A 69,315-nucleotide genomic window follows, 5' to 3' on the forward strand; every position below is an offset into this window, starting at 1 on the left:
ATGATTCACTTTTTTGTTTGGTTGATTGGATGGAATAAGTTTCTTTTTTTTGGTTGGAGGAATGAGGACGGATGAGGATGAACATCATCAACTAATTATATCTTTTAATTTTAAATAATAATTATTAATAATACATTAATCAACATGCACCAACACGTATTAATGTTACTCTTGCCATAGTTATTACTAATTAACAATAAAATATACTAATTAACCATAATCATACTCTAATTAGCTCATTAATTACCAATAATTAGTACATTAACCCTTACAAATTCTAATCTCATAGTAATATGTACTAATAAGTAATACAAGCATAATAATATCATTAATTATTTTACTAATGAGCATGATTAGCAAAAGTGGATGACTTCGTCTCACCGATTTTGAGAGATAGCTTCATCCAGCATATTGAGAGAATATTCCTTAGAAGGGATGATCCTATCGCTACTGCTCTGGAAAAAAAACAGAGATCGTTCCATCCCATCTCACCCTACCCTTAACCAAACGGAACCTAAATGGTCAGTGGTTTCTTTCGGCCACCTTTTGCACCATGTGTCCATGTCCAAGATTGCACCGTTCAACACGGCACAATGCCAAGCATTTCTTTCAGAATCATTCGAACAGGACAGCATTTCTGGCAGAATCTAATGAATGAGACAAATGTTTAGCTGGCATCAATAAAACCATATACCAAAAGACCTTTGTTTTGAGTTGCGTCCCGTTAACACGTTTAAATTATAATCATCGATGTGTTAAAAAATAGTTTTATAATATTAAATTTTATTATCTATTGTATGTATCTTATACTAATAAATAGCATTCAAAGTGGTATTTTTTTCAAATAGACCGCAAAAGAGTTACCAATTTTATATTAAAAAGAGAAAAGGAGAGTATAGGAAAAATAAAATGTCTGCCAACAATACGTTAGGCCACTCCAACTAATGCCGTGAGCAAAAACACACCACTCCAATTAGCGTAGTACTGTACAGTCAAAGTGGTCTAAAATGGCGCTCTTTTGTCACCAGAGGCGGCAGTACTGTATAATATTAATAACATCGCCCCACTTGCTACTGCAGTGCCATACGCCTCCTTCTACCTGTACGTTTCATGCTTTCGTTCTCAGCCGGCCGGCAGGCCCTACAGTGCCGACTCAAGTCCTCCAGCGAGTCCACTCTCATCCACCTGAATCGACCGGGAAGTTCACAGCGAGACAGGCGAATTTTGAGCAGCAGGAGCAGTCAAACGCGGAAAGAGTCCTCGGTCTAATTCAACACGGCATACATCCAATTGTTGCAACAGAGAGAAATTGAATTCCGGGCCCGGCTACGGGGCTACCTAGTTGTTTTGATTTCGCTTTCCGTTCTGAACTTTCTTTGCCTGGTCAGAAACTGCGCAGCATGATCACTAACCGAGCAAAAGCTAACCAGTGATAGATGCCAGCATCGATCTTACGGGCTGTGGCCAAGCGTATTGGCACCGGCACCAATGAAAAGTGTCCCGGAGAAAGCTATGCTTGCCAAGTCTGCATCCTTCGTCCTCGTTCTTCTCCTCCTGATTCATGCGGCCTCGGCCGCCGACGACGGCCGGTTTATCCACATGGGCTTCGCCGCGGCGGGCCTTACGCTGGACGGGCTCGCCGTCGTGATGCCCGACGGCCTCCTCGCGCTCACCAACGCCACAGACCAGGCGAAAGCCCACGCCTTCCACCCCATCCCGCTCCACTTCCTCAGCAAGTCCGCGGCGACGACGAAGACCAGCGCGGTGGCGGCTCGGTCCTTCTCGACGTGCTTCGTCTTCGCCATCGTGTCCCCCTACGACGGGCTGAGCTCTCACGGCCTCGCCTTCGTGGTCGCCCCGACCACGAACCTCTCCACGGCGAACGCCGGGCAGTACCTGGGCCTCCTCAACGCGCCCAACGGCACGGCGAGCGACCGCATCCTGGCAGTCGAGCTCGACACAATAACCGACGCCGAGTTCCACGACATCAACAGCAACCACGTCGGGGTCGACGTCAACAGCCTGATATCGGAGCAGGCCCGGCCGGCCGGATACTATGACGACGAAGCCGGCGGCGTCTTTCAAGAATTGACGCTAAACAGCCGTAAGCCGATGCAAGTGTGGGTAGACTACGACGGCCAGGCAAGGCAGCTCGACGTGACGCTAGCTCCGGTCCAAGTGCCAAAGCCCAAGAAGCCTCTGCTCTCCACGGCTGTTGATCTTTCCACGGTCGTGGCGGATCCGATGTACATCGGCTTCTCATCGGCGACCGGGGTCTTGTCCACGCACCACTACATACTCGGATGGAGCTTCAGCTTGGACGGACCTGCTCCTCCTCTCGACTTCTCCAAGCTCCCCGTCCTGCCACGCGTGGGTCCGAAGCCTCGGTCCAAGGTCTTGGACGTGGTGCTGCCGCTCACCACCGCATTGCTCGTCGCTGCAGCGCTAGCAGCCATCTTCACGGTCGTCCGGAGACGGCGGCGGTACGCCGAGGTGCGGGAAGACTGGGAGGACGAGTTCGGCCCGCATCGCTTCGCGTATAAGGACCTGTTTCGTGCCACCGATGGCTTCAAGGGTCGGAATTTACTCGGTGTCGGAGGGTTTGGACGAGTTTACAAAGGGGTACTTGCGGCATCCAATTTGGAGATAGCAGTGAAGAAGGTGTCACATGATTCGAAGCAAGGAGTGAGGGAGTTCATCGCCGAGGTGGTGAGCATTGGCCGCCTTCGACACCGGAACCTCGTTCAGTTACTAGGCTACTGCAGACGCAGAGGTGAACTTCTCTTGGTGTATGACTACATGGCAAATGGTAGTCTTGACAAGTACCTGTACGATCAAGACAAGCCCGCTCTTTCTTGGCGTCAGAGGTTCTGGATCATCAAAGGCGTCGCATCGAGCCTCCTATATCTACACGAGGACTGGGAGCAGGTTGTCATCCATCGAGATGTCAAAGCGAGCAACGTGCTCCTGGACCACGAGATGAATGGTCGGCTCGGTGACTTCGGCCTGGCCAGATTGTACGACCACAGTGCGGATCCTCAGACAACTCATGTGGTTGGGACCATGGGGTACCTCGCACCAGAGCTCGTGCGCGACGGGAAGGCAGCTCCCTCGACCGACGTGTTCGCATTCGGCGCGTTCCTCTTGGAGGTCGTTTGCGCGCGGAGGCCAATCCATCACGACGACCACAACAGCCGGGTCGTGCTGGTGGACCGGGTGATCGAGTGCCATCGCAGTGGTTCAGTTCTCGACGCGGTTGATGCACGACTCGAAGAGAGGTACGACGCGGAGGAGGCAAGCCTCGCGCTGAATTTGGGCATCATGTGTTTGCACCCGTTGCCCGATGTGAGGCCCAGCATGCGAAGAGTTGTTCAGTACTTGGACTCCAGCCAGCCGGTTCCTGATCTGTCACCAAGCTACACGAGCTACGGCATGATGAGGCTGATGCAGATCCAAGGGTTTGATTCGTTCGTCGTCTCAGCCGATTCATCCGTGACCAGCGGCGGGGCATCCTCTTCGACGATTTTCTCAGAGGGGAGATGATATGGCTGGTGCTTGTAGTCCGTTTCTTGCTAGCTACTGACCCCAGTTAGTGCTTTCTTCAACGCAAGCGTGTAATTTCGAATTGAATAAAACTTTGTCACTTTTTAGTTACTAAACCAACATCCAACATCTTAGACGTGTTCTCTTGTGTTTCGTTAAAAGTTGCTGTGCGTCTCTCGTAGGATTGTATATTGCGTGGTACTGCAATTTTAGGTCGACTAGACGTAAGACTGAACATTAGCAAAGCCGCTGATCATGTTCAAGCCGCAGCTTGTAAGAAGAGCTAGCAGAACTGCAGAAGAAAGCCGTTCCGCGTCCTTGAAAACCCGAGCATGATCCGCACGAATCAAATTTGTTGAGGAGCCCAGCGGACCGGAAGTTTTTTTAGAGGACGACGGGCCGCAATTATTAGAGTCCCACCCCCAATGACGAGAGATTTCAGAATTGGGCGCAGAGCGGCAAATTTTAAAAGGCTTGCGAATTGCGTGACAAATTCAAAGAGGATTGCGTATTGGGTGGTAAATTCTGAAATGTTTTGAGTAGGGATTTCAATTTTGTTTTATAATTTTTTTCATTCACTGGTGAAAAAGATCCAAATTCGTAAAATTTCGATTATTTTTCGTCCTCTACCATGTGTATCTCACATATCAGTGGAAGTAAATTCCGGAATTAGATATTCTTTCCCCTCCGAAATTTCTGAAATTCGTAAAATTTTACCAAAAAAATAATCCCTAGTTTTGACAAGACAGATCTAGACCGCCACATTGTGATATAGGGATGACAGTTTGCCTTGTCGGGTCGGGTCAGGTCCCCATGGATTTCAGACCCGACAGGGACGGATTCAGGTGAGAAAATGGCCCCACGGGGGCATTGGGTCAGGGCCCGACCCGAATCGGGTTCGGAGCCGAGGTTGTGTTTGCCACCGTGAGCCCGAAACAAGGAAGCCAGCCAACGCAGCCCATAGTCGCTAGGTCGTCCATGTCTTGCAAATCATCGATGAAGCTTCTCTTCATCCTCGGAATCATCCAACTAGGCAGCGCACGAACGCACCAGTCAATGGTCTTGACGGGGAGGAGCTTGTCGCCCCAGCTGCGACTTTTTATTTTATTTTAGCCTTTTTAAATTAATATTTTAATAATAACCTATCGAAACCTAAATTTTCAGGAACTAGCCCTTTTTGTCACGCTAAAATGCCTGGCGTGACTCCCCAACGTAGTCACGCCAATAAATGTGGCCACGCTGGCAGAAACTCCGACACCTTTACACGTAGATTCGACGTGGCAGGCTGAGTCACGCCAAATTGGTTGGCGTGACTCGTATGAACAGTATTTTTCGGATGAACAGAGTTTTCTGCGGTTTCAATTGTTCTCTTTTTGCTTTCTCTATTTGAACAGTGAGGTTACTGTACTCTAAAATTCATGAAACTTTTTCTGTATGTCCTATAATTCATGATGAATCTATTTTAAAAGGATTCACCTCAATACCCCATATAGGTTTCAAAATAAAAAACTTCAAAAATGGTTACTTTTAGAAATTCTAGTAATTTTTAAGGCCTCAAATAAATTCCAAAAATTTGAGAAAAATCATTAATATTCCTATCATGTGGCGTAATAATTTCTAAAATTATTTCCAACCCTAGGTTACTTGGTGAAAAGGTGAGTTCCTTCACAATGCTCCATTTATATGCATTTTTATCATTTCATACTATTTATCCTTATAAACGTCCTCTAAATAATTAGCAATTATATTCTATTTTCCTCAAAATTTTGCCAGCGCTTAATGCAACATGTACAGGTCCTATTTGCAAACATGCACATCCAATAGAGTCGTATGATTTGAATTATTCAATTTCGAATGTTGGTATATGTTACAATTTGTTCTATAACAATAATACTTAGGTGACTTGTGGAGCCAAAAAGGATTACCATTTGCGGTCTAAACCATACCAAATTTATTGTATGTATAGTTCAGAATATGTTTTAGCCGAATCACACACATGATTTTTAGGAAAACTAATAAACTTTAAATTGCGCATGTTCAAACATGGCTAAGTGCTATGGCTACCCACAGCCTTTGAGACTATAGTGTGAATTAAGCATTTTGAAACGTACATTTAAATTAGGAAATAATTTCCAATTTTGTTGAAAGTAGGCAATTGATAACATTAATGTTCTTAGGTTTAAGCCATGAGATATGTTCATCAAGAATCTATACACAATTTAGGTTATATTGAATGAAACAGTGGCAACCATTATCCATGAGTAGTTTAACTGTGGATTGGAATGAGCCATCCGATGATGATTACACGACAGAGCTTTTAGAATGAAATGACGACACATCTGTCGTGGCAAGATTATCCGAATATATTCTGGATGACAAACAAAAAAGAGGACGACGGGCCGCAATTATTAGAGTCCCACCCCCAATGACGAGAGATTTCAGAATTGAGCGCAGAGTGGCAAATTTTAAAAGGCTTGCGAATTGGGTGTCAAATTCAAAGAGGATTGCGTATTGGGTGGTAAATTCTGAAATGTTTTGAGTAGGGATTTCAATTTTGTTTTATAATTTTTTTTATTTACCGGTAAAAAGATCGAAATTCGTAAAATTTCGGTTATTTTTCGTCGTCTACTATGTGGATCTCACATGCCAGTGGAAGTAAATTCCGGAATCAGATATTCTTTCCCCTCCAAAATTTCCGAAATTCACAAAAATTTACCGAAATTTTAATCCCTAGTTTTGACAAGACAGATCCAAGCCGCCACATCGCGATATAGGGATGACAATTTACCTTGTCGGGTCGGGTCGGGTCCCCGCGGATTTCAGACCCGACAGGGACGGATTCAATGGAAAAATAGCCCCACGAGACCATCGGGTCAGGGCCCGACCCGAATCGGGTTCGGAGCCGAGGTTGCGTTTGCCCCCCGCGAGCCCGAAACAAGGAAGCCAGCCAACCCAGCCCGTGGTCGCCAGGTCGTCCATGTCCGGCAAATCATTGATGAGGCTTTTCTTCGTCCTCGAAATCATCCAGCTGGGCGGTGCGCGCAAACACACCAGACAGTGGTCTTGGTGGGGAGGAGCTTGTCGCCCCAATCGCCTGCCGTCGTTGCACCCTGATCGCTCGCCTTCGTCGCACTCCGTGCCACCCTCATCGCAAACCGGCCACACGCCATTTAGTCTTAGGTACCTGTCAGAGGCAGGATCAGGATTGCTTTTGCTCCCGATAAGCACTTCACGGCCAAATCAGGTTTACTCTCTCGAGATTTAAATAGGATACATTCTCGCTCCATCCAATTTCATTTCGACCCAACCCGTCACCACCCTTATCGCGTTAGCCCGGGTGGGAGATTGATGGATCCCTGATGCTTCGGAATTGAAGTGACGGGCAAGCTGCAGCCGTCTCCCAAGCGACCCCCGGAGAAGTGAAGTGCCGTGGTCCGGGCCGTGCAACTGGCCGAATGCGCAAGCAATGCCGCTAGCCCCCGTGGCAAGGGCGGTTTGGTGGGCATATCTCGCGTGCCGCCCGCGAATCCGCGGCAATCAGGGCCCACGAAACGTCGCCCCGTCCACTCGCCCCGCTCCGCTCCTCCCGTCCCGTTTCGCCCACGCGGCAAAACGCGCGACACCAACAGACGAGGAGCCGTTGCTTCTGCTCTCGCTCCGATTCGTCCCTCCCCCCTCCGGTCCCCAACTCCGTGAGCGCGGCGGGATGGCGAGCACCGCCGCCCCTAGCCCACTCCCCGTGGTCTCCCTCTCCGCGCGCCGCAACATGTCCACGGCGCCCCGCGCGGCCGCCTTCCCCCAGCCGCCGCGGCTCTCGAGGCGTTGCGAGCCCTCCACGGGAGACGCGCCGCGCTCCAGGCTGCGCGCCGCGGCCTCCAGCTCCAAAGCGGACCCGGTAGAGGATAGGGCCCCCGTTGCGCCGGTCCCGGACGCTCCAGTTCCGGCCGCCCCATCCCCGCCGATGGAGCCTCAGCCTCAAGTAACTACCGGGTAGGTACCGCCGCGCCTGACGTGACGTCTCGGGTCCGATTACGGTTTATTGTTACGAAAATCACGTGTCATGTTGCTTATGGCCAATCGCTCCCTTTTTCCTCTGCATGTAGCACATGGAAATGGAGGGGCTACAACATTCGGTATCAGCACGCGGGGACGTCGGGCCCTGCATTGGTTCTGATTCATGGGTTTGGGGCAAACAGGTGCACGTCATACACACTAATTTCTGTTTCTTATCATGTACGATTTTCTGTATTTGTTTCCTATTTGCAAATTGCAGGCAATTGCATTTCGTAAGTGTACCAGTTCAGTGAGTTCATTAGCTGTTCTTATATTGTTCTTCATAAAACTGCTAAGGTAGGCACAATGACCAGGGGAGAATTGTCCATTAACTTGGTAGTTTAGAACTTGTGGTCATCTTATGATCCAGGCATCCAGCTTTAGGAGAAGAATTGTTCGACCTACCATTTTGAAAAGTTCCGTCATTATTTCGCTTGAAAGTTACTCTTTTCCGGGTTCCCAAAAATGAGACTAAAATATTGCTAGGCCTTTTAATGACGACGTGTATGCTCTCTGAAAGTTAAGAGCGGCTGTCTTTGCTTAGCAATGATGTACATATTCCTCCTTTTCTTTTTCAGTGACCATTGGCGGAAAAATATTCCTGTTCTTGCCAAGGAAAACAGGGTATATGCGATTGATCTAATTGGTTACGGATATTCTGATAAGCCTAATCCACGTGAGATTGAAGAGAACTTTTATACCTTTGAGACATGGGGAGAACAGCTGAATACGTTTTGCGCTCAAGTGGTCATGAGTGAAGCTTTCTTCATATGCAATTCAATTGGAGGTATGTTGGATGCTTACATAATTTAACAACAACTAGTATAAGTGCTGCTTCTGCTGCAGCACAATTGCGCTGTTACTCCTAAGATATTCCACTATTTATTCAATATAAGGGAACTATATCGTACTTAATGACAGTTGGTTTTATGTATTGGGCTTCCTTCTTATCTTTTGGATTTGAAAAGGTTCCTAATAACATCCAATGGTTATATTATAATCATAATTATGACTCACCATAGTGAGGACCTGATCTTTTTTGTTAGAATTTCTAGCATATTACTCTTTTTCTAGCAGCTGTAGAACACCTGTACTGTCCTAAGCTTTATTATATATTAGATGGATAATTTTATGTTAACATGAGGTATTGATGTAGGAGTCTTAGCAGAACATCTGTACAATCTGTTGAAAGGCACATTTTCTCATTGAAATGCTGGATGCCCCGGCTTGATATTCTTATTTTTAGTTATTATTGAAATGAGTAAAGTCATGATGCTGATTAATTAGACTGATCTTTGTGCTGTCTTTATTATCCTGCAGGTCTTGTTGGTCTGCAGGCAGCTGTTATGGAACCTCAAAAGTGTAAGGGTATTGTTTTATTGGATATTTCACTAAGGATGCTTCATATCAAGAAACAGCCGTGGTTTGGAAAGCCTTTCATCAAATCGTTCCAAAGTCTCCTAAGGTAATTTGTATTTCGTACTCCAGCATGGGATCTTAGTGCTCACTAGTTGCTTGTTATAATGCCTATTGTGGGTTCTAGGAACACTATTGTTGGGAAGCTCTTTTTTAATGCTGTTGCCACACCAGAATCTGTGAAAAATATTCTTTGTCAGGTATTTCCTATTTAGCCTCTAATCTTGTAAAAGAAATGTATTCAAGGCATATATGTAAAATTTATGGCACATGATATGTAGGTGGGAAGTTTCTAAAAATTCCTTAAAAAAATTACTACTCCATTCAAATCTTATGTTGAGGACAAAAATACTTATGTGAACAAAACTATGTGTTGCAAAACACTGCACTAATATATTTAGACCAAGGCTTGTAGAGCTGAAAGCTACCATAAGATTTAGCCCTAAAACATGTACTTTTCAAGACGGAGTTTTTCCATTGATAAGTTCAACCTTTTTGTTACAAACCATGTTCCCTAACTTACTGGTGTATGGGTCTTCTGCACAAGCCCAGCTCTCTTACAGAAGGTTCCTAATATTTGTCTACAACAATAGCGGTAAACTAGATGTTTAGAAGAGCCATCTTATCCTCCGAGGCTGTGAGAGGTTTGCATGCTCCTTGTCATATGTAATAGCAGGAAAAAACCATGTCAGACTTAGGATACGGATCCATAACTTGTCTACTACCAGAATAAACTGAAGGCCGTTTTTGGCATTTTGCTGCTTAGTATGTTCTTTGATGAGATGTGCCATGTAGAAAGGCTTAGGACTAGTGTGCTGAAGAGAACTCCAATTTCATTGCACCAATTTTCAGTCTAACTACTGAATTCCATTCCCCATCTAGAATAGAAATGTAATAATTTACGACTCATTATTCCATGAGAACAGTAGAAAATTTTATTGTTCCTCAACATTTATCTTCTTTCCTTGTCGAAGCGGTAGTGTAGTTTGTCTATTTATTTTAAGTCTTGTACTACAAAAAAATATTACACGATTGTTGTTAGTCTGTTTAGAAGATGACATGGTATGATGTTTTGAATCAGATATGTGAGCACATACATGCATGGATGTTGTAGCGGATATTGCGCTACATGCATCAAATAGCATAAAGCAGTTTCACCTGGTTTACTCAAAAAGTCATGGGTTTTTGAAAAAACCCTTCATAAATTCATCTTACAATAGAAATGTTGAAGAACGAGTTTATTGCCCACCTTTCTTCATTTTGCTTAGACTTTTGAGTGAACTGGTTTATGCATACTACTTAATATTGTACTAGAGCCAAGGTTCTTCAGTTTGAGTCTTAGATGGCATAATTTAAATAAAAAATGTAGTAGCATTTGATAACTTAAGCTTGAGTTCGAGTCCAACAAGTGAGGGGGAGTGTTGAAGTATGAGTACATTGCCCACCTTTCCTCATATGCTTAGACTTTTGAGTGAACTGGTTGGTGTATGCAACTCAATAAGAAACAATCAGTAACAAAGTCGGAGAACTTCTTACATTTTTTCTCACTGAAACACGGAGATCCTTTTGTTTCATTAACAAAGTATAGAGATTTTTTTTTGCCTTCTATAATGATAAGTAGTTCTACCTTTAGATTTTACACATTTCGACTTTTATGTTTTTCTACTTCTGATGAAAATTTCTGCAGTGCTACCATGACACATCTGCAGTGACAGATGAGTTAGTTCAGATTATTCTACAGCCAGGGCTTGATCCTGGTGCAGTGGATGTATTCCTTGAGTTCATCTGCTACTCAGGAGGTCCTCTACCCGAAGAGTTGCTTCCATTAGTGAAGGTTAGGATGCTCTTAGTTGTGTGATTAATTGTTCATTTTGATTTTATAAATTGTATATGGACTTCTTTTGTATTGTGCAGTGTCCAGTTTTTGTAGCCTGGGGGGAGAAAGACCCATGGGAGCCTGTGGAGCTTGGAAGAGCCTATGCATCTTTTGATGCAGTCGAAGATTTTGTTGTCTTGCCAGATGTTGGACACTGTCCGCAGGTCCTCTTTGTAACAGATGAAAATAGTCAGCTATTTTATATTGCAACCTGCCTAGTGTTTTGTAACTGTGCATCTGGTGGCTGCTGTTTTATTTGTTTGTATTTGTCTTGCAGGATGAAGCACCTGAGCTTGTAAATCCACTTGTCGAATCATTTGTTAAGCTCCATAGTTAGCACATGGGTGGGCCTGCTTTCTGTCTTTATTAGAGCCCTTTCCCACTGGAGCCTGGATTTGCTGGAAAATGGGAATGCATGGTTATATTATTTTGGGATAACAAATGAGCCCTTCTGTTACAACCATGGTAAGTGTTTCCTCTGCCAAACTGTCAACATGGTCATACGTTTGTCTGAAATTGACAGCAATTTTTTTTTACTGCTGCTAATTTTCTGGGGAATAAGTTATGCTCCTGTGCTCTGCAGTACTTGCATCTGAATGCTGGTGGCAAACTTTATTTGACTCATTATAATTCAAGTATAAGAAATCATGAGGAAACATCTGGTTTTATTACAGCAAAGGAAGAACCTGTCTCCTCAGAGCAGAGAGGTTAGTCCCGGCTGCACAGTGGTTCTATTCTGGTTGAAGTTATAGTGAAAGCGAAAGCAATATATATATATATATATATGAAAACTAGTCTGTACTCCCGGAAGTATATACTCCCCAGTATGATATACAACATAAATGAACTGGATATACTCCTTTATCACTATGAGTATACTTATATACTCATTCTAAGATACTCCAATGTGAATTACATGAAAAAATTGAAAAGAAATCCATCAATTTTAATAGATTTTGATAATACCTTCATATTTTTACATAAAATGTAATATACTTAAAAAATATGTACAAACAACCTAAAAAAATATACATACCACTTAGATGATCTTATATACTCACATACTCTATGTACATACCCTATGTTATGAGATACGTATGTGAGAGTACGTACTCCTGGGATATATATATCTGTGTGTGTGTCCTTTGTTTCCTTAAAAAGTATTCTTATAATTGAGTCTGCACAATTTGTATATATATTCTTATAAAAGTGAAAGACATGGTTGAAGTTAAAACAACGGTTGTCTCACTTGAAATATCTCTTTCAGCAGTAAGAAGAAAAGAGAAAAGAAAGTTGAATAAAATTGTTCCCCATTTTGGTAACATAAAAGCTTTAACGTTAACGTTAACGTGCACTTGCTGTTTCTATATTGACAATATAATGGTATTTTGATGCAGATCCCTTTAGAACGTCTACAGTAATGACTTCGCTTATGTTACTTTCAATACGTGTGGCAACATCTAATTCTGCATGCTAGTGGGGTTAATCTATTAATGTTCCAACTGCATCATGATGATATATTTAATTCCATATTTATATGTACTTTCCTTAATGTAAGGTATATAAAAATTGTATACTCAAATAACAAGTGCTGGATTACACCCTGTACCAGGGGACGAAATATACGCCAAGTGACTCTGACAGATCGGATGTACTACCAAATTTCTGTACCGTTCTGCTGCATGCAACAGGAGAAATATTTGTTCATCTAAGGCCTCCTTTGGATTGTAGGATTTTCATAGGAATTTTGGAGGATTTTAATCCTTAGGAAGTTTTCCTAGATTCTTTGGAACAAAGGAATGGGTTTGTTAAATTCCTATGAACATCCTATGAAATGGCTTTTTTCATAAGAATTTTGAAGAAATCTCATGGAAAATTTAATTTGTGTCTATATCTCTTATCCGATTCCTGTGTTTTTCCTACGCTTCATCCAAATGGTCATTCTTGCAGTTTTCCTGTTTTTTTTTATTCTATAGGATTCAAGGTGTAGGACATTCTAATCCTACATTTTTCCTATTCCTGTGTTTTCAGAATATTGCGTTCCAAATAGACCTTAAATGACTACACCTAGAAAAGGTCCATAGGATCGTACAAGAAAAAGAAAAATCCGCTTATTGTTCTAGTTCCAAGTTGGTGTGATTTCCAGCACCTCAAAGATGGATATTCACCTTGCAGATTCTTCATTCTTGCAAGTTCTTCGTTTTTCTTCTTCCGGTGAACTAATAACTATACCCTGTTCTTGTCTTGCTCCATGTATCTGAAAATTTCCATAGTCCGCCTGGAGGATAAGGAACCTTGCAAGTTGCTTGGGATTAAACTTTTCTTCCTCCAGCAAACTACTCAGTTCACCGCTTCATCACCATTATCTTTCAACCACACTCGCTCTCTTTCCTCTGGTTTGGTCAGCTATCTCCTGACATCCGTGTGAACTAAACAAACTACGAACATATGAATCAATTTGTCAACGATGGGTAAAGTCGATTATACATATACTTATTTAAAGTAGGAATATTTAGTTATTAATTGTGCGTATCGAAGAGGACACGAAATTTTATACATGTTCATGCCTCCTCTAGGATAATAGACATGTTCTATTCTGCCTTGATTAATCTCATAAAAAGACAATTATAATATGGTGTGTCTAGATTAATCTTAGTATCTCGACGAATTCTCTCATGTTCTAAATCCTGAAACTATTGTCGAATGAATCTCGTGCCTCAAATCTGTTGTGAATTTTAATAGGTTATTTCTACTTCTATCCGACTAGGCTCTTCGTATTCCTTGTCTGGCTTTTAGCTTCAAACCTTGCCTCGATTGCCTCTGGATGTACCTCTATCCTCCTTATATAGTTGGGTCAGGAAGGCGTACCGTACTTAGAGTTTCTGAGTATAATTTTTTTGGATTGTATTAGTTTTGAATATCTGGATGACTCTTTTCTAATCTGGGGATAGTTTTCGTGTTCCACATGATGAACTGATTCGAATATTAGTGATTTACCTCATGGTGGTTATAAGACCTATCGTATCGGATGAAGGACGCATGTACAGTAATGATCTATCTTGAGGATATATCGTATTTTTAGTGAATCCTTAATTATTAATTATTATTAAATATTGTCACAATGAAATCTATCACGTGTTGAGTTGTTCTGTACTGTCGACCGTCGTTCCACGAAGGCGTCGTCTGGCTATCACAACAACAACAACAAGGACGTGTTGTCTTCTCCATGAAAAAGGCTCGGGTCCTTGCAAACAAGAAAGAAAAAGGAATCGGGTGGTGCGTCTTAAACTACTAAGAAAAATCTGACAACATCGTATATCTTCCCTTCTCTGACCTAACCAGTAAACAACGCAGCTCGCAGCGCGTAATCGCTGTCCTCGTTGTGTCGCACGTTTTCCTCCGATGATACAGTGCGAAGTGTGCAGTGGTACCAGCAACGAACATGTCCATGCTGGCTTCTAACTACCACATGACCACACAAGTCCAAGCCGGCACGAAACACTAAACAAGGTACGCGTGTATCTCGTGGGATGTGGAGAGATAATGTCGATTAGACCTATGTCGTCAAGAAAAAATATGGATGAGCCGTGAAGCAGAGGAAGCTGCGTTTAAGAGGCACGATTGAGGTCGTCGCCAAACAAGCCCGACCTCAAACGAACTCTGTTTTTCGTGCAAGTAACCACCGCGTTTCTTGCAAGAGGCAGCAGGGGTAGCCGGTAAGCTAACCCAGGCCTCCCTGAAGGAGCTGTCTTTGCCAAGCATCTAGATATATATTGATAGACAAGTGTCGCCGAAGGATCCCATATATTGTCAGGAGGAGAGTTGAGACGAGCTGCATCCTCCGGTTCTCCTTCTCAAGTTCTGTGGCTCTGAGCAGCGAAGGATACGTCTTCGAGGTATTCTTCGAGCTTGCCTGCTTCTCCGATCGACCTCGCCGGCCGCCGATGCGAAGAAGCAAATCGTGCTTGTGCTGTGTGCCCATGGGAACGGCGGCGCTGCCCATTGAGACGCCCTTCGCTCTTCCGGCTGCGCTGCCGTCGTGGCCCGCGTCAGGTACATGTTCATAAGTCCATTCCTTGCATTTCTGTTTCTTCTGAGAAATTCGATGAATGAATACTTAATTTGCTAATAAATTTGAGTTTGCTACTTTCTAACTTGGTTGTCTGATCAGGCGACCAGTAGAAAATATGTCCTCCTGGGGCTGTTTTGCATGCATGGATTGTCGGATTGAGCAAATTCGGAATGCATGTTCCTGTCTGGGTCATGCTATGTTTTGCACATAGGCTGTTTCTGTGGCCTCTCGTTTCTAGAGGACTGCCCCTGTAGAAACATAGACAGAAAAAAAGCACACATGTCAAATGCCATCTTTAAGCTTTAGGTAGAGGTAGCTTGCCTGCAATTACGTCAAAGAACATACTTTGCTAAATTCACGAGTGTTTGGAACATAACAAGACAAGGACAAATTCTAAATGTCACCCTTTGTTTTCATGCTAGAATTGCTCTATGTTGTTTGGAACATAACAAGATTAGCACAAGTTCTAAAGCATACATGATCAAATGAGAACACGGATAAGCCCAAACCAGCATAATCTTGACCCTTTATCAAGTCAAAGTTGCTTTGAAGTTATGCATATCTCAATTCGGATCAGCAAAGCTCAAGAAGCTTTCTGCTCTTGTGTTGGTAGGAATTATATATGCCACACAGGATATTTTTCCCTGTTTCCTCAACCATATTGCAACCAGCCTTTTTACATTTTTCAGCTTTGCTAAATTTCAATCGTTGGGAAATTTGTCTATCTCCGAATCACCTATAAAATTTAACACTAAGCTTAAACTTGCAGTCCATGATATGCAATTTTAGTAAATATTGAATACTGCATACAGAAAAAAAAACACGTGTGATTTCTAGTGGTTGAAAAGAAGTGATTGAAAAGTAACAACATTTCAGCCATATTGACCATCACAATGATCTGAAATTTACCTTTGTTTGTCTGCTCTGAAACATTTCTGGCTCACCGGTGGCACTGCTGTTTCAGTTTCAGATGGAGGATTTGCAAAGGGCAGCATAGACCTTGGAGGCCTAGAGGTGCGCCAGGTCACCACATTCGCCAAGGTCTGGTCCACCGCGCAAGGCGGTCAAGACGGCGTCGGCGCCACCTTCTTCAAGCCGTCGCCGGTCCCTGCCGGCTTCTCCATGCTCGGGCACTACGCACAACCCAACAACCGGCCGCTCTTCGGCCACGTCCTCGTCGGTCGGGACACTTCCGGCACGGGAGCACTCCTTGCCGCGCCCGTGGACTATACCCTCGTCTGGTCCAGCCCGGACGGCACCGGCTTCTTTTGGCTCCCCACGGCGCCCGAAGGTTACAAGGCGGTTGGCGCGGTGGTCGCGACCACGTCGGACAAGCCTTCGCTCGACGAGGTCCGGTGCGTCCGCGCTGACTTCACGGACGCGTGCGAGTCCGAGGAGTCGGTGTGGAGCAGCGACAAGGATGGCTTCAGCGCTGCCACCCTGAGGCCGGCGGTCCGTGGCATCGACGCCCGCGGCGTGCACACCGGCACATTCATCGCTCAGAGCAGCGCGATGCCGGCGAGCGCCTCAACGTTGGCGTGTCTGAAGAATAACAGCCCGAGTTACACGTCCGGCATGCCTGACCTGCCCCAGGTGAACGCCATCCTTGCGGCCTACGCGCCGCAGGTGTACCTGCACCCGGACGAGCCCTACTTCCCTTCGTCGGTGACGTGGTTCTTCGAGAACGGCTCCCTGCTGTACCAGAAGGGCAACCAGAGCCCGACGTCTGTGGCCGCCGACGGGTCGAACCTCCCGCAAGGTGGCGGCAACGACGGCGGGTACTGGCTCGACCTGCCGGTGGACAAGAACCAGAAGGAGAAGGTCAAGAAGGGCGACCTCGCCAGCGCGAAGGCATACGTGCAGGCGAAGCCGATGCTCGGTGGGACGGCGACCGACCTCGTGGTGTGGTTCTTCTACCCGTTCAACGGGCCGGCACGGGCCAAGGTTGGCCTCCTCACGATCCCGCTCGGCAAGATTGGCGAGCACGTCGGCGACTGGGAGCACCTCACGCTGCGCGTGAGCAACTTCTCCGGCGAGCTCCTCCGGATGTACTTCTCGCAGCACAGCGCGGGCACCTGGGTGGACGCGTCGCAGCTCGAGTACCTCGACAACAGGCCGGTGGCGTACGCGTCACTGCACGGGCACGCGTTCTACCCGAGGGCGGGGCTGGTGCTGCAGGGGGACTCGAGGCTCGGGGTCGGGATCCGGAACGACTGCGCCAGGGGGAGCAGGCTGGACACCAGCGGCGCCGGGCGGTGCGAGGTGGTGTCGGCGGAGTACCTCGAAGCGGCCGTGGCCGAGCCGGCGTGGCTCGGGTTCGAGCGCGAGTGGGGGCCGAGGGAGGAGTACGACATCGGGCGCGAGATCAACCGCGCCGCGCGGATCCTGCCGCGCGCGGTGCGGGAGCGGCTGAGCCAGCTGGTGAACAAGCTGTTCGTCGGGGAAGGGCCGACGGGGCCCAAGATGCATGGCAACTGGAGAAACGACGAGAAGGAGTCATGAGCCCTTGGCGAGCGACGACCCTTGCATGACACCGTTCCTAACGTCACCTACTCGCTGACCGTACGATTCATGAGGTATATGCCGATCAGACGGTTAGGGATCGATGGGGCACTCGTGTAAAGGTTTGCTGGGGATTAGTAAAGGCTGTTTCATACGCACGTAGCGTGGATATTGTTGTTTGTAAATGTTCATATATTGTGTTAGATCTCAAATCATATGTACGTGTGACTTATCTTGTTTGTCTATTTTTCTTACTTGATATTTATCTATTTATTATTATTTTTATTTTTTTATTTTTTTATTATTTTAATATAAATCTTAATATAAATAAAAAATCTTGATAAAACATACATGGTAGTGAAAATTTCCTATTGGTATTCGACTATGGCATTGTTTCGCTTGGTGTCGTTTAAGTGTAACTGAAATCTGCATGTGCAAGTACAAGTTTGACAAGCTCATCAATTTGTTGTCAATGCCGTGCATGTTTCTTCGAGAATAGAAGCTTTGTCTTTCGTCCAGGGCGAGACCTGAAATAGCTTTGGGCAATTTCAACTCTGTGCTTCGTTTAGTGTTCGTTTCACTGACGTGGCACAGACATGGCGGTGGTTTTGACACGTGGACTGGTTTTCGCTGACATGGCAACAATAAGAGGAACAATAAATAAATCAGCCATTAAAAGAATGGTGGCCCCATATGTCAGTCTCTGTTTCCTTCTTCTTTCTATCGTCCTCCCATTCGTTCTCTCTCCCCGTCGCCTGAGCGGACTGCTCGAGCCCGGTCACAATCCCGGCCCGGGAGAGATCCAACAGTGAGCTCGGCAGAAGGTGCAAGATGTTCCGTTCCGACTCAACTGAAACCAACAGAGCATCGGAGTCTGAAACCAACAGAGGATCGGAGAATTAGCAAGCCCGCCAAATCACGTAAGTAATCAGTAGTAACAATCTTGGATTATACCTCTTCTGAAAGATTTTTTTCTTAATACGAAAATAATTTCTATATAAAATATGATGAACTATTGATAATGTCGGCATATGACTTATTTATCCTAGATAAGCACATGGCTTATTTACTCTACGTAGATTGTAAAACTTGGCATATCGGGTTAAGGGCACGTGTATGATAAATATCTATTATAAGAATATATCATATTTATAATAAATACATAATTATTAATCACACATCCTCATCCGCTAGTCCTTATATGCTTAGAAGAGGATAACTGAATTACATCAAGAATTCGATCTTACTATAACTCACTTACACGGAAATATTCCAGAAACAATGTTATTCCTGATCAGAAATAATATTTCCGACTAAATAGAATCTTTTCTAATCAAAGAATTCCTCTACCTGAATAGAGTTCTGAGGCTACCTAACTGGGAAATTACTTTGGACCGCAGAAATCCAAAAGTCATCTTCTTTTATGTCGCATAAGGCCATCTCCAGTAGATATTCTAAAAATTTATCCCCTATAACACTATTACAGTATCCCCTAACACTATTACAACATCCTCTATTTTTTTCATCTCTAACAGCTACCTTATTTCCTACCTTCTATTACTCTCCTCCTCTCTCCGAACCCACAGGCATACACTGCGAACAGTAATACGGATCTCTATTTCCATCGGTAAACTTGCCATTCTCCTGGTGCTACAGTGTCTCGCCCTTATCACTGTAGCATCAGATACGGGTGCTGCTGGAGTGGCTCTCCTGGCTTTCGATCGGTAATTTCTGGCAGCACAATATTTTGCCGATCGAATAAAGATCTTGCTGGAGCTGGCCTAAGAAAATATTGTATTAAATGCTCATAACTTCCATGGAGAGTTGAAATGATGTATTCCCTCCGATTGCAAATGTAGGTCGTTTTAGACTTGTGTATAAGGATTAAGAAAGTAGATCAAATGACCTTATTGCCTTTTATTTATTCTGTATTGAAAAAGATAACTTATTAACTTGTGAGAGTGGTAGCATTTATTGAACAAGGGAAAGAAAAGAACGAAAGAGAAAAAATTGCATAGAAGTTCGAGAATAACTTATATTTAGAGAATAGTTGAGGAAGCTAAAACGACCTATATTTGCAATCAGAGAGAGTATAAGACTACTTACAATGTTAAAGCTCTAGCACGATTTCTTATATTGTCACATCACGTTAATACAGCAGTAAACACTTCTCTTTCAGTGTATTGTTTATATAGCTTGCCCACCTAATAAATATCTCTCCCTTATAATTTAAGATAACAGAAACAATATACTAGAAGATGAGTGTTTACTTATATCAATATGATGTGACAATATAAAAAACCGTGCTAAAGTTTTAGCATTGGGCAGTCTAAGAGGTGTTTCGGAAGTCGAAACACCGCAGCCACCGTCTGTTACCGAACAATCGCAAGGCCTCCTTTTTCTTGTATAAACGTGAGAGGACGCGGACCTTATCTCCTCCGCGCTCCTACACTCTCAGACTCCTCGCCTTCCGGCAAAAAAGCCTTTCCTTTTCCTTCGATCTTCAACCTACAATCTCCTCTCCCTCAGCCCAAGCAATGGCTTCTTCTGCCTCCTCTTCCCCATCCTCGCCCTTCCTTCTGTCAGGCTCTCTACTGCCCTCGTCGGTTCCCTGGCGGTCATCCTTCCGGTCACCGTGATCTCCTCCTCTGAGGAGTTGGCGGGGGATTCAGACTAGTGGTGTACGTACGATGGAGCAGGCACCGCTATTTAGGCACCATATGCATGGAAGTTTCATATATATGCAGGAACCATAGCTATATTTAGCTATCACTAGATTGTACAGATGGAATATGTATGTGACTTGCCCCATGGTACAATTATTTGACTTCTTATATGAGTCTTGCACCGGTGCGCAATGCCCGTGTGAAGCAGACTCGCCAGGTTACTATTTTGGGAGGTGATGCTGAATTTGTCTTCGGGCCGGTGATGTGGTTTTTGGACAAAATGTGGGACGATAAGCACACAATGTTCTTCGGTGCTTTGCGGCTACACGCAAGTGGTACACTTCTGATTTCTCTCTCACGCATGATACAATGTTTTGTACTCAAGATCTGAAGATCAGATGAATAATATGTGTATATCAATACACTTTGGTCCTTGAAAAACAGAGCAAAGAACGAACGGTCATCTTGTTATCGCTGCAGTTTGGACTGATGTATAATTTTGGTTGCAGCGAGGTATTTTCATTGAGTCAGAAATGCTGGTCGTGGCGTTTTATCTCGACGTAGGAACATCTGGATGTATTCTAGACGGGCAGAGGAAACAAACAGGGTAATCCAAAGTTTCCATTTTCACTGAAGTTCAGCTCACAAAAGGTCACGGTGAGTACGTCTGGAGTCCGATTACTCGCCATTTAACCACACAATTAACAAAGAACGCTGCAAAATGCCGTAGTTATCTGATAATAATAAATAGTGAAAGCGTGGCAAGCGAGATGCAAAAACACGTGATGATAGATTGATTTGGCTGGGATCGGCTTATATAGAGTTTACACGGTACAACCACAAAAACAGAAAAGAAGGTATACCTGCATATCCGTTCTGTTATAGATGGAAACCAGAGTTAGCGCTGCGGTTGTTGCCGTATATGCGATGGAGTCGATCCCGGACGTGAGCTGGCGTGATTGCATGGCTCTGTAGCGTATCGCATGCAGCCGTGGTGCAACCGAAGACAGGCACAGGCGGAGGAAGCGGACGAGTCGTCTAACAAATAGGTAGGTAGCTGGATAAAGAGGGACCTAAACGTGAATAAGAACATATCAGAAGTTGGCATCAAAATGCTGCTACCGAGGATGCGAAATGTGACGATCGATCTACGACGTGCCTACGATGTTGAAGTCTAATTCAGTTACTGTCAGTACAAGAACCACGTAAGACCTTTGAACATGAAAATTTCATTAGAGCGTATGGACATATGGTTTATTAGGACTATTTATTTGTGTTAAGATTAGTACTGAAGAGATAGTTTAAAAATTATAAAATATATGAGAAAATTAATGAATAAATAAGAATTAGATGAGAAGAATAAATGACCGAAATAGAATGTACGTGGGCAAGAACTTACGGAGTTGTATTTCAACTCTCGGCACTAGCTCATGCGTGCGTGGCGCCACCTTAGCGGCTTGTGTGAGCGTCAAATAATCTCAGCTAGCTGGTCAGTCTTCTCGGGAAATTCCATGGAAACGTTCAAACATTTCCAGCCATCTTCCATCGTGCACGGACGTGAACAGCTAGTGACATCTTCCAATCCACCATTTTTCTACATCCCAATCCTTTCCATGGTTGATCCGTCCACTATAAAATCCAGCTGAAACCATCTCGTCTTTAAGCAGGCCCCCCGCAGCATTCCAATGGCGCCCTCCGTGAACATCTCCGTCCTATTCCTCTTTCTCCTCGCCGCCATCGGCGACGCGGCGATCTTCACCGTGGTGAACCAGTGCCCCTACACTGTGTGGGCCGCCTCCGTGCCGGTGGGCGGCGGGCGGCAGCTCAACCGTGGCGAGGCGTGGACCATCAACGTGCCGGCCGGCACGACGGCGGCGCGCATCTGGGCGCGCACGGGGTGCCGGTTCGACGGGAGCGGCCGCGGCGGGTGCCGCACGGGCGACTGCGGCGGGGTGCTGCAGTGCACGGGCTACGGCCGCGCGCCCAACACGCTGGCCGAGTTCGCGCTCAACCAGTTCTCCAACCTCGACTTCTTCGACATCTCCCTCATCGACGGCTTCAACGTGCCCATGGCCTTCCTCCCCGACGGCGGCTCTGGGTGCAGCCGTGGGCCGCGGTGCGCCGTGGACGTGACGGCGCGGTGCCCCGCCGAGCTGAGGCAGGACGGCGCGTGCAACAACGCGTGCCCCGTGTTCAAGCAGAACGTGTACTGCTGCGTCGGTTCGGCGGCCAACAGCTGCAGGCCAACCAACTACTCGAGGTTCTTCAAGGGGCTCTGCCCCAACGCGTACAGCTACCCCAAGGATGACCCGACCAGCACCTTCACCTGCCCCGCCGGAACCAACTATAGGGTCATCTTCTGCCCGTCCGCCTAAATATGCGAACGTGCTTGTGGAGTAGCCGTGATTACTTCACACTAGAGAGAAATAAACGGGTCGTGTAGCCGCAGCCCATACTTGTACTATCGTAGCTAGTGAAATAATCTTCTCTATCGTATAAAACAAGAGTTCCCATCCTTCACTCTCTACCTGTCTAATAAAAAATCGGATAAACCAATAAAAACTCCTGCAAAATTAAAAAATGAAAAAAGTCGGGCCACTTCGTGCTCCTTCCGCACCCACCCCACCCCACCCCACCCCACCCCACCCTCTCCTCCGTTTCCTGAAGCTGCAGTGACAAACACGTCCTCTTCACCCCACGACGCAAATCGTGTCGTCTTTGACCACCACCGCCTAAACCCTGCACCCTCGTCCGCCATGGCGGATCCATCGCCCATGTCGGCCCCTGCCTCGCCAGCCTGACCAGATCGCCACGGCCTCCGCATCCACCCCATAGAACCCTAACCCTAATCCCCTTCCTCTCCCCACAAATCCCCTCGTCCCCAACCATCTCTGACCTCACCACGGAAGTTGTATTTTTTGTTCTCTTTTCCTGTGGTCTGTTTAGTGGATAAAAAGGTAGAAAAAAAGACAAGCAGTGCTGCTGCAGCGAGCTGAGCGTTGGATGGGAAGTTTGAGAGGGAGTTGTCGGGTTTTGGGTGTAGCGACATTTACCTTTCAATTATGAATGCTATTTTTAAGGCTTTGTGCTGAATGGTGACTTGTGAACATGTGGCTTCGCTCATGATTGTGCTTGAGCTCTTTGCTCCCTTCGATAGAGACAAGTAAACGTAGCGGTTGTTGCTACAGTTTAACTTGTTAAATTTACTATTTTTATCACAATTGTTGATATTTGGTAACTAATCAACATTTAAATGAAGATTTTCTGCTATGGTATATACTTCATTTACATATTGTGGTTCATACGGTTATATTTCTAATAAATTCATCATGCTCATATCATGCATATTATAGCATGTTATTGCATTGAAGCTATATCGCTGTCTTATAGCCGCGACTGTACCGGTACAACATCATACATTGCTATAGTGTGATGTGCAATCTTACGTTGTCAGGTAAGAGTGCAGTAGATCATTTGCATACATATGCATGCCATGAGTATAATCTTTGATATGAGATTTAAATGATTTTTGACTCATGAGAGTCACTTATGGCATGAGATATATTTATGGATGCTACTATAATGTAGTTGGTGAGAATTAATTGTGGATGTCTTATCGTTGTACCATGAGGTTTTAAAACTGATGTTTAATTAACAATAGTTTATTTAACTTGTTAAACAGTTTATTTGCTAATATTTTATCTCACACCCGTATTTTCTTTCCCAGGTCATCCTTGAGCATGCTTGGAAATGGTAGAGCATCACGACACCATTACACAAGCCTTCATGAGTTTTGCTATAAAAAGTTAGGAAAATTTAATAGTTTCTTTCTCTCAGTCATTGAGGACTATATTTTAATGATCATAGATCGTTGTTGGCTTTAGTGAGATTGAGAATTCAAAAGCTAGGTTAATAAAAGATGTTAGTGTGTTATCTTTCATACTGTTTTATTATTTTCTCATATATTATATGTTATATGCTTCTACATAGTCTCTTTTTTCTATTGAGGTGTTACCAGATTTTCTTGTGATTCGGTTAGTCATAGGTGTAGCTTCGTAGCATCCCGGGGTAGTATTCCTGGGGTGTTACATTTCGTGACCTTGAGAGCGAATACGATCGCTTCTTAATACTCAAATAACAATATAATATATATATATATATGAAAAGATGCCTAACAATCTATCACGTGAAAGCTGCAACTAGCGTAAATGGCCGGAACATGTTGTTGCACCTGCGCCACCCGCGTTCGAGCCTCGCTCGACGCTGGTTCTCACCAATTTCATAATCAGAGTCTCCTTATTGTATTTCTAAAAAAATATGCCACGCGCATATGACATAAACATATATAGTAAGTAAATATGTAGATGTAGTTAGAGCCGGATTCAAGGGCGCTCAGACCCCATACTAGCTGGAATGCCATTGAAAAGGAGGTGAAGGAAGCAGGAGAGGAGGTAGAGAAAAAAGACGTGAGCCCCTACATTTTGCTCTTGCGTCCGCCGCTAGAAGTTGCAAGGAAACATTCAGAAATACTAGCAGCATTTTTGCCGCTATCAGCAGCACCGCACCACCGCAGCCATAGGATAACACACCCACGGCTCTCATCACCCGCCTCACTCCCTACCTTCGTCGCATCACCAATGGCGATGGGTGGCTAAAAAAAAAAGAGTCCAATCTCCCCGCACACCCCTCCTCAGTCCCCATGGCTCCCCTCGCCTCCCCTCCTCTCCCCTCACCCGCCCCCGCCCCTCGCTTCCTCGCCGGGCCTCCACGCCTGCCCAGCGCGACGCCGTCCGCGTCCCCGCTGCTCTTCTCCGCCTCCGCCCCCGCCCGCTTCCCCAGTACCCCGCGCTCTCCCCGCAACGCCGCACGCGAGCGCCGGCGCGACACCGTGCGGGTAAGGCCGCCCGATCCCCCGTCTCTAGCTCAGTGCGAGTGCAAGGTTTGGTGGTTTGTCGCGGTGGTTCGGTTCTTGCCGAGGGCCGCAGCGCCGGTGATTGTGCGGCTGCAATTGTGCCAATTGTGTGTGTAGAGCGAGAGATCATGTGGATTAGTGAATACGAACTAGGCACAAGGGGCACGAAGTTGATGATGGCTTATCGATATCATCCACTATTCCAATGTCAGTGTGTCGCACAAGTTCAACTGTTCAAGCAAATTGTGCTGCTCCTTCCTCTTGGTTAGACGACTAGAAACTGTTATATCTGTCACAAGCATAAATTAACCGTTCCTGGCTGCATATATTCCACAACTTTGTTATGGTGCATTGGGGCTTGGAGGAGCATACGATAGTGCTGCTATTTCTGAATGTACGTGTCATATTTGCACGAAAATTTAACCCTGTGCTACATCGTAGTAAAGTTGATAGGGGTACTCATAGAGCCGGAGTTTTACAAGGTGTATTGTTATCAGCTTGAATTTTTTTGTAACCTAATGAAGTTATGACTCAATTGTGCTGAACAATTGGGCCTGGCTGCAGGAGTAGATTTTTAAGTTTCATCTTGACGATGCTTCTAGATTAGAATCATTTGGACAGTACAAACATGGATGCCAATCGGTTTTTTTAGTTACTTGTAGAGTGCAAATGTGGATGTCAATCAATTGGGTCAGTCAGCCATAGTTGGAGGGCATGAAGAAATGCTTTGAGGTTTCCTCCAGACATATATGAGGTGTTTGGTTTGAGAGATCAACCCATCCTAGATGGGATTGTCCATCATGAGATCATCCTATGAATTTTGGTGGGATGACCCCATCCCTCATATTTACATTGACCATGTGCTTATGATGAATGAGGTGATGATGGATCAACCAATTCCATTCATCAAACCAAACAAGTGAGTTAAATTCGGAATTAGGATCGGGTGATCCATCACCACTCCATTTCTCAAACCAAACAGCTCAATAGTCTAGGATTAATTCCTTATATGCCACCAGGATAAACTTATATCCTAGATCTGCCACTGCTAAACCTGATATCCCTTCAATGCCACTGAGTTATTTTTTTTTATCCCCTTTAATGCCATTGCCAGTGGCATTTAAGGGATATCAGGTTTAGCAGTGGCAAATCTTGGATAAAAGTTTATCCCAGTGGCATATAAGCAATCAACCCCAATAGTTTATGGTGTGTTTTTCTCCAAATTGCAACAGGAAGAAATGGTTGTTAGCGCAACGAGAATAGTCTTGAATTCATAATTGATGCAATTGGGACAATTATCATTTGGCAAATCTTTCCTGGTGATGGGAGCCATTTAACGAGATACAATCATAGCCTATACTTATATCTATTGAATATAGAAAATGCTGACAGTCAGGTCCCAATAATCGATCTGTATAGACAGGATTTTGGTCAAGGATGGAATCATGTAGAATTTAATTTGGTTTGCGGCGCACTTGAGAAACTCCTAGTCTGTATATATATTTGTTCATTGTTTCCCTCATTTCCTCAGCAGTCTGGTCATTACTTTGACTGCAATACTGAAACTGTGTTACATTGTTACTAGATAGAGAACCCAAAGCACCTTGGAAAGTACCTAATCCAAATTGGAATTGGCACATGGGCTAATTTGGGATATCACAAGTATAATGGATATGACTACCTTTGCACTGTATTGTGTGGCTTAAAGACATTATTCATGAGAAATATAAACGAATGAACTCATCATTGTAATTACTCAGGGCATCACTATATTTACCTAAGTAAACTATGTGCATCTTGTTGTATAGTATTAACACATTGATTTTTTCACTTGGTCCTTGTACAGGCATGCTCTCAAGCTGATTCTGCTGCTGCTGCACCAGCTCCGTTCTCAAAGACACTGTCAGACCTCAAGGATTCCTGCTGGAGATTTCTGAGGCCACATACAATTCGAGGAACTGCTTTGGGATCCATGTACTATTTTACTGTTTTTATATTATTACTATCTTTTTTGGTTCGTGTGGCTCTTGTTGGGTTTCATCTCTAGCCTACCCCGAACTAAAGGTTTTGCTGCTGCTGCTTTTGGATCCATGTGAAGTTCTTGTTCTATTGTTGGATTTTGTATTGTTAATTAGTTTATAGTTTTTCTTTTGGTACTGATATCATTGTGTTGATGACTTAATGCAGAGCTTTGGTTTCTAGAGCCTTGATAGAGAATTCCCATCTGATAAATTGGTGGTTGGTATTCAAAGCATTCTATGGGCTTGTAGCGTTAATCTGCGGCAATGGTTACATAGTTGGGATTAATCAGATCTACGACATAGCTATTGACAAGTATGTACAATCCCTCCATGGCTTGGCTTATTGTTAGTATCTCAAATTCAGGTGCTGTTGCGAATTACCATTATAAGTCAAATATTTCCAACAAATCTACATCTGGCATTTCTGATTTTATGCTATTGAGCAGGGTAAACAAGCCATATTTACCCATTGCTGCCGGTGATCTCTCAGTTCAGTCAGCATGGTTGTTGGTAATATTATTCGCAGCTGCAGGATTTTCAATCGTTGTGTCGAACTTTGGGCCTTTCATCACCTCTCTATACTGCCTTGGCCTATTTCTTGGGACTATATATTCGGTTCCTCCATTCAGACTGAAGAGATATCCAGTTGCTGCTTTTCTTATCATTGCAACGGTACTTTTCTCCCCATCCATGCATGTACTTTAGTAACACCATAGATTTTTTTTGTTTGCCTTTTATGTTTTAGTTCATTCTTAACATAATTGATATCGAGTTGCTGCTGATTAGATTATGCTTGGTAAAATTAAAATTAGTGTGAAAAGGAAGATATCTCAGAACTTAGTATGTGCTTCTACAGTCCTAGTTACTTGCAACAGAACACTTAAATCATTTGATTCAATCGTATGAGAACACCTAACTCTTTTGATCCAAATCTTATGGGGCTGACAAAATTGTGAGATATGTCCATGTTACTTGTAGCTGAACTATCCTTTCCAAGTTTTCATGCAACATCCTTAAGAAGACGGAGAGATGGGCCGTAGCAAAAAATAACTTCGTACTGGCAGTGACATCAAATATATTTATTAAGTGTTAACTAAGCATGAATTAGAGCTAACAGTACTATGATTTAATGAACAGGATTGTCTGCGCATGCTTGTGCATGCTGATTTGTTTTCATGAACTTGAGGGGTCCTTATGCGCTGGAGAGAACTCGAGTTTCTAGGATATATGTTTCTTGGTAGAAGAGAAATAAGAATGTGACTAGCAAGTGGCCTCTACCATTTCTCTTGCAATACCAGTTCTTGTAGGGCAAAAAACTTATCAGACCTTCTTAAAAATAATTAAGTACTGCAAGCTTGCCTCAACGTTAAATCTGTTTGTTTGCAAGAAATTTTACTTACCGAGGTAGTTCCGTACTTTCCTTACAACTGCCACCTGATGCACATTTAGAACTTATTATTTCTCTGTGTTATGCTGGATGATTTCGTTTCCTAGATTTCTCATACATTTTACATATCTTTTTGATAAAGCCACCTTTCAAATTTTTTGCTAGGTTCGTGGTTTTCTTCTCAACTTTGGTGTGTACTATGCTACTAGGGCTGCACTAGGTCTTACATTCCAATGGAGGTAAATAGTTGCTGGAAATTTCTGTGGAACTGTTCTTGCATTCAGCATTATATTTGGACATTCCGTACCCCTTGCCTCGTAAAAGTGGTAAAAGTTCTGTTGCGTCTCATTACAGACAAACATTCAGAGATGGTTGGGATGTCTAATGCCATATGATATCTTTCTATCTGCAGCTCTCCTGTTGCTTTCATTACATGCTTCGTGACACTATTTGCTTTGGTCATTGCTATAACCAAAGATCTCCCTGATGTTGAAGGGGATCGCAAGTGAGTTTCTAACTTACATGGTTCTGTAATTGTGGCAACATTTTTTTCTCTGGCAAAAGATCATGCCAATTTGTTGATTGTTTCGGTGCATCACTGCTAGGTACCAAAACTTTGTTTGGGCTGTTTTCTTATGTCTAGGTGGGTGTTTTCTTATGCACATGCATGTGTACACATTGTTGTCAGGGTTCATTGCAGTGTTTGTACTAGGGCCCAAGAAATAATTGGTCAAAGCACCTAGCTATCAACTTGAAGTGGTAAAACAGACAATAATATTGTGATCATGTGACCTTTGTGTTATATTTCTCCAAGGTATGCCAGTGGCCTGAGTCAGGATGGTTTGAATCTGTCTAAAATAAGCAAGTATAGTATTTGAAAACATTCCCAAAGAAAAGAAAAAGGGCTGAAACTTGCAGGTATTGCACTGTGAGTGAATTATGTGTTCTAAGTTAGTTATGGGTCGGCTTTCACTTCAGTAGCAACTGGCAGCAGCCTAAGCCAGTTTTATTCACTATTCAGCCGTTTAGAAGAAATATCAGTGTTTGAATTACTGACATTCTACTTTAATTATTGTCCCCACCAGGTACCAAATATCAACTTTGGCAACAAAGCTAGGTGTCAGAAACATTGCCTTCCTTGGCTCTGGTTTGTTGGTAGTAAACTATATTGCGGCTATTGTTGTCGCTTTTCTCATGCCTCAGGTTACCTTACTACTACTTCTAACCTTCCTTTTAGCTTCTTCTTTCATTCCGGTTAGAGAGAGACAAACACAACAAGTGCTGTACATAATGTGCACTTTACTGGCACTGTCTACAGTACCTTGTTGTTTACAGATATCACTAATTCAACTGCAGTAGAGGCTTATATGATAGAAACAACATAAGGACAATACTAGTAAAAGTTAGGATCACCCATTAGTCCATTACTGCTATACATTTCCATAAATAGTGTTAGGACTTGGGAAATGCCAAACCACCTGTACATGTAGGTATATGCACTATCTTAGACTTCAAAGCGCATCAAGATTTGTGCAAGGATATTTCAATGATTAGCAGACAAGATGGTGGTTTGAATTTTCAAAGTTAGCATCAATCTCGAGGCATGTTTGATTATGATGAGTGTACATGTACCCACAAGTATTTGTTGGAATCCAGAGTCTTCCTCTACTTCACGCCACGCATCCTGTCAAATATATGACCTTATATCCCATTCTGCCACTTCTCCATGGTTAATTGTTCACATTATTTTTAACATTCCCCAGCTTCGTTATTTATTTATATCCATGCTGTAACATGCATTCGTGTTAGTGATGATTTATCACTGTAATTTTGTGCAACTGTTGTTCAGTATGCAGAATCGTCATACAGAATTGAGCATGCAAATTATTTATCCTAGAGATAACTATTCTGTTCATTGGATTTTTTAGAACATTATGCATGGTTCAATGCAAGCGGTGTTACCTGGCTCCCTTTTGCATTAATGATGCTGTTCTAATTTGCAGGCTTTCAGGCGTACTGTAATGGTTCCTGTGCATGCTGTCCTTGCTGCTGGTTTAATTTTCCAGGTAAACACATTGCCTGCTACGGACAATCGATCCTACAGCTTCCATGCTCTTAACTGTTCGATGCAATCCTATGTGATTAGCGAATCAGACTAAAGTGTATTGTTACCTTACTTCATAGACTGTGCCTTGTATTATTACTTAACTATTTATTTTTGGATGGACTATATGGAATTTCATAGTTAAGATCGTAGGTTGTGGGGCTTAAAGTGCAGTGGTCGAAACACTAGAGATACTCCTTAAGCAAGGCTGCACATAAACTTCAAGAGGAACTATGAGTTCTATTGAATAACGATCAACAAATTCATTCACAGCTAGTATGTGTTCATACTTGTATAGCACATGTGTTTAAATTCTAACTTGTTTATTCTCTTCCATGATGTCAGACATGGGTTCTGGAGCAAGCAAAGTACAGTAAGGTGAAGTTTTCAACCTAAATTATTCACAGCTAAGTGTATGGATAAAATTCTTAAAAGAAGAAGACTTTAGTAGCAGAGTTTTTTGCATGTGTTCAGGTTACTTTACTCAGACAAGTAGTTTCCGTTATTTTTTTTTTTGAAGAACAGTTTCCGTTGTATATTGTTTAATGCAATCTCAAAGGTGTAAGATCTTTTATTCTTTTGGGAGGAAACATGACTGCAGTGCCTTAGACATGGAAATACGGTTATACGGCTAACATAAGTAAAAAAGAACTTTCAAACTGCCATGTAGGATGGCACAATTGATGTTACAATTGTTCTTGACTTCCAAATACTGGTTTACACGTTTCTTTTTGGAAGATCACTTGCAAAATTAAAGTAGTTGTGATAGGGGCATAAGCTTATGAGAAAAATATGTTTTTTCATTCAAAGACCACTTGCGCTACCTTGTTTCTGATATAGATGATCTGCCTTCATCTGTTTGCAGGATGCTATTCCGCAGTACTACCGGTTCATTTGGAATCTCTTTTATGCTGAATATATCTTCTTCCCTTTAATATAGAGAGGTAGAGGTATCGTTCCTGTTCAGCATTCAGCCCTATTTTTTCTAAGTCTGTTTACTTCCCATATTTATTTGATTTATTTGCATAAAAATTGTCAGACCTGGCAGTCCAGCATCGGCGACAGCCTAAATGACGGGAGAACCAAAACTGTAAGAACTTGGCAAAAACAGGGAGTCAAACTATATGCCAGCCAAGGGAAGATAACTAGTAGGTAGTTTTTTTTTTGTACCTATGAAGCGTAAGCATTGTTGTGCATATCTTGATTTGGAGGCAATAAAGCAGTGATGCTACAAGGATCCTGAAGGTGTTCTAGGATCTGTGGAAGCTGGCTCTGATGAGTTACTGTTGTATCCAATAGAAATAATTCTCTGTAGGGTCTTAGGTCTTGTTTGGGAGGGCTTTAACATAGGTTGGAAGTCCATGGAAGTTTACGCTCCTATCTGAAACAAGTAGTGCTGGAACGGTCAATATGAGGAAGTTTTTTTTCCTGCCCGTTTCGTTTTAAAAAAATGAAGCTTCTTTTTATACTGCTGCTCAAGGTTAAGCTCTCATTAACAGACTAGGGATTAAAGTATACTCTTGCTGCATATATTTCTTGAGCTTCAGCGTATGCATTATCATCAGTCCTTTTGTTCTCAAACACTAGAAACTTTGCCACGTGCATACTTGTAAACTTGTAAATTCTCTTACAACAAGCTTATATACTGCTGAACTTTCTAGCCTGACGGAATCGTTTTAAACGTGATGTCTAACTTGTTACATGTCCTAGAGGACCATTTTTTTTCTTCCTTCTCAATTGCATGGACCAGCTACTTCAATCGAAGTCCTAGAGTACGATCGAAATAAGGTGAAGGGCCCTGTGGTAGCACGGTGCACGCGCGGTCATCGCCTCGCGGGGGGCTCCGCCGCCTGCGCCCCGTGCAACAACGCCCGCCGCCGCCCGGAGCAACGCGTGACGAGACGGCCGCTCACGTGCAAGCTTCTGGGGGGAAACGCGCGCTTCGCTCCCATGCCGGCGAACGGGCAAAGGCACCGTGCGCGCCACGCGGCGGCGGCACGGTCATTGAGGGCGGGCGGAGTTCCCGACCGGCCCCTGCCGGTTTGGTCCCGCGTGATGACGCGCGTGGGGGAACGGATTCGTTTCGCTGGCCCCGCCGACAGCGACCGCGTCGCCGGGTAGTTGCCAGCGCCCGGCGAAGCTAGAGCTTTAAAAACCCGATAACATATTTAAACTTAGATGGTGTATATATTTGAGACTAAATGATACATAAGATTTGAAATTTAAAATTGCTAATAACTAAGATTTTTTTATAATACTAGTACACTCAGTTGGCTACTGTAGCTTTGCCCCTACCCGGCCAGCAGCCATCAACACACGACTGGGGGACACGGTTCATCTGCATTAATGATGATTACTGTTCACACAGTAATATATGTTTGTTGCTACAGTCCTCTATATTAATTAATCATTGTTTACTGTGGATTACTATAGCAGCGGTGTTGAACTAGACTGTAGCACATGTTCGTACTGTAGCATGACTATACGGGTTGATCCAATCCTCGCCCTGTGCACCCACTGTAGCTCTTTGCAGTTGCTGGTGATACTACAGAGGATTCCGATCGTACGGCCGGCCGCAGCTACTGCACGTCCACTGCCCCTCCGCCCGGCAGATCCGAGGATACAACCGACCGTTTTCGCCATTTTCTCTCGATCTTACTCCTACCTCGTTGAACGAACGCGTAGCCCGTGGAAACGAAAAGCTGGTGAGAGTTGGGGCCACCGTGAAAACGGGCACGCATCCGTGTGAGACGCCGGTGCCAAATCCCAAATGCACGTGTGACGCACAGCGACAGCAGGTGTTGGGCCATGATTCCCGTGATACTGTGCGCGAGGCAACGTTACGGCCTCGGTGACAGTGGTTCTCGTACTCGGAGAATCATAAACTCAGTTCGCGAGTACCAACAACGTAGGACAAGTTCGGCTTGATGTACCGATTTCTGATAGGAAACAAGAACGAGCTGCTCTGCAACAGTTCCTTTTTTAACAATATTTGCTACAGTTCTTAGGAAAATTGAGTATATATCTCATAGGTGATCAAACTCTGATATTATATCCGTAGTTGATCATTCTTTAATCATGTCTTATAAATAAGAAAGGTAAAGGATAAATTTTATTACAAACTATTCTATGTGCGATATATAATTAAATGATGATTAACTTTAGATATATTATAAAAATTTGATTAATTTTGGGACATATGATCAAGTTTCCACAGTTCTTTGGTCCAGTACTACTTCAATGGTATTTATTCAGATTTGCAGAGGTTAACGTCTGTCATGTGGGGCAGAAATTTGGAGCTCGGTGTGATTGGTACTGGGGCTACTTTTCCATCTCATCATGCTATCCGGCTACTTTTCATCTCAAAAGCGGGAAAGTAACATGGGCGAAACTATTTGAATTCACATGCTCATAGGCACCAAATATCCAAAGAGTTCACATAACATTTATCTTATTTTTCCACTTCTCTTCCAGCGAAAGTGACAAACTTTATCTACTAGTTGCTCATTTCCACGGCAGTTCAGCGCGTATATCAAAAATGTATTTTGTGAATTCAGAGAGGGCATGCTTGCCAACAATACCAATAAAAATGTATTTTCTGTATGGAAGCTACTTTGAAGAGTAGATCTGCGTATGAACAGGTCCCATGTGTCCTTGGACACTTATATAGAAAATGTCGACTCATCATATCCTGGGGTTGAAGAAGGTCCAGGGTGATAGGTTAATCAAAGTACACTTTCCGAAATCTCCATTTTGTGTGTACCTGCACATGCATTGGGGGGACCGGACAGGGTTTTACAATCAGTTTTAGAAATTACATTGCTAGTGCCAGGGAAGTGCCGTTCATGAACAGAAAAAATGGGAGCGTCTCCTGAAAAAAATGCTCGTATTCTAAGTAGTCAATTAATCGGTGGAGTAGATCCGTTCCCAGAAAAGAAAGAATAGAAAGGAAAAAAAATACACGACATGGTGATGAATCGATCACTACTACATGTACAAACTGTTTGTAGGACTTTACAACCAGGAGATCATATAGTTTGAATCACTTAATTAGTGACCCACTTATAAATCGAAGGGTTTAAAACACTTGATTGTAATAGAGTTGTACAAATAGGTTGCACATAAAGTATTTTTGTGTTTAATCCTTCTATTTCGCATCTTCTTTGGGGCATGATAAGGTATAAGTGTATAACAACTGTGGGGCTACTTCGAAAAGTTCTGGGTAAATCCTAGTTCTATTTCAAGAATTTAAAGGGACCTCGCAGGTATATCAAAAAATAGTTCAATTTTAGCACAATATGCCTTTTCACGTTGCAATTATATGCTTGTTGTTACCATCAAAACACTTATTTTCCTGGTCCGTTACATGCTTGTTGGTACTACATTAGGAATGCTTAAGGCTGAGGTCGGGGATGACATTAGGAACTCGTGGATAACCTCCTCCTTCAATCTCCGGCCTCCGTTGAGCTCGAGGTGGAGAAATGGTGGGGAATCCCCCCCTCTCTCTCTCAAGTGGGGAAGAAATGAATAAGCGAGGAAGTGAGAGGTGATCGATGGGGTCTGAAGTGACCGCTCTGAGTCCTGGCGGTCAGACCGTAGGCTAAGACTATATGCTGAAAGCCTTTATTTTTTTTTTCCCGTTTCTTCCTATTATTTTCCTTATCATTCTTAAATGGCTTTGGGCTTCCTAATCATTTATAAATATTTTTCACTTATAACTATATATGGTGGAAACATGCATTGATAAATTACATAACGTTTCCAATATATTTTTGAATACTTAAAATAAAACCAAATATATAAAGCATGATGTCATGATGTATATACATGCTTGATAATTAGGTTAGAGTTTTTAGAGTGTGACAACAATAGAACCCATTTCCATTAACAAAGTAACAGAACATCATCAATACATAGTTCTGTACATTTTGAGACCGAAATAGATGGAACAGCTAGTACAGAGACACCGGAGAAGCGTAACAGAAAATATAGTCTAAACGATAGACAAGGCACCACATATCTAGTAATTATCTAGCATAACTAGATGATCAACATCTGAGATATAGATTGTAACAGGTTATAGACGCTACGGATCAATTCCTTCTTCCTCATATTTTTAAAAAATATACCCAAAAATTAGCAAAGAACAAATATAAAAAATAATTTCATTAAGACGTCGAATCAATTTCTTATTAAAATAAGTTTTGTTTCTAACTTTTCAGATAACTCAGCAGAAAAAGGTAAGGGCGCCATCTGTGGGAACTTTTTTTTTAGATGTGACCTAATATTTTTCCTCTGACCTCTGAACATCAATTAGTTCATGTGTGTACATTTCGCGTGCACTATACATACTTTCTCCCGGTGAACAAAAGTGCCTTGCTACGGACCAAAACAGTATTTTATCACAAATTATATGTCTACCATACATAGCATACTTGTAATGCTCTAAAAAGTATTTTTTGAGCATATCCAACTATCATTTTTTATATTTCGAACCTAAATGTTTGTAAGGATATTGGATGCCAAAGTAGAAAAGTTTGATTGCACATTGATTGCTAAACAAAACTCTTGTCTCCGATGGATAAATTATTAGTAACGGTTGAATTCTTAGCAGGTTTGGTTGAGCGGTTTCATCACGAGAAATTGCTCCCACCGTCTCCAATATTCAAATTAAGAAGCCCAACCAACTCTTGTCTCCAATGTTCAAATGGCCACACGAGCGTGACCACAGAAACAACGCCGGCCAGCCTTCGCCGCCCCTGTGGAACCTGCACACTGCACACCTCCCAGCTCGTCAGTACTCAATATTTGTATCTATATTTTTAATTAAAAATAAAAATAAATATGAAAATCTCAAATACAGAAATGAATGCGGATAGTATTAGAAATGAATACGATACAAATATAAATACAGATCAGGATATATATCAAATAATAAATACCTCTTAAATTATGCATATAAAAACAATAAAAAATAACAATGCGCATATACAAATTGTGTTGTATGGATCTAGATAAGGTTAAAGTTAAAGTCTAAGTAGTTAGAGTTGTATGAGCCGTGGTGGGCTGATGGACGGTAGTGACGAACTGATGAACTTGTAATTTGTTTTTTAATGGGCTAGATGAAAACAGATATTATCCATTTTAATTAGATCAGATATCCATTTCTAACTAAAAATCATTTCCGTATCCAAATAAAAAATATCAGTATCTATAGCTAATTCAAAAATATCCGTACTCATATCTATAACCATGTAAGATCATATATATCATTTTTCCAAATATAGATCGCTCCGTTTTCAACCCTACACCCAGCCATCCTGCAACACTGCACACCTCCAGGCTCCCAGCTCGTCAGTACTGGCCCAGCCATCACGCTCTCGCTACCACGCCTCCAAGGATCAAAAGCTCCTCCTTTTATTCCTCCTGCTCCTCGACCTTTCCATTCCCACTTCTGTTTCTCTGTTAATTTAGTCCTCGGTGTCCCCTCCAAGAAGGCAAGCAAGAAGCTCAATTGGATCCGCGTCCGCGACGCGCGCAGCTGAGCTCCCGGTCAATCACTCGCATTTCTTTAATAATCGCAACTCCTCGGAGAGATCAACTTTTAACATCGCTGCTTAATTACGAAGTGTTGAGTTAAACCTCCAAGAAGCAGAAGCTAGAGAGCCTCAAAAGCCAAGAACACGCTCTCAGGTAGCCAGGGCTACAAAACCTCCTCGGATTCTCTGTGTACTGTGTGTGTGTGTGAGAGAGTGAGAGAGAGAGAGATCGCTCCCCATTTTCCCATCCCCTCAGGACAGTAGCTCTGCAGCAGTCCAGTCTCCCACTTCCTCCTCGCTTCGTCGGTGGCGGCCGCGGGTCATCCTCTCGCCGCCCTCGCTTCCGCTCGGCGGCGGCGTGAGGAGGAAGAAAGGGCACCTCTCTGAGGACAAGATCAGGTGGCTATCTTTGTTCCCCTTTTCTTGTACTGTTGTTGAGATTACGATGTTGCCGTTTGTTGCGTTCTTTTGGAGCTTTGTGATCTTTCCTGCTCGTGACTTTTTACCAACTGAGTTTGCTTAGAAAGGGATGGCATTTTAAGCTCTGTTCCTTGTTTGCCTCGAAATTTCTGGGTGTTTACTTCTCTCTGCTCTTGTTTTTTGCTGTTTCTAGCCTTTTTGGGCCTTCAAAGTTCTGTTTTCTTCTTTCCATGGTGGTTTTGCTCGTGAGTCTTGCAAATTTTAGGCTTGATGCAGCTTCGGTAATCAATCATGAATAAGTTGAGATAGAAATTGGGAATGTCTTGCCCTGATGATTTGGAGGTGCCGACTCATTATCTCAATTTCTCCATTTAATAGGAGCCAAAAAATATTTCCCCATAATTAGGAGTGGCATTTTCAGTTATTAGACCATTCATTTAGAAGAAGTTAGTGCCATTGGACAACTTCATATAACTGTCTGGATACCCTGTACTACATTAATGTTCTAAGTTTGTTTCTACATGCTGAAGATTCGGGGAAATCTGGAAATTGATTTTTAGATATCATATTAACGTGTACTCTACAAATGTGAATGCATATTGTCTGCACTCACACCATCAATGTGTTTCTTAGCTCAAATATCTCCCAGAGATACAGTTTATAAATTTTAAGAGTTTTGTTTGCTATATATAGTAGTTTGTGTTCCTGTTGAATGAACGAAATAATCACTTTTGTTCTTGGTATTTCAGCTTTGCTTGAGAGCTTCTGAGAAGTGTCCCTTCCTAACAGCTAGTCAGATCCTTGGGCGCAACAATATGTCTCCCAAGCGACTACAGAGCGTGGTTATGCTGTTAATGCTCATGGTTTTCGATGTTTCAGGTACTAGTTCGTCATATTATTTTCTAGTACATGGGTATGGTTTTGAACCTTTCTTTTAGTACCTCATTCTGATTTCCCAGTATGGCGGAAACCAGTTCAAGGAGGACACTAAAAGTTGCTATTTGAGCTGAAAAAACCCGGTTCTAAATATGTATAGCCCCTACGTTTTACATAACAATTATTGCTGCAAACTATTGTAGGAGCATTTGTTGGTGTTAATATTGGGACCGACATGTCGAACCTACCATCAGCAACAGATATAGTGTCTATCCTTAAATCAAAGAAGATTCAGCATGTTCGCCTGCTTGACTCAGACCATCAGATGCTGACTGCCCTTGCTAATACTGGGATAGAAGTGATGGTTGGGGTACCAAATGATCAGCTACTTCGTGTGGGGCAATCTCGTTCCACAGCTGCTGATTGGATTAACAAGAATGTCGCTGCTTACATTCCGGCGACTAACATCACATATATTGCAGTGGGTAATGAGGTTCTTACTACTATTCCAAATGCAGCTCTTGTTCTTGTACCCGCATTGCAGTTCCTTCAGTTAGCTCTGTTGGCTGCAAACCTCAATACTCAAGTGAAAATTTCGAGTCCTCATTCAATGGATATGATCTTGAAGGCATTTCCTCCCTCTACTGCCACTTTCAATTCGACATGGAGCTCAATAATGTTCCAGTATCTTCAATTTCTGAAGAATACAGGATCTTCCTTCATGCTAAATGCTCAACCATATTATGGCTATGTCAAAGGGCAAGGTGTATTCCCCTTAGAGTATGCGTTGTTCCGCTCACTCAATCCCAACAGTCAAATTGCAGATCCTAATACCAATCTATTCTATACCAATATGTTTGATGCTATGATTGATGCTACATACAACTCGATGCAAACAATGAATTTCACGGGGATTCCTGTTTTGGTCACAGCTTCTGGCTGGCCATGGCTTGGTGGGCCAAATGAGAAGGCTGCCAATGTTGATAATGCTTTGGCCTACAATACAAAGCTCATACATCATGTACTGAATAATTCCGGTACACCCAGCCAACCAAATAACCAGTCGAGCACCTACATCTTTGAGTTGTTCAACGAGGATCTTCGGTCAGGGCCTGTATCAGAGAAAAACTGGGGGATTATGTTTCCAAATGCATCCACTGTCTACTCTCTATCATTTGAGGACGTGGCCACAACTATTCCGGAATCACCAGCTTTGCGTGGGATGTTTTGTGTGGCAAATTCAAATGCACCCCATAGTGCACTGAAGCATAGTTTGGATTGGGCATGTGGCCCTGGCTCTGCAAACTGCAGTGCAATTCAGCCTGGGCAACCATGCTATGAATCAGATGACATTGTAGCTGTTGCTTCTTATGCTTTCAACGATTATTACCATAGAACACAAGCTAGTGGTGGTACATGCAACTTTAATGGCACTGCAATGATAACATCTACTGATCCAAGTAAGCTGTATTCTGCTCTTCTACAATTAGTATACAGTATAACTTTTGCGCAATCATGGATTACTTTGTATGGGTTCCAATAATCCTTTTTGTTTTCAAATAATTTATAATTACCCTTGGCATCAGCACTGAAGTGACACTTCAGAAGACTAAATTCAGTAGTCACATGTTTCACTTTGCAAGCATTGGGGGAAAAGAAAGCAGATTATATGCAATTGTTGTGCACGTTTTTACCTAACCATTAGCCTCCGTAGCTGCTTAAATCTGTGCTTTCTGTTGCACAAAAGTACTATTATGCTTCTATTTTATTATCTCTTGTCTAGGGTTCTGCACTGGTAGCTGACCAGCTCAATCTATTGCTGACCTGTTGTCACGTTCCTCCCAGCAATAACACAGTCCTAACACTGTACCGCACCCTGAAAAACAAGCCCTTGGTGCTCAAACTTGAGACTTACGGAACATGTCAATTATCTAGCAAGCATTTCGCTTAAGACATGTTGATCATATGCGTGTATATGCTCTCACATGCTAGAAATCAGAATCCACATGATTTCGGGCATGGGTCATGTACTGCTATGATAGATTGAACTGACATGGACTTGTATGAAGGGGAGCAGTAGCAAAAATGTGATTTTTTTTAGAGATCTTTTCCTTCCTTTTAACAGGAAATGACTGATGTTGCTAAGTCACCTTCTCCTGCTCTTGCATCACCCCTTTTCCAATGTGTTTCGAAAATTGATTTGCACATTCCTCATTATCTATGGTTACATGATCAGCATCTCGTAGTTAATCACATTTTCTACTATAAAGAAGTCACCTTTTTTATTATATTGGTCTTATTGCAAGAGATCAAACGTAGTTAGTGCTATATCAGATCATGTTGTTATCACTTTACTATGTTAATAACACGAGCCTAACCTGAAATTTCATCTGAATTATAACTTGCAGGCCATGGTTCATGCACATTTGCAGGAAGGTTAGTCCTTTTTGACATTAATTTTGTGTTAATGTTTCTAATCTTTTTGTTGCTCTATCCTGACAATGTGGTTTTCTTCTATCTGCAGCACCGGTTCCAATGGCAGCAATGGCGGTGCAGCTTCCGGGCCTGTAAGCCCGGACAGTTTTGCTACAAAATCGCTATCTTGCTGGTTGACTCACCTAGTAGCCGCATTGCTGCCCATCCTAGTCCTGTAAAACATTTTAGTCATGTCACATTTTGGATGAGATGCCCGGAATTTATCGTGGATCTTGTCATTAGATACTGTAGGGACTAGTGAGCCATAATTTGTTTTACTGTACTCATAGATGCCATGTAATCTTTCAAAATTTGTTGTTCTAGGAATGAGCATTGCGTCAAATCTCATCAATTTTGAATGTCAACTTGGAAAATTGAGCTGTGCAAAGCTGCTGCTCTGAAATGTTGGAAGTTCCAAATGATGTGTACTGCATATGGCTTTAGTCCAGAACTGTTGGTTTAAATTTTTGGTTGTACCTTTCTGGAACACCCAGCCCGGCAAAATAATGGGTCTGTTCGTTTAAGCTCATGATTTATTTTACTCGTTATGTATGACTAGCTAAGTGTTTATACAAAATGTAAATATTATATGCGATAACATCGTAAATTTTATGTATGGAGATGTATATGCGCTATGAATAAGTTGGGAGCGATAATATACTTTGATATAGGATTTGAAAAAGAAAGAAATTATCCACTAATTTTTTATTTTATTTTTATTAGTAAAATAAGTTTTATATTTGTAACAGGTAATAAGGAGGAGAGGTTGAAAGACGATGTTAGGTAGTAAAAGTGGTTAACTTATTCTAATTTTAGAGGATTTATTAGATAGAAGGAGAGCAGAAAATAGCTGGAGGGGTGACACAAGAGCAACTTGTGTTTTATACAGTAGAGATTAACGGCTCCGGTCTGGTCCATTCCGGCCCATTATCAATTACCGTAATGGGCCTGCAAAATTGGCTTTGAGGCATCACCGGGATGGCGAGCCGGCCCACACGCGTTCCTCCGTCACCGTCGCGGCCACGTCGTCCTCCTCCTTCCCCGACTCCCGCCTCCCCTTCGCCGCCGGTGGTGCCGGCGCCGGTGGCCCCGGAGGAGGGGGAAGTGGGAGCAGTGTGCGGCCGTGGGGGTCGAGTGGCAGGACGTCGGTGTCGTCGTCGGGGAAGCGGATACAGAAGGAGCTGCTGGACTTCGACGCCTCCGACTACTCCGCCGGACCCAAGGGCGACAACCTCTACCACTGGCTCTCCACCATCATCGGGCCACAAGGTACGAGCTCCCTCCTCTCAGCTTCTCCTCGCCTGTAGCCGATTCGTTCGAGACAGGTGAAAGCTCGTGGAAATTTTACTGCGCTACACGGCAATTTCACTTGATCAAATTCCTGTGATTTTTTAGAGTAGATGCAGAACGTGGGGTTGTACAATAAGCTAGGCTCATAATAAGCACCTGCAGGTTGAGTTGACTCCGAATTTGTTTGTAGGATCGCCGTATGAAGGAGGGATATTTTTCCTTGATATCGTGTTTCCGCCTGATTATCCGTTCAAACCTCCCATGGTAAGAATTCACATTTCTTGCTAGTATGTGCTTCTGTGTAATGTTGGTCTGTTGAAGTGTGCTGTGCGATCGCTGTTTAGTACAGAATATTTTTTATGTGTCCTGCGTACTTAAGCTCCAATTTACATTTCCTCTCCTTGTTATGCATACTTTCTACCTAATGTCGTGATTGCTGGTTCTGTACTCTTTTTGAATGGACAAGTTTTAAGGAATGTATGCCACACTCAGTTTTGGTGACTTCTGAGTGTTGATGTACAAATTATTCGAACAGAAAATCAAGTGGGAGGTCAAATCAGTTAGGCGGCAATAGTGTTGTATTTCTAGTTCTGATTGTTCTGCTCTTGGGATCCCAAATTTACTCACCATGATCATTCTTCCCAGGCAATTGAATGAATAACCATGCAAACAGAGTATTATCAAAGTGATGAACTTTAGTATACTTTATTAAATGCAGAGGGATAGTTGTCCTTAGTGTCTTATATCCCCAAATTTTCAACAATCATCTATCATAATATAGTAAAAAGAAATTGAAAACAATAATTTACCAAGATTTTCTTTGGCCTAGAAAGAGAAAAGTGCATTCGGCTGTCTGTCAAGAATGAAGATTCATCTATAACTGCCACATGCCCACACCTCAACAGAAAATATTAGCAGGGAGGCCTGTATCTGAGGACTGAGGGCAAGGAGTGGAACTAATGAGAAAAGGATTATGTTCAAGCTAGCTTTCTTTGCTGCTAATTAACGTTAGTCTTTTTCTTCTAAAGCGGTGTTTGTACGCAAGTGTGAAATGTGGTGTTTTATTTCTTCTCAATACGATGTTGATAATATATGAAGAAAATTTATCTCAAGTTTCTGTGTCATGGGTCACGGCCCAATCCATGACCCATTAGGACCGGCCGGCCCAAAAGCCCGCTCGTGGGTACTGTAGCGGCTATCGGGTCTACGCCGTTTCTTGGATATTAAGTAGATTAGGGTTTCCTATTACTTTTCAAATTGTAATAGATTACTTAGGGGTCAAGTTAGCCTCTCTCTATATAAAAAGAGTCACACTATCAATAAAGGGATAAGCAAGAATTAAAAGGAAAATCCTTCTTCTTGCTGTCCAGACGTCTAGCACCTGACCGACCCTTGCCTTCTCTCTCTCACGCCACCGTCTCCTTGCGCCCAAAACCCTAGCCACTGTCCACCATAGTCGTCGGCGACCTATATGGTAGCCATCCCCATCCTCTTCCCCCTATAATAAACAACCACCATTACATCTGGTATCAGAGACCACTTTGACGTCATGGATTTCGTCGGAGGGATAGATCCTACAGTCAACTCAAGATCTACATGTGCAGATGTGGTCGCGAAGGACTACATCGACATCGACAACAACCGTAGGTTTGGTTCTCATGTGAACAGTACCATGTTAATGTTCCGTACATGAACAGTGCCATGCAGATCTGATTTCCTCCCATCTTCATGCTCCACTCGTCTCCAATCCTACGCTATCATGAGCTGATTTGTGTCGACAACTTGAGGAATACCGCTAAGAAGGCCGACAATGGTTTGCTGATTTATACATCGCCCTCAACGGCCCTCGGTATCCAAAAGAGGTGCCTTTTCTTCCCCTTTATCGCACCGACTGCTAGCCTCAGATGCCTGTACCAACAAGGATGATCTGCAGCATGGTAACTGCGCTGCCTCGACGGATGCTTCCTTCATCCCGCCACTTGCCACCACACTGTCGATCATCAACGCATCTTTAGCTGCTTCACCGCCAACAACCATCATCCTACCAGATGCCATTGTCCCGTCATCAGCAGCTTCATCGGGGGTCATGACCAACACTTCTCGACGACCATCGGCAGATGAACACCCCCGCAAGATCGCCTACACGTCGAACATTGGCGTTCCCTCTATGCCGGTCTTCCACCCTATCTCGACGCCAGGTGGTGTTGCCCATGTCTCCTTAGGTGTGCTCGACGACGACTCCTCTGTCAGCATCGACGCTGTCCTCCACGACTTCGCCAGGCCCGCCACCACGTCGCTTTTCGGGATGCTTCTTTCAGCCTCTTCTTCCATGTGGATTCTACTACACACGACGTGAACAATACCCATGATAATGTTCATTAGGAGTTGACCGGCTTACCCGACCTTCGTGCGCCATCACCCAATGACATCTTCTCCGACATGCTTGGTGTCGTCTCATCTTTTGCAGAATCTACAGAGAATGTGATCGGAGACTTCCTTTTCGCAGCCCACAGTGTTCAGGAGGAACACACGGCCACTACATAGGATTTTGCGGTGTCAGCGGTCATGGAATCTCTCACCGAGGCTTATGGCACTTCAACAGCCGCGGAGTCTCGTTCGCCATCCACGACCAACCTGGTGGAGTTCACGCTGAGGACAGGAGGCCCAAGGGCATTTGACGCCACTGAACCACCGCCAATCTGCAAGTCCTTCGGTGGGAAACAACCTTCGAGCTCGGCACCAAATGACCCTACAGCAACGCTGATCCAATGAAGGCTTGCATACCCAGTGGCGCGGATCGGCCGCCTGATCCGGCCTCCTCCACCTCAAGTGGCTAGGTCAATTCTCGGACCACCCCTACATCTCTTTGACAGCGACCACTTGCCTCCGCTCGTCAACCATCTTCTTCAACGACGAGTCCTCTACACCCTTAGGTTCGCCATCTCGTACGTCGCCATTCGCATCCTTCTACAACGGCTACGTGCGGTACCCCTCCCCGACTACCTTGCCTTCAATGACGAGAGAAGGCTCCAATGTCGCGGTCGTCTCCATGTTCGACGACACTACCGCTTCTACTTCAACAACGATGAAGTGACCACGATCCACCCCACCAACACCGGATGTCCCCCAGGCATGCTTTTTCAACGGCCTAGACAACACGTATCCTTTGTGTTGGGTCGATCAACTGTCCTCTTCTACTGCAATCGACCAAGATCAATGACCGCACCCATCTGGTTGTCAACAATTTCATCTTCGAGCGTTCTACACCGACAATGGTTGCTCGACCTCTATTGCATCCAACAACCATCAGCGTTCAGGAGGAACGTACGTCTGCCCTTCCTGTCCACACCGTCTCCAACAAGGCTGTCCACATCGTCACACAACATGCTTTGGAGACTGACCTTCGCTGCTCTTGGGATGGTCCTCATCGCCTACCTGCTTGTCTCGTTCCCATGGGAACCAGGAGGATTAAATCTTCCAATGAGCACGACAAGGATGCACGTGGATACAAGGGACTACCACATTGCAATCATCTTTAAGGGATTCTACGACATCTCCAAGGACGTCATCACCATAATCCATGTCTTCTCCGAGCTCATCGCCAAGTATCTCTTCTTCGTTAACATCAATGGCGCAACAATGATATACAGACTCCTTCGACTCAAGGCCATCGTCGTCATCATCAATACAAGGTGAATGGAGTTCTTCATCAACCATCTCCGGCACTGTCTCGTCACGCCAGAAAGCCGCATGGGAGCAGAATTCGTTCTTCAACATGAGGCTTACTCGGACTTCAACCATGACCCCACCTTGCAGCATGCGGAGTTCTCTCCAATTAGCAGCTCGAGGACGAGCTGCAAGTGAAAGAGGGGAGAGATATCATGGGTCATGGCCCATTAAGACAGGCCGGCCCAAAAGCCCGCTCGTGGGTACTGTAGCAGCGGCTGGGTCCACGCTGTTTCTTAGCCATTAAGTAGATTAGGGTTTTTCATTACTTTCCAAATTATAATAGATTACTGATGAGCTAAGTTAGCCTCTCTATATAAAGAGAGGCAAACCATCAATAAAGAGGTAAGCAAGAATTAGAAGGGAAATCCTTCTTCTTGCCGTCCAGCCACCTGACGCCTAGCCGACCGTCGCCTTCTCTCTCTCACGCCGCCGCCTCCTTGCACTCAAACCCTAGCCGCTGGCGACCTCCATGGTCGCCATCCCTCTCCTCTCCTCCCTCCAATAAACAATCACCATTATATTCTGGTTTACTATTCTCATTGTTTTTTTTTAATAAAAATGCAGAGCTGCTAAGATATTGTTTCTGTTCTGTCATACTTTAATTAATACTTTGCTGAGCAAAAGATATAAGAAAATGTTTTTATTCAGTGGAAGCCATACCACTATATCATTGTACTTCGACATCACCTTTATCATGCGGTGACATATTATTTATGTTGGCTTTGAATATAAGATAGTCTGATAAATAAGGGAAGCATTCTAAATGCAGAGTCCACTTATTCATCACTATCCAGCTGCTAGCCATACCCAAAATCACCACCGACACTTCCTGGAGGATGCCAACACCGCCACCACCTATTTCCTGTTATTACTTTTTGAGTTTTGACAGATGATACTTTGATGGTTGCTTGAGATATGAGGGATCAGAAACAACCAGCCTCCGTTTAGATGTCATGACTAGAACAGTGCTAATGCTGCTTTCACCTACCACACAGACCTTCAGTGTCATATCTTTATCATGGCCAGCTAATGGTACTATTCAAACTGAAAATGCATTAATAATAGTTTTGAATGTTTGTGCTCTCAAAATATTTTCTCAATGTTCTGTGAAGAGATTATCGATCAGACTTATACTACGTACACCATACTGCTTTGGTGTTACGAGTAATGTTAACTATGGCTTGATATTTCATGTGTTATAGTTGGAAATATTCTCAAATTATTTTACTCTTCTAGTCGAATGTGTTAAATTTTGAACACATTTAATTTGGACGACAATTTAGTTTCATAACTTTGATTTTGTGTTATTCTGGTATTCTCCTAGGTAACTTTCAAAACAAGGATTTACCACTGCAATGTTGACTCCACTGGTAAAGTGTATTTGGACATTCTGAGGGATGGCTGGAGTCCAGCTTTCACTCTTTCAAAGGTGTTACTGGCCATCAAAGACATCATCAGCAATCCAGATCCATGTATGTTCTGTTCATTCTCTGTACCACCTTCTGTAAACAATAATTGATCCTGGTGCAAATTAAGTCTACTGTCCACAAAGTTTCTACTTTGCTTCAACCCTCGAAAGCCTTACGTTATCTTTGTCTGTGCAGGTACCCCGCTTGTATCTGACTGATAGGACGAAACACGATGAAATAGCAGCTGAATGGACCATGAGGTTTGCAAGATAGGGAATTATGTCTGTATCTATGCAAGATTGATCTTGTAAATGAATAATCCTTAATGGGGCCTGAGATATAGAATGTTGGCGAAGGACCAATGTTTTGTTTAATCTGAGTTGTGACATGAAGGTGTACTTTATGCTCGGAGTGTTATTTTGATGCTACTTTTAGGTGCAGAATTGCCTTTTCCGATTTTACACTTCTGCCAAAGTTGCTCAAATAATTCTTCAGAACCTGCTCTCTGAATTCATTTTATTTTCCCAAATTTCTTTTTATTGAAACTGGCATCAGCTCCTAGTTGAAGGTGCCAATTTCATTTATTAAAAGGAAAAACCTTAAATTACTTGGAAAGGTTCAGTGACCAACAGCCGTTAATGTTGCAGTGGTGCGTGTGATCGATAATTTTTCTCTAGTCAAGTATGTAAAGCATGTCATTCAAATCTTTCACTTGAAACCAAATCTTGCTGGTTATCATTCCTGGGTTGTTGTTGGGCATAGCTTCAGTTACGCAGGTAAATTTTCTTGCTTCCAGAACTTTGTCCCTAGTTCTTAGGAGTTACTTGGACAAAATAATGCCATATTGCCATCCAACAAATCATGATCGTGGTATTGTAAAAGTTGATTGTAGAACGAAGATATCAGATGTTTATGGCAGGATAATGGTCACTTGCCTACTGCTGCTGACTTGAATCTCACTTCATGTAGGGATGAAAAGTTACAGGGACAGGTACTGATCTTACAAATGACCAAACCGGACTTCACCTCTGAAATGGACGCTTCACCAGTTCACTGATTCCCTGTACGGACTGCTCAATTAACCACATCAGGCGACCTATAACTCCTCCATCCCAGAGAAGAAGATGCAAGCAACTTTTCTGGTGATCTTTCTCCTCAGACCACAGACAATGGCCACCGAGTTAGATGTGAGCAAGTCTCGCCGCTTCGACATTGCCATGTCGAGGCGAACACGACGATCGGCAAGCCTGGTTGCTTGTTTTCAAGACCAGTATGTGCCGCCCCTGACACAACATCGACACCAAGATGCCAAGCTGAAGACATTGCTCCAGTGCCAAGATACAGAGCTGCAGGCACTCCAGCAATGTGAGAATGAAAAGCAGCAGACACCATGTCTGTATGAAGATGAGGGACTGAAGATTCCACATGCACCACAGCCGTATGAAGGTGATGAGCAAAAGACGCTGGAACAATATCAAGATGAGCAGGAGAAGGAACCCCAGCAGTATCTAGACGAAGAACAGAAGAAACCAGAGCAGTATCAAGATGAAGAGAAGAAACCAGAGCAGTATCTGGATGAAAAGGAAAAGAAACTAGAGCAGTATCTGGATGAAGTGAAGACACTGCAGCAATATCAATATGAGGTTGAGAAGACATCTAAATGCCAAGATGAAGAGCAGACAACACCAAAGCAACATGAAGATGATGTTGAGGAGAAGACACCTGAGCAGTACCAAGACGAGGAGCAGAAGGCGTCTCAACAATGCCAAGAGGCAGATAAGCGGGCATCAGAGCAGTATGAGGAAGAAGAAGAAGAGCAGAAGGCACAGCAGGAATGCCATGACATGGAGCAGAAGACATCGGAGCAATGCCAAGGTACGAAGAACCTATCCGCGCCACCGTGTGTTGTCGATGGCATGCCCCGGTTCTCCCTTCAGGAGTTGATACAGGAGAAGCAGCTTACCATAGGAGAAGCAAAACCTACCAACAAGTTAGGAGGCCACGGGAAGAATGTCCTTGCTGATCACGATGTTTCAAGAGGAGGAGCAGCAGCAGGCGGCACGACGCTGGCCATGGTGATAAGGCGGCCTGAGGGAGGGAAGAAGTCGATGGGGATGATACGCCGGTGCGTGAAGGCCTTGAACCAGATGATCAAGGCCAAGCATGGCTCCAAGAAGAACACACCTTTCTAAGAAAGTGTTACGTATTTGAGTACGTCTGGTCCAGAGTTTCTTAGCAGACTGCACATCTCAAAATAATGCACGTTTGTGGAAATTCAAGTTTTGGGCATGATGCAAGATGTGCAAAATCTCCCAAGAAACTCCATAGCAAGACCGGGCCATTTACCTTCAGTTTTACTACTGTCTACCTAGAGCAATAATCTGTGAAGTTTAGTAGAAGATCATGTTATGTCAAGTTGCATTCACTCCATGATGTTCTATGCTATTTGGTCAATGATGTACCAGCTGAAACATCAAAAAGTCAGGATCAGGCTCCACATGCGTTCATGACTTTCTTTGTAAAGTTTCTTATAGAAGCATGAATATAATACAAAAGGAAAAAATGGCCGGTTCTACCGACGCTTTCTCCCAGGTCAGCAATGGGTTTGGTGCAGACTCCCTTTCTTTCTTTTTGAGTCACGTCCCATTTCAATCTGGTGTATGATGAATGTTGAGAGTACAAGTTATGGAAAAAAAGAAGAGGTGAAAGAGTGGGAGCCTGTGAGGTATCTTGGTATAGGATGTAACATATGGTACGTCACCACACGTTTCTTCTCTTTTATGTTCTCTCTCAATTTACTTAATCTCAACAACGCTATCTTTTGTTCTATCTAGTACTAAGTTATTCGATTTCATGTTATATTTCAATCACCGTCATGACCCGGTGGATCAAGATTTAACTATTCCTGTCCTACTATATATATTTTTATTTTTCACACCTAACTACCCCCCCCCCCACACATCTGCTTTTATGTCCTCTCAATTATATAATTTCAACACCGCGATCTTTAGTCTATCTAATACTAAGTGATCCGATTTCATGTTATATTTCAATCACCGCCATAGCCTGGTGGATCTAAGATTTAGAGTCTATTTGTTTGGATTTCTACTTTTATTTTTTTAGAAGTTATTTTTGGATTTTAACTGTTGCCTTTTATAACAAATTTTTAATTTCTTAGCACACAACTTCTAAAAAAAGCTACCCTCAACTACTTTCTCAGCTTCTAATTTATTTCCTTAGAACCATATTTCTGACTTCTCAGAAACCACTTTTTAATAATCCCGTTTGTTTGGGCTTCTTGCAGCATAATCCCACCATCCCACCTCTTCTCTCATTCTAATTTTAAGTAAAATTCTGTTACCCTTTTGGCATTGATATGATTTGTGAAGGGTTGTGGAGCTTTATCCTCTGAACGAGTGGATGAAAACCACAATAGAAGGCACTAGATTGCTTAGCATTTCTAATCTTCATTCACATTATGTTGACAATTAGTCTGCTTTCGATACGCATGTCAAAAGGTGTAGACTTTAGTTAATGTGCAGTAGGCATCGGTTCTATTTTCTACGGGGATCTCAGGAGCATGAGAGAGCAGTTTTTTACTCTATATAAGTTCTGGTAGTTAATTATCTAAAGACCAAGGAGTGGGTAGGGAGCCATCTTGTTCGGAGCTACGACTTGTGATTAGTGTTTGTATACACATAGAAGGGAATGGCTAGATCACAGCAATTAATTGCACACGGCTAATTGAGTCAATCAACTTTCTTTGGTAGAAAAGAAATTTAATACGCACGCTAAAAATATATTATATTCAATATGATCTTCTAATCTGGCATTTCAATAGTTTTTCTAGCAGATGTGTTTATGAAAGCAGGGATAACAGTCAATGTTCTATGTAAACAACCAGGGATATTGATTTTCGTGTGTTTCCCTGTTATTCATGACCATCATTATTTCTGTTTTTTCCCACTTGCATCATATAGCAGTTTTGCCCTTTTTTCTTCTCTCTTTTAGAATTGGTATCACGGAGTTACTATTACCTTTTATTTTTGTTTTTTATTGCCAGCTACCTAACTAGAAGTAGATTGACAGTCTAAATCTCATACTTCATTATCGAAGAAAGTATATAGAAAGAAGCTGGCAATATAGACAGGTGTTTTGAGCAAATACTAGTACGAGCAGTCTCAAATCCTGTACATACAAGCATTTTTTTGACTTATTAGAAGCAATTTTTGTATTTATTGAAGCATTTTATGCACATACAATAGTCTTGGTTTTATGCGATGTTCAGTTTTATCCTCTTTCTTTGTTGCTAGGTTTAATAGGGGTTTGCATAGCGAATATTTGCTCATCTTCATATCAAAACAGGATTGCTCAAGGTTGCACCGTTGTATTCAGCTAAGTTCCTAGATCACATTTTTTTATATGTTTTTTCTTCAAAAGCAATATTGTATAGTTTCATAAGTAAGTTGGTCTGTTCAAATGCAATATAGTTGCAAGGTTTATTTAACTGAGATTTGCAAGATGCATAGTATCCTTAATTTAGTTTGCATGTATACTTAGATATTTTATTAGAAGGAAAATGCCAATATAGTTAGATCACTGTCTAGGCCTCAGATTAGGTCTTTTGATATTTGAAACTTGAGGTTTTGTCTGTTAATTGCTTTAAGAAATTTGTACTTCCACTTAGGACAATTATTAGTTTCTATCTTTTGCTATAGAGCAGCATATCCCTTGGTGGGAATTGCTGCCTCCACCCGCCTCACCCGCATGGTGAGATTTTAACTCTACTATGCCTCCGATTTAGATTTTTTTTTTTTTTTGCATTCATGCTGAATTGCTTTATAAATTCATAGTAAGTCCGATTTGATTTGCAATTTTATAATAATTGCTTGTACAAATGTATTGATTTGCTTTTCTTAGCATTCGAAATGATTTTTCTCTCCAAAATAACTTTGACGTACTATTTCTATGGATTTACTTATCATTTTTGTAACAACTCATTCTACATTTGTGCTAAATTTTTCTTCAAAATTTGTGCTGAATATTGTATATATATTGGCTAGTTTGTGTGGGATTGTTGGGAGAGGAAGAAAAATTAGTCTTGTTAGTTTGTGTTGAGAGAGGCCATGGTTACTCGCATTGGTAAACGACAGTCCCACTCTAATCCATGCATGTCAACCCAAAGGCCATGGCGAGGCTGGTGCAGGGCTAAGCATGGTCACATGTAGCATCAAGAGATACATCGGCTTCTTTCTTTCTATTCTATGATAGCGGGCAACCCTGCAAGCACGAATGACCAAGTTTATATAATGAAAAAAAAACAACAGTTCAGAAGATGTCAAGCAATTTTTTTACAAATGTCATTTCTACTCTATGTCTACAATTAATAATTTCTATTAAGGTGTATATGTATTTTTGTTGTTTTGTTTCAAAAATACTTGTGGATGTGATTGAAGCATGTTTGCGGAATTGTATTGTATGGGCAGTTCTCATTTTTAAGGGGAAAAAAATCTAATAAGCTCTACATGTTATCGAAAAGCAATTCAGAGTAATTGGGTAAAGCAAAAATTTTGTTAACAAAAGCTATTTAACACTTTCTATTTGTTACTAAAGTTATGATTCGCATAGTAGGTATCACAAACTCAAGTTCAGTTCAGGAACCAAGCATTTTGTGCAGTTTAACTATCAAACACCCACCAGTTTGAAATATTCCAAATGAAATTAAACCATAGTGCATAAAACTAAAGATGCATAATCAGACAATGGGTCAGCTACAACACATGACAAAATCATAACACAAGCAACTTCATACTTCATACATTGCATGCCGCTTCATAGTTCATACATTGCATACTAAACCAACTCTTGACTACATAAACCTAAAACAACATACAACCATTGCAACAATTGCATTCATAATTTCATGGACTCTAGGCATTGCAGGGTTCAAAGAACAACTGAACTCCCAAAATATCAAAAGGCATGTTGTCCACTAATCTACACCATTTCACACTTCTACTAAAAAACACCCGACCCGATCACAGCCTCCACGAACAATCCGATTCAATCGACACACCATCGTTCGTACTGGAACACAGAACGTCATCCGAGCTCCAGTCAGCGGGAAGGACGTCGTCATCGTCAATGTCCTTGGATCCCGATGCTTCATCTTCAATGGGCACGCTGCTACTATCGGGCAAACAAACATGGTTAGGCATGGCAGTAACGCACAGTGCATCCTCGACTTGGAAAATAGGCCGCTCCAAATCTGCCGCCATGGAGTCAACCTCCAGCAGTGCCATGTTGAGCTCCACAGAAGCAGGGATGTTGTTCGGACTCAAGTTGTCGTTCGCAACCTTATTCAACATGGTAGCCGTCTCATGCACATGGTCCTGCATCTTCGACACAAGCGCGGAAAGCACTACAACGTCCATTTACAACACCGAGCAGGGGATTCCATGAGCACGCAAGTTGCAAGAAGTGACTATCGAGGCCATCGTTGCACGCTGGCGACGCGCACCCAGTCGGTAGATGTCAACCAACCCTTCCCTACCCAAGATAGATGAACAAACGAAGACAACGCCGATGCTAGTGGACCCCTCACCTCCCCCACTGCCGATGCCGCCCGACGCCACGCTCGAACACCACCACAATCTGAAACGCCACTCCTCCCCCTACCCCGCATGAAAAGCCGGCGCCCCTCATTTCACCAGATCCACGATTGAACTACCACACACTCAGATCCGCAAGAGTGTGGTGAGAAATTTGTACCTCCCATCGTCTGCCATTGTCGTCGACGTGTCACCTCCGGTAAAGTCCCCGCTTCCCTCCACACCAATGCACGGATCTATCCTCTGGGAGCCAGATGCCCTCGCCGCCAACCTTCCGCCGCCCCCTCACGCGCGTCGCTGTTGCCGCCCCTCGTTTCCATGTCTTCCGCCCCAGCGCGCGAGCCCAATGTACGGACCCTTCCCCACTCACTGTCTGTGCGAAGGGATAGGAGAGAGGTTCCCACGGGCGTGGGAACCTCTCTCCTTTCCCGTCACGCTCCGGGCCGTGACGGGAAGGCGTTGGACCTCAATTTTGGTTCCTGTCGCGCTCATTTTCCCATCGCGAAGGGAACGACGACTGGGACAGGAAGCCCTTGGGGATGGTCTTAGGGGGGTTTTGGAAGACTCTCCGTTTTGCAAAGGTTTTCAAGATATTTCCATTTTTGCGAAGGTTTTTGGAAGACATCCCCGTTTTGCAGGGGTTTTGGAAGACTCTCCATCTTACGGAGGTTTGTGGAAGACATCCCATTTGCAGGGGTTTTTGGAAGACTCTCTGTCTTGCGGAGCGTTTTGAAAGACATCCCTATTTTATGGGGGTTTTGGAAGATTATCCGTCTTGCGGAGGCTTTTGGAAGACATCCCTGTTTTACGGGGGTTTTGGAAGACTCACCGTCTTGTGGTGGTTTTTGGAAGACATCTCCATTTTTGCGGGGGTTTTGGAAGACTCTCCGTCTTGCGGAGGTTTTCAAGACATCTCGATTTTTGCGGGGGGTTTTGGAAGACATCCCCATTTTGTGGGGGTTTTGGAAGACTCTCCATCTTGTAGAGGTTTTCAAGACATCTCCGTTTTTACGGAGGTTTTTGGAAGACATCCCCATTTTGCGGGGGTTTTCAAGGCATCTTTGTTTTTGCGGAGGTTTTTGGAAGACTCGCCGTCATGCAGAGGTTTTCAAGATATTTTCATGTTTGCGGAGGTTTTGCACCCCCTTTGGAAGACTCTCTGTCTTGCGGAGGTTTTCAAGATATTTCCATTTTTGTGGAGGTTTTGTACCCCCTTCGGCATGTATTAATGTCGAAGGCCCTACACACTATTGAAGCTACACAATACCTTTCAGGAAACCTAGGCATTCTTACCTTCTACGTGACCTAGGCATGCCGCGCCCGCGGTGTATAAGCATGTCATGCATCTCGAGGTGGCTCCCTGAGTGCATCGCATCCTCATTATCAAGGACATCCCTTGATATGCGGCGTTCACACTACCGAGGCTATGCAATGCCTTTCAGGACACCTCGGCATAATCTGCCTTTTAGGTGACCTAGGCATGCTATGCCTACAGGTGTGTGGGCTTTACCGCCTACCAGGGCAATACTATACCCTCCGAGAAACCTACGCTTGATGCCTTCCATGTGACCTTAGGTTAGATGTTATGCAATACCTTCCAGGAAGCCTAGGCATAATCTATCTTCCAGGAAACCTAGGCATGTTGTGTTTCCGGTGTGTAGGCATGTCGTGCAACGAGGATATCCTGTCATGGTATTCCTCAGAGCACCGCATCTTTGCTACCGAGGATGTTCCTCGGTGCGTGGCTTCGACACTACCGAGGCTATGCATTGCCTTCCAGGACACCTTGGCATAATCTATCTTTTGGTTGACCTAGGCATGTTGTGCCTGCAGGTGTGTGGACCTCACTGTCTACCAAGACTATGTGGATACCTTACAAAAAACTTAGGCAGTCTTGCCTTCTAGGTGACCTAGGTATGCTGCGCCCGCGGTACGTGGGCTTGTCACGCCTCCCAAAGAAGTCCTTCGGGTGCACCTCAACACTGTCTATCAAGGAAGTCCCTTGATACGTAGCAACTACACTACCGAGGCTACACAATACCTTCCAGGACCCCTAGGCAGTCTTGCCTTCCAGGTAACCTAGACATGCTGCGCCTACAGACGTGTAGGTATTTGCATGGCTATGTACTAGTTAAATTTGGTAGTCTACCGTTGTTAATAAACAGCTAATTGTAATATAAGGCATAGCTAGGTTAGATGACTATTCATAGCTCATGCCAAACTAAGATATACCTTAAGTTCCACTACTTACTGCTAAACAGAGATATAATCTAAGTTTACTATTTCTACATAGTGACTATCGGTTGCAAAAACTTCTAACATCAAGGTTGGATACTTCCAACATGTTTTGATCTTACTGTATGAAAGATAGATCAACTAAGTAAACTATTGACATGTGATCATGGGCGTACCTTTACCAGAATAAGGCCTCTATCATGAGTTTTGGAGGCCCTAAAGCCTATGGCTAGGCCAGGAGAGGTGGTCCTCGACCCCTCGGCCCTTAGTCGCTGCCCGGCTCCCGGCTCCGGAGGCAATCCGTCCGGAGCCTGGCGATAGCGTGTCGAAGGCAAAGCTGAAGGATAGGCCTGGAGAGGTGCTTTGCAACCCCCTCGGCACTTAGCTGTTGCCTGGCTCCGGAGGCACTCCGCCCGGTGCCTAGTGACGGTGTTCAGAGGTGAAGCTGAAGGCTAGGTTGGGAGAGGCGCTCTGCGACCCCCTTGGCCCAGCCGCTGCCTGGCTCCGGAGGCACTCCGTCCGAAGCCTAGCGACAGCGTTCTCTGACTCAGTCCTTGTCACTGGGATATTGTACCGTCGGTGGCAGAGTTGGTGACGAGTGGGGTCGAGGGGCAGAGATTTTCCCAGGAGCTTGCCTCAGGCTTATGACCCTTGTGCCATCCTTCGTCGGCTCCCTATGTGGCCAGGTATCCTACTTATTTTCCGAGGTATTCCTCCTAGAACATCATGAGGGTTCGACAGTCGTTAGTATTGTGGCTGTGCCCCGAGTCATGCAGGATGCACCTTTATGCCTCCGGGGGTACCGGAGCTTGCGGTTGTTGTCGAGGTCGTTACCGAGGGCAACGTGCCCCAGAGCCCGTGGTTTCCCTTGGGCCTCTTTCCCCTTGGGGAGACCGAAGAGGTCGTCCGGTGAACCGACTCTCGGAGCCAGAGTGGCTCCAACTACGCCTCCCTGGACAGGGTGAATTTGGAGTTTCTTGCGCGCTCTGGAACCCTGCGCCTCCTCGGAACCCTCTTTTGCCTGAGGGGCCTGAGGAGGACGCTGGGCGGACAAACCCTCCGAAGATGTTGGCTCGCCTGGGGCATCCCGGGTGCTATCAAAAGAGATACTTCGGGACCAAGCCTAGGGTGGGAATACCCCTGGGTTCGATTGATCGGAACCACTAGGAGGCTGCCTGCTTGGCTGCAGCCGTGACCTCTCCTAGTGCGGTGAGGTCTTCGCCATCCAGATGCTGGAAGGCCTCCGTGCTGTCTTGAACCTCCGTAATGACCCAAAGTTCTGGGTTGGTAGAGGCCGGAGGAACTCCGTCCCGCATGGCTATGGGGCTAGCGGGTGCACATGGTGTGCCCAGTAGTGGCAACCACGCATGTGGTTGCATAGTTGCAACGGTGGATATGGCTGCTGGAGCTAGCGCTTTGGTGGTTTTTTCTAGTGGTGTTCTAACCTCTCTTAGCACTTTTGTGTTTGAGTCCCCACGGACGACACGCTGTTGACGTAAGAAACCGTCTTGCGCTAATAAGTACGGTGAGAGTTTCTTCTAAGAAGGAGACTCAAGCTTGGAGATGAAGTTTGAGAGGAAGGGACACCGAAAATGTATTGATCGTCCAAAAGATTAGTCTAGGGGAAATATCACTATGTGTCTTTGTGCTTGTGTATATCTCTCCTTTCACCCAGATGACCATGGCCCCTTATTTATAGGGTCGTACGTAACTTGGTGTACAAGTTATCACCATGTACAAATATCTAGGATCTGACCAAATTACATGATCTTATCATGGATAACTACTTTTAACACTACATATGAAATAAATATCTACATAGCAACTATTGCGGTACAAGCAACCCTGGGTGGTGAGTCGGTCACCAATTGCGGTCTGGTGCCGCACTGTCAGGGGTGTCAGGATGACCTTCATTGCGCTGGAGTGTCAGGATAAGCACCACTTGCACCGGCATTAATTGTCTATTACTTCGTGTTAGGTCGGTTGTAGGGAGTGTCATTTCTTCCCCGATATTATCTCCGGAGACCTGCTGTATTTTCGAGCTTCGAGAAGGCCACATAGGCACTGGAGGGGTGGGCCCAAAGGGGTTCACAGCCTCCAGAGGCTAGGCCTCCTGCTGAGAGTCCAGAGATCGAAGGCTCCAGAGGGACCTTTGAATACAATCCTTACCATTGTTCGCAGGCTGATCTATTTCCCCAAATAGTTTCTATTAAGTAGTTCATGTTTGAAGGAGATGTACTATAAGGATACTTGTATTGTGTACGATACCACATGTGGCTCGATCGATCCTATTTTTTTGGTTCATGCTATTTCTAACAAGGGTACTTGTATTCTTTTTTGCAAATGATGGCATGTACACTCTCTCACTGATGAAGCAATTGGATGAAACATTAAGCAATAGATTAGAATAAATACACTTGTATAACACCATGTGCATGAAGTGATCGAAGAAGGCCACTTGGGGAGACAACGGTGCAGCACATTGTGGTACACGCCCAGCCTGGTGCCCTCCCTGTTCGGCCACCGCTGCGTTTGTTGCTGCGGGTGGACCCAGACTCCTTCCTTCGTCACGCGCGTGAGGCGTTCGACGGAATGCGCAGACAGCGAGTGACACAGTCGCAGTTGCAGGCGGGCTCTCCGACCTAGCAGTTTTTATAAACGATCGCACGACACCGACTACACAACATCAATTCAATCCGGCGCCGACCACGGGGGAGTTGACTACCCTCTCATTGGCCAAACTAAGTATGTGAGTGTCGGGATGATCTCTGACAATGAATCTGAGGTGTACTGGATGGCGGGCATGTTGATCGGCATTTCTTTGTGGTGGGATCTGATGGAGATAAGAATGTGAGGATTTATCTAGGTTCAGGTCTCTCATGAGATAATAGCCTTATGTCACGTGTATTTTCTTATGGGTTGGATGAGTTTGTTCCTGAATGTCCTCTCTTTACAAGCTGGATCCTCTCCCTTTATATAATAGGGGGAAAAGACGTACATACAAACAGATCATACCAAACTCTATAATAGACATACTCTTGATGAAGCTAACTACTCATAGGTTATCATTACGGAGGGCACACACGCCCAACCTGCCCTGGTTGCCTTGCAAGCCCTGTCACGTTCGTCTGTGAGGTCGTCCTGTAGCATTAAATGCTACAGGATGGGTCAGTCCAATTTTACACCTGTCCATGACCATGCTCGTCGAAAATATGTGCCTGGGGAAGGAAAAAACTCGAGTGGATGGCATTTAATACGATTTGACTGGTTAGGTGAGTACCTAGGCTGGTCGCATGGTCTTTTCCTTTGATCGGGACGTTGGTCGACTGAGCGCCACCCTGGTCGTGGGGTGAAGCCGTGGTCTCCAGGATATCAATCGCTGACTGATATTTGGTAGCGTGAGGCCCGCCCAGTGGGGCACCCCCTTACCGATTACACTGATAGTAGCCCCCAAGCTCCATCATGGATGTGACACACTGAGTGGTTCGCTATAGTGGTCCGTGGTTGGGTCTGGTTGCCCCACTTGGGCCCCAGGTGAGTGCATGTTCACCCTGGGGAGTGGTCGTCGATGCGTCCCACTTTTGTGATTGACTCAGGAAACCGCATCCCGAGGGGAGGTTAAACGCCGGAAAGAGAGAGATACGTGGGGGGAAAACAAAATGGCATCGGACTCGAGGGAATTTTGATTCCCCAAGCGCGACCTCTTGAAATTCGAAAGGACTGGACCCCATGGCAGTTGACATACCGTGGTGACCCTTTAAATTAGAGCGCATAGGTTCCTCACGAACCTTTCCATCGTCTCCCTTAGCCTCCAAGCTTCCGCACCCAGAGCCCCTCATCTCTACCTCTGTTCTTGCCACCAAAGCATCTTTCTCTGTTATCCGATAGCGTGCACTAGTAGCGAGCCCGCCTTCCCCAAATCCAAGTGCGATGCGGCGAGGCTGAAGCAAATGCACAACCCCGGCCTGCTCACTCACCGCCTGTCCTCTGGGTACCACTCCGGGGTAAGCACGCCTATTCCCTGCCAGGGGGAGATCATGATGTTCGTCTCTTTCTTCTTAGCCAGCCTTATGTCACCCTTCTCCGAGTTCTTCACCACCGTCATCTTCTTGTACGATATCTGCCAACTCCATCTCAACCCCAATTTCTATTCACATGCTGAGCATATTTGCTCATATGTGTGAGAACTTAATTGGGGTTGAATCGTGCCTAGACCTCTTCCGGTTCTTCAACACATGTCAGTCGGTGATCGGGCCGGCCATAGGAAGCTGCCTCTCCGCCTCCATCAGCAAACTGATCACAGAGAAAGAGGTGGAAGACCATAGATGTGCTGAGCTGGAGAAGCCGGTGGTTGACGAGAAGGAGGTGAGGCTTGTGCTTCAATAGGAGAAGGCTACGCTTGTCGCCCGGAGCACCAAGCAGTTGGAGGATGAGTAGAAGACCTGCAATTTTTTTAGGGATGCCTTCCTGGCAATACGAGGGGCCCTAAGGAGCATCGGTCTGGAAGCCACCGAGTCAAAGGGAAAAACCACACAGGGCTGGGCCTATGCCATCAGCGTCTTAGCAGATAAGTTCACCCAGCTCTCGGTCATCCTAGCGGTGAGGACCATGGAGGATGTGGCAAATGTGGAGAAAGCTTCGGCAGAGTATGTCCTCCAGTGTTACCACTACCGAGACACCAACTTCAACCTCGAGGTTGTTCAGGAGGGGATTGTGATCGCTGGTCCTGAAGCCGATGTGAGGCTGCAGGCAGAGTGCCAAGGGTCGATGGAGTATGTAGGGTCTCTCTTCCGTGTGGTGACCACCGAAGAGTAAATGCCGCCTTGTAACTTAGGCTTGTATCATATTTGAATGAAGTTTTTCATTTCTTCGATGGGCTTGTGTCACTACTATGGTCGTAGAGCTCTTGCATTGACTGGCCCTCCTGCTCGCTCCGCACTCTAGACCACCTCCATCGACGACTCCATCAACCATCACAGTCGGGAAGCGGTGATCAAGTGTAAACTTATGTTCACGATTGAGTGAGAAACCCTGTAGAGCGATCTTCGAGGTGCACCATCCTTGCCACAGACTAAGCCACGTGTAGTTTTAGGCTAGCTAAGTAAGAATCGACCAGCTGACTCCTATGTGTTTTGCGACTTGTTTCTTAGACCAGCTTGTAGAGAGGAGCTATTGGCGGCGCCAAAAGGACTCAGAGCGGATGATGAGGGAAAATGACCAGTGGTGGGTGTATTTCTACAAGTGCCATAGTCGGACGTTTTCTCTCTTTGACTTGCTACTTGGGTCCATCGGCGTTCAACTTTATCCAACTCCCAGCAGCATCGTGACTGGCCATATCGACTGACTCTTAGTAGCCTCTAAGGAGGCAGGTGAACTCAAGCAGAGGCTTCACGAGACCGTTGGTGACCACCTTTTTGAGCTCAGAGTCTACAGCGCCTGCCTTGCTCTTGCCTGCGTCAGTGAGCATCTCGACCTCGACCTTGCTCTAGTAGTCTTCGAAGGCTTCACCGGTGCCCATAAGACCACGACGGAGCTTCACGACCTTGCTGACTCATTTCTATTCGCAGCTCGCTCTCTTTTTTGGACCGTTCGGTTCGAACCGCTGAGAAGCATCTTTGGATCCTCGAGACACTGAACAGATTGTTAGAACTAGCCCCCGAGCGTTACCCGGGTGGTCGTTTTGTAACCTAAGGACTTGCTCCTAAATAGATTTTCCCTGTGCTCATGTGGTGAATAGACTCTGATTGCTCATTACTCCTATAGGGGGCCTAGGATAGCTTTTAGCATGACAAGCCCTTCGGTGGTGACCCGCGCTCAACCTAAATTGGGACTTGCGACCTCTTGGTCGTTTTCCTTCAGCCACACATCACTAACAATGCATGAGCATCAATTTTCTTTCCCCCCAAAGCGACTTGGTACTCACAATATGCGCGAACAGACAAAATAATTTAGGAGTGCAAAATAATCTATGAGCATAAACACAAACACAAATCTAATATTTCCCTAGCCCCTGACCGTCTGGTCGACAGAAGGGCTGCCGACCAGGTGGTCTAACCTTTGAATCAGAAAAACTTGCAAGCTGAGGGCAGTCTGCTTTTGTCCAGGAGATCCTATAAAACAGAAAAAATGGTCTCACGCCCGAGCAACCTTACACATAGAATTTACGTAACTGGTTTATGTTTCGTGAATTGTGTAATTCCTGGATGTCCTCCATGGCTAGTTTGACCGTACCAGGTCGAGTAACCTCGACCACTGTGTAGGGTCCTTCTCACTTGGGGGAGAGCTTGTTCTGGTCTGTCTTATTCTGGATTTTCCTTAGGACGAGGTCGCCTACAACTAAGGTTTGGTCCCGCACCCTACGGTCGTGGTAACACCTGAGGCTTTGTTGGTATTGGGCTGCTCAAATTAGAGCGTGATCATGGAACTCTTCGATCAGGTTTATGGCATCCTCCTGTCGAGCCACTGGTCTTCGTTTGAGTAGCTGGTTACTCTAGGAGATTGGAGGGCGATCTCGAAGGGGAGCATTGCTTCAGCGCAAAAAACTAGGAAGAATGGAGTTTCAGTCGTAGCTCTGTCGGGGTCATTCACAGCGACCAGAGTACTGTGGGGGAGTTCATCCACCCAACATCTCAAAAGCTTTGAAGCTGATCGAAGACTCGGGTTTTGACCCCTTGCAGTATCATCCCATTTGCCCCTTCGACCTGACCATTGCTCTGGGGGTGTGCCACCGATGCATAGCATACTTTGACCCCAATCTTTTCGTAGTAGTCTTTAAAAGCGCTATTGATGAACTAAGTCTCATTATCCGTGATTATGCGGTTTAGAATGCTAAACCGCACTACCAGCCCCATATGAACTTAATCGATGTCATGGCAATAATCTTCTTGACCGGCATGACCTCAATCCACTTAGTGAATTTGTCGACTGCCACGAACAGGAATTCAAAACCGCCTGAGGTCTTAGGGAATTATAGCACAATATCGAGCCCCCAAATAGTGAAAGGCTAATATAGTGGTATGGTTTGCAGTGCTTGGGCTAGTAGGTTGGTCTGTCGGCCATGGTACTAACACCGCTCCTACCATTTCACAAGCTCTCAAGCATCCTGGAGGACCGTGAGCCAATAGAATCCTTGCCGAATGCTTTTTCGACCAGAGTGCGATATGAAGCGTGGCTACCACATATGCCTCTGTGGATATCAGCGAGCAGGGTACTTCTCTCTTCCTGAGTGATGCATTTCAATAAAAGACAGTTGCTCCCCCTGCGGTAGAGGCATTCCTCTACTAGGGGTATATTCGGGCTTGTCGCGTGACCTTTTCTACTAACGCATCATCGTTAGGGATCGCTCAATTATGATGGTATACCAAAAATCTGATCCATCCAGGTCATACCCGAATCAAGCTGGGCGATCACATTATGGTCACTCGAGGACTGCACCAAAAGAGGCATTGCCTCCAAAGGTGTTATCACGGCTGCTCTGTTTCCGAGCGGAGCATCCCCTTCACCTTAGCTTGAGACAATGGTGGATGGTCGTGTAAGTCTTTCTTCAAAGACTCTGACCAAGATAGTTGCACGAGAAGAAGCTAGACGGGCCAGCTCATCGGCTAGAAAGTTATCCCTTTGCAGGACATGCTTAACCTCAAAACCAATGAAATGTCGCTCCAGCTTTCTCACTTCAGCGAGGTACGACACCATTATCTGGTTTGAGCACTAAAACTCCTTTTGTATTTGGTTTATGACCAGTAGCGAGTCTTCTTTCGCTAGCTAAAAAGACAACGATGTCGCCTAGAGAGGGTGTCGGTGAATCAGGAACCAGAGGTCCCCGAATCACGAGGCCAGGTCAGCAATCCGCCACGTGGCGCCCTCCCGCGGGGATCATCTCCGTGAGGTACGAAAAGACTAAGTCCCGGGAGGGGGTGCTCGGGGCCATGAACAGTGGACCCCGAATACCCGAGTTTCCCGATGATCTACGGAGACCAAGTGCCGGGAAGAGAGTGCTCGGGGTCATGAACAGTGACCCCCGAGCACCCAAGTCCCCCGACGACCAGAAAAGCCGAGTACCAGGAAGGGTGTGCTCGGTACTGCAAACAGTAGCCCCCCGAGCACCCGAGTACCCCGAGGACTCAAGGAAGGTAGTTCTGGGAGAGAGTGCTCGGGGCTGCGAACAGCGGCCCCCGAGCACTCGGTTCCCTGAGGATCCGAACAGTCAATTCCGGGAGAGAGTGCTTGGGGCCGTGAACAGTGGCCCCCGAGCACTCGGTTCCCCGAGGACCAAGAAATGGCGTTTCCGGGAGAGAGTGCTCAGGGATGTGAACAGTGACCCCCGAGCACTCGGTTCCCTGACGGCCTAAGAAGTCCTTCGCCGGTGGCCCCCACAGGGGTCCAGTGGTGAGGTGTCAGCCAGTGAAAGGCCCGATGCCGCATTTAAGAGGGCGCGTGGCCTGTCACTTCCAACTGCCCCTGGCATGCTCGGTGTCAGTCCCTGCCACATCCTGGCAGAAGGGCGTGAGGACATTTAATACACGGGTCCCATCCCGCGTCATCCAGCGCGCCTCGGGATAACATCATAAGGCCCAAGGCGCCTCGCCTGCCACCCTGCTGTGTCAGGCGAACAAGACCGGGCGGGCACGCCGGGCTGCTCTGTGGCTGCCCGGTGGGCCCTCTCCACGGCGCCCGTTGCCAACACCATCATGACGACTGAAACGGGGCAGGGGGTGCGTTTTCAAACCCCCCTGTCACTTCACGCAGCAGCCCATGATGACTACCTTTCCATTTATGGTGCCTTGGAACTCGTGCCCTCCCTTTCGGGGCACGCTACCGCTGGTGAGTATTTAAGAGAGCCGGCGGGCACGAACAAGAACGGACTCTCAGAGATTGAGGAATTCTGGAACACAGACGCCAAGACTCGAAGAACACTCAGTACAAGCACAGAAACTGAGACCACCGAAGAACAAAGAACCCGAAGCTCTAGGATAGACAAATATTCTTGTAACCAGCAACATCCCTGATGGATATTCTCAGGGCATTTTAGCATCCACACAAGAGTAGGGTGTTACGCTCAGCGTGGCCTGAACCTGTCTAAAAATCCCTCCAGTGCATTTACTGCTTTCTGCATTCGATCATTCCATCCCACCTGCCATCGTATTTACACCCATTTATTTCTCCCGCAAACATATTCAGAATCATTCCCCCGGCCGAATCTCAAAAAGGGGTCCCCCCGGATCCCTGCGATAGGAGTTCACCCTCCGACAGAGGGTGAATAGACACTTTTGCAAAAGTTTGTCCCCTTTTGAAATTTGGCCTAAACTTGCAGCAGAAATAAACTAACGGATTTTTCACAAGTGAAAAAGATAAATATGCTAGACTCAACTAGTGCACCATCACCCTAAACAAATATAAATGTTACAATTCTAGGGTGTGACAAATATTATTCAAATCTAGCAAGATATGCAACAAAACTCTAATTGAAAATTCTGAAATTATTGTTCATCGGATGTTCTGATAATGTTCATAAGAACTTTCGATCAGTGCAAAACAACAAATTTGAATATCATAAAATTAACTCAATACACATACAAATAAGCATACATGCGTGGATGCACAAGAGTAAGGAAATACGGAGACAATGATTTATTATCGCAGTTCGGATATCCACCGATATCCTACATCTCTATTGAGGAAGCTTGGTCACACTTGAGCCGGATCTTTTTCAACCCTTTTCTTCTTGAGGTTGCACACATGCACTCCTCACCTCCACTATGGCCAACTCTTACTCCACTCCGGAGATGGTGAGTTCTGCAATCACTTCCGGGCCTCCTCATAATCTTCACTTGAGGAGATCGCCGGCAATCCACCACCAAGCCGTCTAGGAGACGATGGTTTCCAAGAGTAACAAACTCCTGAACTCGCGCACGATCAATGACAAGTGCCCAAACACACGCAACTAATACGACACGTGCGAGCAACCAAAGTTCCACACATCTCACACACTGAAGGATCGATATACTGGCCTAGAGGGGGGGTGAATAGTTGCTTTTTCAAATATATAAATAGTAAAGGATCGATATACCGGCCTAGAGGGGAAGGGTGAATAGTTGCTTTTTGAAAGAAAAAGTTTGTGATCGGATGTTCCAGTAGTGGAAATTGTATTGTAGATGATATCACAACTAACATTCAAATCTGAGAAATAATCAGTATACAGGAAAAACACTAATGGAAGCCCACTAGTGACCAGAGCACTAGTTGAGTAGTAATCTATATGCATTATAAGCACTAACTGGTGTTAAAAGAAACTTAGTTTTATCACCTATGAGTAGTGGGTCTCCCATGCTTCCATGTGGTCGACATGTTGAATGGCTTCAAGCATCTTCTTGGTAAACATGTGCAACGATGTTGTTTTGTTCACAAATTCATCCTTTAGTACTCTGTTGGTGCTTTCGCTTCTTTGTGTGGACGTCATTCTTCCGCAGTAGAGGCCCTTGAAGTATGTTTCAATCCACATCTTCCTCTTCTCCCACAATGATTTGATTGCTGGGTGTTCAGTTATGGCATACTCCTGCATTGTTTCTGTCCATGCTTGTTCAAATTCTGTTGGCGACAGCGGGAAGTTGAATAGACCTTCGACCTTCTCTCTTAGACCTTTGTGCGCAATGTATAGCGTGTCGAGGTCATTTTGCGAAGTCCTTAGCACATGAAAATTGCAATACCTATGTTGTGTCTTGTCGAAAACCTCCGGTACTGCTAATTTCATTGCAGGATCCTCATCTACAAAATAGCATTTTGTTGTAGTCAGAGTTGCAACTATGGCATCTTGAGTCATAATCACATAGGAGGGGGGGAGGTGGGAATGCACCTGTCAGCAACACATGGGGTTGATATCCATGCATGCAGTTCGTGAATGTTGTGAAGAGCCAACCAAAAGAATCTGCTGACTCATCATGTATGAGCGCTTTCCCGAAGATAACATTTTGCAGCTGATGGTTTGATCCGACAAACATTGCTAGTGGCATGTTTTTGTTGTTTGTTCTGTGTGTCGTGTCAAATGTGATGAGACCACCAAAATCTTTGCATTCAACCCTTTGGCTTGCGTTGCTCCAGAACATGTTTTGAATGACTTTGGTCTTAGGGTGAACCATTACATCCCAATAGAAATACTCGTTATTTGTTTTGCATTCGTTGAAGAAGGCAATGAGCTTTGATCATCCTCTCTTTCTTGCCTGAGGAACTCTGCTTTGTTGTAGGTTGTAAAAAGTCAAGTGTTAGCAATTGTAAATCCATTATAGTAGTATCTGGTGTTCAAATAAAGTTTCAACTGCAATGATAATCATTTCCTTGACAATAATCATAACAGTAATATGACAGTAACCTGTAATCAGTTGGAATAGTAACTATAAAACAAGGAATGTTAGTAAACGGATATTTCCAGGACCACAGATATGATGAAGGAAAAAATTCTAGCAATATACCTGTTCTTTAGATCCCTCTCAGTAAACGGCCAATTTTGGCGACCTCCGTGTAATTCTGACATCACATTCATCGTTGCCTGGTGGTACACTCCGTTCCGCACCATGATATTTATTAGGTTCAATAGTGCAAGGTCTTTCCTCTTATGTGCATGCATATAGCGTGTCATCCACGGCGAGGGGAATAGTGGATGGTTGTGTTCCAAAACAAAATAATCTATATACCAGAATTTTTCCTTCTTGTTCAGCTTCACGTTTACCTCAGCTTTGCAACCACATAGCATTGATGTCTTTTCAGTTTGACGGTCCTCATCTTCTTCATAATTTTCACTTTCTTGAGTACCATAATGTCCTTGCCTGCTACATACGTAAAAGCGTACTTGATTCTGTGTCCGATACATACGGACGTTAAACCCAGCCAGGATTGCATAGTCACAGCAGAAGTTGTATGCTTCTTTTGGATCATCAAATTTTAATCCCCTTTTGGCATGAACTCATCCAACACCAATGAGTCCTAGATTGACACAAGGCATAGTAATCAAGAGTTGTAACCAGATCACATGATTTAGCGTAATTCATATAGAAATACAATGGAAATCAATTCAAGTTCTTTTTCATTGTCTAGATAGACGAAATTGACAAACTACCCTAATCATAACTGGGTGAAATAATAGATCATAACTTGGGTGTAATCAACATGCACGATTACATGTTATAGCAATCGCAACCAGGATGTGTTAGAAACAATAAACAACAAGTACAATAATTGCAATCAATCCTTTTTTTTTAGGCAACAAGTGTAACCAGGATTGCAACCAGCGAGTATTACCAATAGTAACTAGGATGTATTGAACATGCACAGTTACATGTTACAGCAATCGCAACCAGGGTGTGTTCGAAATAGTATCCAGAAAGTATAGTAATCGCAATTGAGTCTTATCAATAGTAACTAGGATGTATTGAACATGCACGGTTCTCGTTATATCAATCGTAACTAGGTTGTGTTCAAAACAGTAACCAGCAATTGCAGTAATCGCAATTGAGCCAAGTTTTTTTAGGCAACAAATCGTAACACACTATGGGGGGGGGGTCTCGTAATGAATGGCAATCAGTGTGTATTAGCAATAGTAACTACAAAGGACAAGACATCGTAATCGGAGACTTACATGGGTGTATGTCTTATCCTCCGTAGGTGTCACCATGGCGCTAGGAGAAATTGCAAGTGGGGGCGTCATTAGCGATTTGTGCAGCAAAGGATCCATGGCTTGGAGGCGAGGACGTGGAGGCGGTACCGGTGTGGTCGTCAGTGCTATAACAGTCACGATCGGCGATGGTTCTGGCGCAGAGCCCCCGAAGTCAAATAAATCCATGGGAATCGTCGGTGTTGGCGCAAGCGAAGTTGTGAAATCCACCACGGTTCGAGGCCGCAGAGCCATAGTTGCGATGGGGTGGCATCGACTTCTGTGGATTCCGACGGCCGCTGAAGTGAAGTCGCCGCTCCGCGGTGATCCTGTCCGTACTTTTTGCAGGGAGCCACATGGAGGAAGCCGGATCAGAGTTGGGATCGGTGGGGTGCGATCGGGGATCGAAGTCGGTCGCTGGCTCTGGCCGCGCGAGGAAGGTGGGCTTGAGTTGTTGTCGCACGGGGATTGGTTGGGCACGACCGGGGATTGGCGTGTGGGATCGGTGGGGCGTAGTCGGGTAGCATAGCGCAACGGCA

The 69,315-nt window shown here is 44.4% G+C and overlaps 9 protein-coding genes across 14 annotated transcripts; 8 read left to right on the forward strand and 1 right to left on the reverse strand.

The window, feature by feature from the left end:
- Positions 1-1,326: 1,326 nt before the first annotated feature.
- On the forward strand, positions 1,327-3,682 carry LOC133891449 (L-type lectin-domain containing receptor kinase SIT2-like). Its single transcript, XM_062332163.1, has one exon. It carries the CDS (start codon positions 1,489-1,491, stop codon positions 3,541-3,543), a length of 2,055 nt encoding a protein of 684 aa, XP_062188147.1. The 5' UTR covers positions 1,327-1,488; the 3' UTR covers positions 3,544-3,682.
- Positions 3,683-6,994: 3,312 nt separating this feature from the next.
- LOC133890843 (pheophytinase, chloroplastic-like) lies at positions 6,995-12,777 on the forward strand. 2 transcript variants are annotated; one of them, XM_062331447.1, is made up of 10 exons: positions 6,995-7,533; positions 7,647-7,739; positions 8,175-8,383; positions 8,917-9,061; positions 9,140-9,212; positions 10,700-10,846; positions 10,927-11,052; positions 11,166-11,353; positions 11,472-11,595; positions 12,501-12,777. In XM_062331447.1, exons 1-8 carry the CDS (start codon positions 7,010-7,012, stop codon positions 11,223-11,225), a joined length of 1,377 nt encoding a protein of 458 aa, XP_062187431.1. In that variant the 5' UTR covers positions 6,995-7,009; the 3' UTR covers positions 11,226-11,353; positions 11,472-11,595; positions 12,501-12,777. The 2 variants fall into 2 exon arrangements, with proteins under 2 accessions (XP_062187431.1, XP_062187430.1); XM_062331446.1 differs by lacking the exon at positions 12,501-12,777 and adding an exon at positions 12,286-12,493.
- A 1,323-nt stretch (positions 12,778-14,100) lies between these two features.
- On the forward strand, positions 14,101-17,700 carry LOC133891696 (hypothetical protein At1g04090-like). The gene is made up of 2 exons (XM_062332431.1): positions 14,101-14,941; positions 15,925-17,700. Exons 1-2 carry the CDS (start codon positions 14,833-14,835, stop codon positions 17,460-17,462), a joined length of 1,647 nt encoding a protein of 548 aa, XP_062188415.1. The 5' UTR covers positions 14,101-14,832; the 3' UTR covers positions 17,463-17,700.
- Positions 17,701-21,779: 4,079 nt separating this feature from the next.
- Positions 21,780-22,643, forward strand: LOC133890844 (alpha-amylase/trypsin inhibitor). Its single transcript, XM_062331448.1, has one exon. The coding sequence runs from the start codon at positions 21,814-21,816 to the stop codon at positions 22,501-22,503; it is 690 nt and encodes a 229-aa protein (XP_062187432.1). The 5' UTR covers positions 21,780-21,813; the 3' UTR covers positions 22,504-22,643.
- A 2,075-nt stretch (positions 22,644-24,718) lies between these two features.
- Positions 24,719-32,218, forward strand: LOC133890768 (probable homogentisate phytyltransferase 2, chloroplastic). Of its 3 annotated transcripts, none has more exons than XM_062331301.1 (11): positions 24,732-25,022; positions 26,887-27,014; positions 27,228-27,374; positions 27,508-27,733; positions 28,614-28,687; positions 28,861-28,953; positions 29,534-29,651; positions 30,452-30,514; positions 30,898-30,930; positions 31,418-31,502; positions 31,592-32,218. In XM_062331301.1, the coding sequence occupies exons 1-10, from the start codon at positions 24,828-24,830 to the stop codon at positions 31,490-31,492; spliced, it is 1,152 nt and encodes a 383-aa protein (XP_062187285.1). In that variant the 5' UTR covers positions 24,732-24,827; the 3' UTR covers positions 31,493-31,502; positions 31,592-32,218. The 3 variants fall into 3 exon arrangements, with proteins under 3 accessions (XP_062187286.1, XP_062187285.1, XP_062187284.1); XM_062331300.1 differs by having other exon boundaries at positions 31,418-31,496; XM_062331302.1 differs by lacking the exons at positions 29,534-29,651; positions 30,452-30,514; positions 30,898-30,930; positions 31,418-31,502; positions 31,592-32,218 and adding an exon at positions 29,054-29,189 and having other exon boundaries at positions 24,719-25,022.
- A 4,650-nt stretch (positions 32,219-36,868) lies between these two features.
- On the forward strand, positions 36,869-41,214 carry LOC133890738 (glucan endo-1,3-beta-glucosidase 4-like). 3 transcript variants are annotated; one of them, XM_062331257.1, is made up of 5 exons: positions 37,651-37,853; positions 38,261-38,390; positions 38,591-39,847; positions 40,796-40,823; positions 40,912-41,041. In XM_062331257.1, the coding sequence occupies exons 1-5, from the start codon at positions 37,830-37,832 to the stop codon at positions 41,039-41,041; spliced, it is 1,569 nt and encodes a 522-aa protein (XP_062187241.1). In that variant the 5' UTR covers positions 37,651-37,829. The 3 variants fall into 3 exon arrangements, with proteins under 3 accessions (XP_062187240.1, XP_062187239.1, XP_062187241.1); XM_062331256.1 differs by lacking the exon at positions 37,651-37,853 and adding an exon at positions 36,869-37,490 and having other exon boundaries at positions 40,796-41,214; XM_062331255.1 differs by having other exon boundaries at positions 37,650-37,853; positions 40,796-41,214.
- Positions 41,215-41,797: 583 nt separating this feature from the next.
- On the forward strand, positions 41,798-47,693 carry LOC133890353 (constitutive photomorphogenesis protein 10-like; the record flags this gene model as incomplete). The annotated part of the gene is made up of 4 exons (XM_062330750.1): positions 41,798-42,131; positions 42,343-42,416; positions 47,206-47,353; positions 47,486-47,693. Coding segments are annotated over 4 exons (579 nt in total), but the record flags the coding sequence as incomplete, so codon positions are not given.
- Positions 47,694-47,845: 152 nt separating this feature from the next.
- LOC133890739 (uncharacterized) lies at positions 47,846-49,987 on the forward strand. Its single transcript, XM_062331258.1, has 2 exons — positions 47,846-48,066; positions 48,260-49,987. Exon 2 carries the CDS (start codon positions 48,415-48,417, stop codon positions 49,480-49,482), a length of 1,068 nt encoding a protein of 355 aa, XP_062187242.1. The 5' UTR covers positions 47,846-48,066; positions 48,260-48,414; the 3' UTR covers positions 49,483-49,987.
- A 16,452-nt stretch (positions 49,988-66,439) lies between these two features.
- Positions 66,440-67,130, reverse strand: LOC133890354 (protein FAR1-RELATED SEQUENCE 5-like). The gene is made up of 2 exons (XM_062330752.1): positions 66,986-67,130; positions 66,440-66,897 (listed from the first exon to the last, which is right to left on the reverse strand). The coding sequence occupies exons 1-2, from the start codon at positions 67,128-67,130 to the stop codon at positions 66,440-66,442; spliced, it is 603 nt and encodes a 200-aa protein (XP_062186736.1).
- Between the last annotated feature and the right edge of the window lie 2,185 nt (positions 67,131-69,315).

This window comes from Phragmites australis, chromosome 14 (genome assembly GCF_958298935.1).
Source record: "Phragmites australis chromosome 14, lpPhrAust1.1, whole genome shotgun sequence".
NCBI classification, from domain to species: Eukaryota; Viridiplantae; Streptophyta; class Magnoliopsida; order Poales; family Poaceae; genus Phragmites; species Phragmites australis.

Bases quoted from the DNA above. Each gene is read 5' to 3' on its own strand.
- LOC133891449 (XM_062332163.1), top strand. From the start codon at position 1,489: ATGAAAAGTGTCCCGGAGAAAGCTATGCTTGCCAAGTCTGCATCCTTC.
- LOC133891696 (XM_062332431.1), top strand. From the start codon at position 14,833: ATGCGAAGAAGCAAATCGTGCTTGTGCTGTGTGCCCATGGGAACGGCG. The intron at 14,942-15,924 runs GTACATGTTCAT...CTGCTGTTTCAG, and splicing joins GCCGTCGTGGCCCGCGTCAG to TTTCAGATGGAGGATTTGCA.
- LOC133890739 (XM_062331258.1), top strand. From the start codon at position 48,415: ATGCAAGCAACTTTTCTGGTGATCTTTCTCCTCAGACCACAGACAATG.
- LOC133890844 (XM_062331448.1), top strand. From the start codon at position 21,814: ATGGCGCCCTCCGTGAACATCTCCGTCCTATTCCTCTTTCTCCTCGCC.
- LOC133890354 (XM_062330752.1), bottom strand. From the start codon at position 67,130: ATGTTTGTCGGATCAAACCATCAGCTGCAAAATGTTATCTTCGGGAAA. The intron at 66,898-66,985 runs GTGCATTCCCAC...GCTATTTTGTAG, and splicing joins ACCCCATGTGTTGCTGACAG to ATGAGGATCCTGCAATGAAA.
- LOC133890843 (XM_062331447.1), top strand. From the start codon at position 7,010: ATGCCGCTAGCCCCCGTGGCAAGGGCGGTTTGGTGGGCATATCTCGCG. The intron at 7,740-8,174 runs GTGCACGTCATA...TTTCTTTTTCAG, and splicing joins CATGGGTTTGGGGCAAACAG to TGACCATTGGCGGAAAAATA. The intron at 9,062-9,139 runs GTAATTTGTATT...TGTGGGTTCTAG, and splicing joins TCGTTCCAAAGTCTCCTAAG to GAACACTATTGTTGGGAAGC.
- LOC133890768 (XM_062331301.1), top strand. From the start codon at position 24,828: ATGGCTCCCCTCGCCTCCCCTCCTCTCCCCTCACCCGCCCCCGCCCCT. The intron at 27,015-27,227 runs GTACTATTTTAC...GACTTAATGCAG, and splicing joins GGAACTGCTTTGGGATCCAT to AGCTTTGGTTTCTAGAGCCT. The intron at 28,954-29,533 runs GTGAGTTTCTAA...TGTCCCCACCAG, and splicing joins GATGTTGAAGGGGATCGCAA to GTACCAAATATCAACTTTGG.
- LOC133890738 (XM_062331255.1), top strand. From the start codon at position 37,830: ATGTCTTGCCCTGATGATTTGGAG. The intron at 38,391-38,590 runs GTACTAGTTCGT...AAACTATTGTAG, and splicing joins CATGGTTTTCGATGTTTCAG to GAGCATTTGTTGGTGTTAAT. The intron at 39,848-40,795 runs GTAAGCTGTATT...TATAACTTGCAG, and splicing joins GATAACATCTACTGATCCAA to GCCATGGTTCATGCACATTT.